Source organism: Apium graveolens, chromosome 7 (assembly GCF_009905375.1).
Source record: "Apium graveolens cultivar Ventura chromosome 7, ASM990537v1, whole genome shotgun sequence".
In the NCBI taxonomy this organism is placed as follows: Eukaryota; Viridiplantae; Streptophyta; class Magnoliopsida; order Apiales; family Apiaceae; genus Apium; species Apium graveolens.
The window spans coordinates 32,201,793-32,273,881 of NC_133653.1; positions in this window are offsets into that span (position 1 = coordinate 32,201,793).

Here is a 72,089-nt window from a genome sequence, read left to right on the forward strand (position 1 = left end):
TCTCTCTCATACATCACTCTTCTCTCCACTTCTATCCCTCTTTCTCGGTCGTCACTTCCCCTCCATCGACCTCTGTTGCTTTTCTCGTTGTTGCCGCGACTCTGATTCTGGTAATCGTCAGTGCTTCGCCGTTTGCTTCTCTGAGTGTTATAAATTCTGTATATATATATACACATGCGTATATGCGTGTGTGTGTATACTAGTTTGTTTGTGTGTGCTGCGATGGTATTGTGCCGCCTGTTTTTTTTCTTTTCGGCTGTCCACTCTTTCCGGTTACCGCCGGCGATTGCGTTGGTTCCGTTATGTTCCTGGTTATTGCAAAGGTTATTCAGGCAGTGGCTTGGTGCAGGAAAATTGATTTGATTTTTAATCAATGAAATTATCTGATTATTGTGTACTGATTATTTTAATCGGTGAAATCTGTGACTGGAAACCCAATTCGGGTACCTCCGGGTTTTACCGCCGTCAACTATGAATTCCGATGAGTTGACCGTGGACTGTGATGACATGATTCTGAGTGCTAATATTTTTTTTAAAATAAATAAAATTTGTGTTGTGTTTTATTCTAGACCGACTTAGTTAATTAGTAAATACTGTATCAGGATGGTTGAGTTGGATATGATTATTGAATTGTATTGGTGATTGGGAATTTTAGAATGGATTGGTGAATTATTGTAGTTTTTATTGTTGTGAACTTTGTGGTTTGACGTCGATTGATGTTTCGGCGGGTAGTCCGATAAACAAAGGAGACGCTGCCCAATTTTCGGAAACTGAATTACGTAAATACGCAAGCGTATCCGAGGATTATCAGAACGTCGAGCGAGTCTAAGTAAATACATATATGTTTATTTTATATAGAACCTGATTATATGTTGTGTTGTATGTTTTGTCCAACACGCAGTAACCCTAATTTTGTAAAATGACAAATATACGTATTTTGTAAAAACGAACACTGGATCGATTTCGAGAATATGAACCCTAATTGTTGTCCGTGTTATTCTAATATGAATAATTACGAGTCGGGTTTGAATATCGTTGGGTAAAAATTAGTATCGAGGATATGTCAAGCATACCTAGACGTCTAACGTAGGGTATTTCGACCCTGTAGTTATAATCAGGAACCTGAAAGTGGGCGATGGACTAGAGATGACCTAGTAGTCAGTCGACGAGCTCAGTAGAGTTTCAACAGAAAGACCTGAGTGTCGAAGTCGAATCCAATGTGATCTAGTGGTTGGACGTTAGAACCTGAGCAGCAGAGTCGGCTCAGAGTTGATCAGTAATAGTTGTAAAGCCTTGTAAGGCAAGTATTTCTGAACTTTTCTTCAAGATATATTACCAATATTTTCGAACTGTTTCATAACATGTTACTATTATTAAACATAACTCCTGTTTTATAATACATATGCTTCAAACTATTCACCCTTAAACCCTGATTCTTTCTTGATCTTGAACCGTAAGCCTTATTCTTTGCAAACCGTCCTTTGTTGATCCTCATACACCAAACCATACAAATATAATACTACTCTTCAAAGATATAATTACCAAACACCAAACACTGAAAGAGAATGATTTGAAAACACAGAAACTTTTATACTCCAATCATTTTTAATAACATCAAAGAACCATATCCTGAAAAATCATTACTGGTCTGATACCTGACCCTTGTACAAACTGAAAACTGTTTCTTATACATACCCGGATATACCCTTGAGATATCCTTGAGTTTCCTTACATTTTTATGCAAATGTTTAACCATCATTGATTATGATCTTGTTTTATTGAATCATATTGTTATCATATTAAACCACTTTAGGATTGGATAGTTTTTATATATGTGGACCAGATTTGTGGTCAGACCATACCAATGGTCAAGTTAGGCCAATGTGTGCCTTGGATCCAGTAATTAGAGCAGTGCTATGTGCTTGCTCGGGGTTAGTGCGTGACTGATCAGCAGCCTAACCTTGGTTTTTAAAACTTGAAATGAATATCCAATTCTAATGATTAGTTAAAGAGAAACTTGATTCCTTTGAATCATCTCATTTGATCATTGTTTAACCTCAGTTATCACTATTATGACTTGCTGAGCTAGTTAGCTCACCCTTGCGATTCTTTTACATATTTTACAGTTGAAAAGAATATGGATGATAGTGAAGTTCCTCAGTCCGAAGTGCGGGCTAAGGTTCCAGTCGAGTTGAATCGAGCTAGCAGAAGCTTCATGCGGTATAAAGATAGTCAGATTGTAAGAATGGTTTTATTATCAATTATAAGTTAAATTAGTTGGGATTTGGTACGTTGTAATAAAGGTTAAGATTATGGCTTGTTTTCATACTTTAACGTGTTGCGATCCGTGGTTATGTGAAACAGGGTCATTGCAAATAATATTTCTTATTCAGGTTTATATATTGTATATGTGTTGTGGACCCCAAACTTCTGACCTGGGTTTGGAGGGTGTCACACATACAATACTACAACAGCCCTAACACCTCAAGTTCTCCAATTTATATTATTCTCAAACATGAACTAAAACTATACTTAAGTTCATTAAACAATAATCCAAGATTTACAACTCCAAAAACATTACAAAACTAACCAATCTCTAAACATTCAATGATCATGCCTCTCATGAACTATACTACTCATAATAAGCTCTTAACATTCAATAATAATGCTAGGTTAAGAGATTATACCTTCCTTGAGAGTAGGAGTAACTAATGAGCTTGAAACAACCTTGGAAAATCCTTACTAAAGCGATCAAAATTTCAAGTTCTTGAAAAACACCATTCACTCTCTTCTTCCATGAATTTTGGGAAGAGATTGTGAAGGAATTTGAAGCTTAAACTTATAGGATATCTATATCTATGTGCAAGGATCCTTAGATAATTACCTCACTAATTAACAAAGCTTGGAACTTGGATTTGAGTTTTTTTCTTCCTTTGAAATGAACAAAGCCGAGAACTCTTCTTGAAAATGGAAGTGTTTTATGTTTTTTTGATGTTATGATTTGTTTTTGGCTTGGTTGATCCACTTTGTTTGTTAATTAGATTATTACCATGGTAAATTTTTGTGTGGTTCACAATCAACCAACAACACACTTCTTTTTGTCATGCTTAGGTCATCATTCTTATGTCACCTTCCCATGCTTGTCCTCTTCTTATTGGTTTGATGACATCATCATCACTAACCTCTTTGATTAACTCCTAATTACTTGCCTAATGACCGCTGATCTGTTATACGGTTCGCTTAACCTTCGTTCTCGTTTATCATTTGAGGGATCATACCCGAGATATTATTACTTAGGTTTCCTTAACCCTTCTCAATACATTATATTCCTTTTATGATCTTCTCTTATAATCCTTGAATTAAAATCCTTTTAATCCTGTTACCTTATACTCAATTCTTTCTGTATCTGGTGGATTTTCGGGAAAAATCAAAGTGTTCGAATTTGGATTCTGACGATCTTTACATACACTTATATACCATATAGAGTGCTAATAAGATCTCAGAATATCAATAAAAGAACCCCTACATAGTGTGGCATGAAAAGTTTTCTTATTCAGCATAATCAACAAAAACACTATTCCTAAGGGTTACAAAAGTTAAAAATTTTTAGGGTTATTACAATATATATCGAATTAAGAACTCTGTGAAGAACAAATTGTCTCACAGCTGCTTTACAAGTGAACAAACAAACTACAGAGAAATTCTTAATAGTTACGACTTTTTCCATTTCACTTCTAAAAGTGTTTTCTTAGTTATTTGTTCTACTAGATACACTTGGTTTATATATCACCAAGTTTACACAGCAAAAAGACAACATAATAAAACAAAACTATCAAGTCTAACTCTATGCTGCTTCACTACTCTATTCCAGCATCTTTAAAAACCTTCTTAACTTGCATGGAAATGGTAATGCTTCTTTGTTCTTCATTTCCTGTTAAACAGGCTGCCACATTCCTTTTGCAAGCACCCAACGCATGTGATTGTGTTGTCACTGTCAACAGATGTTTGAATTGATCATCCGTCGGGTACATGCTTGTTATCCGTCGGGTTGCCTTGTTGATCATCCGTCGGGTAGCTTTGTTAATCATCCGTTGGGTAGCCATTTATCACTTGACTCCATTTCATTTGTGCTAAATTACAAGACATCTTATATTTATATTTAATCAACCTATTCTGCACATCTACTAGCAGTCTACATGACTCATAAGCTACTATAAAATCTACACAAAGATGTTTGCAGAAATGTGCTACATGACTTATTGTTACATAAGCTACTCACTCGATGGATATCAATTAGTCATCCGTCGGGACTATATTGAATCATCCGTCGGGACTATAATTGATCATCCATCGGGTGCTTCAGTTTTCACTAAGTTAAATCTACTAAGATGTTTTGTTAATGTTATCATCAAGTTTACAACATATTCCCAACACCGTTTCTAAGTAAGTAAAACTCGATTATAGTATAAATTTTAATAATTTGTGTGATGTATTATTTTTAAAATTGAAAATGGATAGGAGTTTGTATGATCTTAAGTTGTGTTAGCGATGGAAAAAATTTTATGATATAAAAAAATTGATATTATACCGGTTGATGATGATGTTCAGATGATATTTGGAGTTATTGTTACAAGTGGACTTCCTTTCTTTGGTAAAATTTATTTACAAAAAATCAACTTGTCCATTGATTGAAACTCGTTCGAGAGTTGTAAAAACTAGTTCGAGAGTTTCCGAGAGGAGTAGTAGTAGGGGTTTTGATTGGCAAACTACTAGTAGTATGTATATTGGTGGTGATACGGGTAGTAGTAGAGGTTTGGATGCTTATGATGTTGTTGAGTCGGTTTTGATTACACGGAAGGAGACATCGGAGCCGATGGAGTTGAAGGATGGGACGATATTTGATTTAAAAGATGTGTCGATGCATACAGTTAGAGTGTTTCATATCCGGAATCATCAAGAGATTAAGGTAATTAGATCAAGTTCGGTGTGTTGAAATGTGGTTTATAAAAATAAGGATAGTGGTTGCGAATGGAGTTTAAATTCTAGGTTGCGAAAATCACTTGTGAAATTCCAAATTATGGAAACAATCATATGAAGACCTCCCTTTTTTATGGATGTGTTGCAATGTTTTAATATGGGAACCAAGGTTGATTGGCTTTAAGGAGGATGAGATGAAAGATCACGAGAGCTTAGAGGCATTCTTATTTTTGATACTAGTTTCGTATTCATGTTTATATGTTTTTTCATAGTTTTGTAATATTTTGTAGGTAATGAGTGTTTTGTGTCTATAATTGGAACAAGAAATGACATTCAAGAGGCTATTTTAGGCTTTCAAGCCATGCATTGATGGTTTTGAACATTGTATAACTGTCAACATATAGATGGGACTCACCTTTACGGTCCATATCCCAGTGTACTATTGAGTGTTGTGGCAGAAGATGGCTTCAGCCATATTCTTCCATTGGCGTTTGCTATTGTTGAAGTCGAGAATGTGTCTAGTTGAGAGTGGTTTATGCATAGATTGAGGAGGTTCGTGGCAGGTAGGAGACATGGGATTTGTGTCATCTCTGATAGACATGCACGGATTTTGGCAGCTATGTAACAGACAAGATGTGTAAGCCTCTTGACCACCATAAATCCTGCATTAGACACTTTGCTGAAAATTTTTCCAATGCACATAGGAGAAAGGGATTGAAAAATAGGGCAGTTGAGTTGGCTTCTCAGGTGCAAGAGAAGAAATTTGATTTCATATATGAGCAACTGTTGATTGAGGATCCCAGGCGTAGGAATGATTTGAGGATAAACCATTGAGTAAATGGTATTTAGCACATGATGAGGGAAACGTTTTGGCATGATGACCACCAATTATGTGGAAAATTGGAACAACGCGTTTTTTGAAGCTAGAAAGCTCCAGATCAGTTCCTTGGTTAGAGCACTATTTTTGAAGACGGTTTAGTATTTTGATGAAAGGCGGTTGAAATTGTAACCGAGTTATTTAAAGGTCGAGTGTTTACTAATCATGTAAGCAAGATGTTGAGTCGGTCGATTGTTCGTGCTAGGGGTCATAGTGTCAAGCAGCTGTCACCGTCTAGAAGATAAACTAAACTCTTAAATTTGTAATAAATCTTAAAATGTGTCAAACTCTACTAATGTGAGTGAAGACACTGAAGCTGGATGATGATCACAAAATTCATGAACAAAAAGTCAATATGCTGACTTTAGCTTGAAGTTGGAATGAATTCAAACTACTGACATCACCAGAAGCTTATGCATTTACTGAAGGTTCAATCTATAATCAAGAGTCAACCACATCATCAACAAGCAAATATCTCTACCAAGCAGAATTCACTTCCATGAGGCTGGTAAAGTGAGCTAGGTATGCCAAAATATTTCTCAATCTGTGTCGGATTATGCTTAAAGTAGCCAGATTGCATGTTATGAACCTTGATGAAAATCTATTCTTCAGACAGTTTGATGCCTGTAGGTTTTCAAAATCAGTTTTAGCTTAAAAATTTTAGAATCATAACACACAATCTGGATATTTATAGTAAAGTCTTTTACATGTGTTGATTTTTGATGATTTAACTGCAAGTAAAAGGATGAAATCACACTACATGTTTTCAAGAAGCCAAATTATATGCTCTGATTTTTGATGAAAATCTATTCTTCAATCATTTTGATTCTTGTGGATTTTCAAAATCAAATTATGTGTAATTGTCCAATAGTCATAGCACATAGTCTGGATGTTTGTTCAAAGTCAGTTACATGTCATAATTTCTGGAAATTGAATATCAAATGGATTAAATTATGCTACATGTAAACACGTAGCCAATTGTCTAATTATGATTCTGGTCTGATTTGTAGTATCAGCTTTAGGATGAAAATGAGTTTGATTTTTTCTGCTCTGACTATCCATGGATAATTCTAGCCATTGACAATCAAAATGAATATTTGGAGTCTACAATATCTAACAATTGATAAACATATTATATCAACTACTAGTTTTTATCCATCGATATACTTGTTCAATAATGGCTATGAGTAGACAACTCAACATAACTTTATAGATGCAAAGTCCTCACCAAACTCTGTTTTTTGAAGTAAGTTGTAATATTATCATTTGTAGCATTAATCATGTATCAAAACTTATTAGTTATAAAAACTGATAAGTGCTAATAAAAATGATTATTGATATATTAGTATTTATTCAGGAACCAATAAATACTAATATCGAGCCTTTAAATATGTTCCATGGTGTCATAGACTTTCTAATTAGTTGAGTTACAAATGAAGATTAATTTCATCAATATATGCTTATGAGTTGTTACTCAAAATTTTCACGCATAACTTAACCTCATTTATCAGAAAAGTTTGTCTATAGCTACAAAGATTTCACTCATGAATTTGCTCATATTCTAGAAGTGAAAACCTTACTGAACTTGTATATGACTGTGTCTTATTTAAGATTCAATGTCATAAATTTGAAACAAGTTTAAGAATTTCTTTGTTGATTTTTCTTACTACCTTGTCAATGGTAGAATGAGATTATAAACTAGAATCAATGCATCAAGACACACGAATCATCTGTTAATCACTGGGAAATCATATATATATTTTTTTATATTATGAGATTAACAATGAACTATGTTTGAAAATAACTAGTGTGAATTAGTTATCATATTACAATGTGTCTTGATATTCCTGATTACTCTCTAATTATATAGTTGCATGATGGAATTTCTCGAGGTTTATCTTCTTGAGAAAATAACATGAATTATTCAGATTCTACAATATAATGAATTTTGAATCTCCAAAATACATTATAATCAATAAATCGGCTATGAATCATGTTATTGGATAAGAGTGTTTGAAATCTTTGCTGCTTTAGTAAAGCAATTTTCAGTACAAATTGGAAATTATCTTGATAAATCTCATAAATTTGTACAAAATATTCACTATCCTATGGATTGGAAAAAGTATTAAGAAGATGATGCATGAACTGACAACTGATCATTGAGAGAGAAGAAAAGTGGAAATAACTTGATGGAAAAGATATTTCTGAGATTGGTGAATCAAGATTTTAATGTCTCACACTTAGGTAAGTCTTTCTCTTTAACAACATATTTTACCACTGGGTTATGATGAGGTTAGGAGAGAGAGAGTCTAGATAAATGTGTCTGCATGCTTTGGTAAAACTTGTTTTATGTGCTAGCATAGCCGCTACTTATCAATGTCTCCGTATTATGGACAAAAATAATCATTTTAATTCATCTTAAAAAGGTTAAACTTTTCCTATATATTCAAGCAACCCTTCACTTTCCCTTCATATCTCTCTTCAAAGACCAGTCATCCTTCAAGTTCTCATACTACTCAAGCATTCACTTTCTCTTTCCATCACCAAGGCTAGTCTCTACCTTAAACTAAATGGCTATTTAAATCAACTATTCTAAACATCTTGTTAAGGTCAATGATATCATCAATCATGTGACCAACATTCCAGAACCCATTAGAAAAACTTTCAGTAGAGAACTAAAAAGAGAACTTCTCTTTCTGGTACTCAACTTTGAAATTCTTCGGGCAATGGAAAGAGAGAAGTTGCTTGAGCAAGAGCGCATCATCTATTTAGCCATTTTATTTGTGGACATCAGGAATAAGAGGGAAATAAATAAGAACAACTCTTAGTCTAGGATACTGTTTACAATCTCTTCAAAATCTTTTGTAATGGAGTAGTTATGCTATAAATATGAATCGTTCTCTTTTGTATGTATGTCTATAGTTCTTAGTACTGATTTTGTTCTTTCATAACTTATACTTTAAATTGAATCAACTATAGTTAATCTCTCTATTTTTGATGCATGTATCTAATAACATGTAATCTTGGTTGTCTTTAATTAATGATTATCATTACCGTAATTCAGTGACATTTATCATTTGAACCAAGAAAAGTCGTTCACTGCTTGATCAATTTTCTCTAATACATGACCATGTTGTGGAAATGAAGTAAATGCACAAATTTTATCCTACATGGTACTTTGTATGTTTAAAGTTGTAACATATTAAGAGCAATCACATCTAGTGGTAATCAACTCCAGTTTGTCAGTCTCATTCTAAAAGAATGCAGAATTTAATAAATAACTATCATTTATGTTTCCCAGAAGTAAATAACTTGACCTTAAATGAGTAACTTTAAGGGATCCCACAAGTTATTAACCATCTTCTGATTTTAATTCTCAAAATATAAGTGATCAAATTAGAAAGAAAATAGTCAGAAAAACATATCATGTGAGTTAAGTGATACGTAAGCCTCTCTGAGATAAAACAACTACCCTGTAATTCTTAAGTGCACTGTCTAGTTATCTTCCTCTGTTAGTCACACAACATTATAGAAGGGGGTTGAATATAGTGTTTATACAATCAAATCGATTTCAAACACAAGTATGTAACAGTAATCAAGTATATTCAAAATAATATACTCTGTTACACAATTGTTTTCTCTCAGTGATGAACAATATCACTAGGAGCTGCTAGGTTACAATATATAATGTTCTCGATAATGATAACACATATGGTGTAAACCCTAAGCTGTGTTTATATAATACACAGTTACAAGATATCTTCTAATTGATATGGAATATATTTCTGTCTCCTAAAATATATCAATCAGATATTATCTTCTACAAGTCTTCTAGTCTTCTAACTCTTCGTGAATATATTCTATTATTTTAGTCACGCTCATTTCCTGTTAATTAGCTATTTTCCTTGTCTGAAGTATCCGCACTTAGGTTCTGATATAAATCCTGACGGCCTTAAGTTCTGATATAAGTTCTGACTTCAGTAAGTTCTGATTTCTAGTAAGTCCTGATATTAAGTTCTGAAACTAAACACAACAGATTAGACATGACATCTCAAATATATCTAACAATCTCCCCCAACTTGTAAATTATGCAAAATATACAAGTTAATAGATTTGATGATGTCAAAAACATTTAAGTACAAATGCAATAAGAGTTTATTTAGACAACTAACTACAACTTATAGTCCTTGTAGCTTTTACCAAATTTACCGAATCAATCTGAATCCAAAGTGATTCTTGACAAAGTTTGATATCAGCTTTTCTTCTGCATTTCTCAGGACTTGAGCTAGTGTAACTTTGACTTGCTTCAATTCTTCATCTTGACTTCCAATCTGGTAGATTGCAGTCCTAAGTGCTGAGATACGATTTCTTTCTAAACCATCACCAAGTATGATCACCCTGGGATGAGAAGAGTCTTCATTATAACACAGACATTTCTCTTTCATAATAACTTCAAGTTTAGCAGAATTTTTTGTCATTGGAATTTCACTTCCATCATCTTCAACTATGTTTGGAACAAATTATGTAACCCTTGATCCAGAAATTCTTGCTTTATCTCTTATGGTCTTTATGATGAAATTTGACCATCTCCTGGTAATCTCAGACTTTATCTCCAAAAGATAATGAAAGAATTGAGGTTCTTTCAGAGATTTGTTGAGCACATCTGATTCTAACATTTGATATGTTCTTCCATCTTCAAGAAATACAATCAGATTTTCTTTGACATTATGCTTATCATGAGCATCCAGTACCACTTGAATAGATATAACCTTATCAAGGTGTTTCTGTGTAACTTCTTCAAGAGGTTTGTCAGTCAATAAAAATGGATCTCTTGTAAGTACCTCAACTCTTGTCTTGATCTTGGCTTCTTCAGAACCTAATCCAGCTCTGTCTCTTGCTTCTCTGGCTTTCAATCCAACAGTCATGAAATCAGTTAGCAGCTAGCTTTTCTTAGGATCTGATGGATTAACATTCTCCCATAGGAGTTTTCTCTTATCAGTAACTGTCAATTGGCTCAAATCAACTTGAGCACTGTCAGAGGTTGATGTTTTGATGACTTGATCAGAATTTGTTGTTTCTTCTGTAACTTGCTGTTCTTCATTCTGAACAACTTGAGCTGTGTCAAAGGTAGTCTTAGATTCTTCAGTTATCGTCCTTCTTTTCAGAGTTTGAACAGTTTCATCTACTGCAGCAACATCATCAAATACTTGAACCATTTTGCATACAGGTTTTATCAGGATTTGAGGAATCTTCATCTCCTGTGGCTTTGTTGGTTCCTCAATCTTTCCTTTCCCTTTATCCTTGGGATCAACTTGTGATCTTGTCTTGGGCTTTGAAGCCTCAGAATTTGACCTTTCCTTGATCACAATGCCTTTTACCTTAGGCCTTGGAGGTTTCTTTGCATCATAAGCTTTAGACTTTAGATTTGTCTTCTCAGCTACAAATCTAGCTTCTTCCTCCTTTAAAGTCTCTAAATCCATTCCAGGATTATGCTTGAGAAATAGTCTTCTAGAAATTTCTTGATCAAGTGTCTGAATTTTAGGATCTTTGTAGTAGATAATAGTCTGCTTTCCCTTTAGCTTCAGAGTTTGTAAAAATTTCTGAGAGTCTTTAGATCCTGATTGAATCAGGATATCAGAACTTGACATCAGACTTTTAGCATGCACAACATCAGAACTTGACCTCTTCTGCGTAGAAGATTTGCTAACATCAGAAATTAATTTCTGTGAAGATTTTCCTTGACCTTGAATCTGAACTCTACTCTTATCAGAGTTTCCCTGGTCATGACCTTTATCATCCTTCTTCTTCAGTATTTGACTAGTTGAGAATTTGGACTTAACTACCTTCTCCCCCTTTTTGGCATCATCTGGTAGTAGGAGAGAGAGAAGAAGTTCTACTGAAGATTGAATTTCATTCAATTGAGCTTGTTGAGAGGTTTGATTCTCCAGGACCTCAGTAAGTTGGGCCTGTTGCTTTTCTTGAACCTTCTCAATAGCTTCAACTTTCTCATGAATAGGTCTGATAAACCTCTTTTTGTCTAGCTTGATCTCCATATCCAGCTTATCAGCTCTTTCCAGAAGTTTGTCAACTTTTTCATGAGTAATGGAGTGTTGACCTTGAAGGTTTTTAGTACTTAGAGCTGTGACTTTGAGTTGGGCTTGAAATCAGAGTTTGTCAATAACTCATCAGCTTTTGCAATATGCTCTGTCAGAACTTTAGAGCTTGGAATGAAATCAGATTCATTCCACTTCTTGGTCCACTCAACTCCTCTGTGAGTTTCTTCCCAAGGAACAGGAGCATCTTGTTCAACAAACTTTGTAAGTAGTTCCTCCTTTCCAAGAATGGGAGCATTAACTGGAGCACTGTCTCCAGAACTTGCTAGAATCTCCTCATCTTCTGATAATACTAGAGTTTGTATAACTAAAGGAGATTCTATAGCAGCTTCATCTAAATTCTGATCTTCTGGTTCCAGATCCAGAATTGGTGTATATGGTAACTCAGCCTGTTAGATTGGAGAAGTAACAGTAGATGGCTGAGCTGCAGTTGAAGCTTCCCGATAGAGAACAGTTGGAATGTTCAGCCCGTGGATATCAATTTCAGGACTTAATCCTAAATCTTCAACTGTTGTTTCTTTAATAGGAGAGACATGAGGTGTGATCACTGTGTCTGGAACAGTGTCTTTAGCTTGAGGAAGGGCTTCAATGACAATTGGTTCAGATGAGATCTCCTGATCCCCTTCCTCAACTTCTTGAGTATTCTCAGAGTGAGTTTGTTCCAAATGCCTTCCTTCTCTCATTTTCTTTGATCTCCTAGATGATGGAGAAACATGATCTGCATCAGAGTTTGTAGATCTTTTCCTTTTCTGAATTTCAGACCCTTCAGCTTCTATTTCCTTCTGAAAAATCACATTTTCAGCTTCAACTGTCACAGGTTTTGATGCATGAACCTGGACTTGCTCCTCTTCTTCATCAGACTCATCCCTTAGTATCATGCTTCTTCTCCTTAGTGGAGATTTAGGAACTGATTTTGCTTTTGAAGGTTTGGTTCTTAGTGTTATAGCAGATGGTTGTTGGTGAGAGGATTGTGCTGGTTTGAAATATGTTCTGATGGTAGGTTGTGGTTGTGAAGTGGTAGGTTGTGTAGGTGCTGATGGAGGTTGAACTGGTGCTATATCAGGATATATTGCAGTATAGGTGTTTGGGTCAGAGTTTACTAAGACTTGTTTGACTGATTGAGGAATTTGGAGGGGTCTTAGTACAGTCTTCTTATTATCAGTAGATAATAAGTCAGTGAAAGCACTTTTGGCAAATTTAAATGGTGGAATTAACTCACTAAAATTCTGAGGTGCATCATAAGAACAGAAACTGTATATAAGCTGACATAATCTAGCAAAATAAACTGTGTTTCTATCTTCAGTCATCCTATCACCTATGAAACCTATCACAGCACTGGCATAATCAAAATGAGTTTGATGAATTAGAGCATATCCAATTTGTTAACTAAGGATTGGAATTGCATCAAAATTGGAGCATTTATTGGCAAACAGTCAAAGAAGAAACTCCACTCCCTCCTGATGTGGGGTCTCTTCAATTGTCCCAGCTTTGCCAAAGGCTTTTCATAGCCTAGATTTGCCATCATTTATTGAAGAGCTGGCTCCTCAACTGTTGAATTGAAAATACAATCTTCTGGCAGATGTAGATCTTGGCGAATAGTAGACACAGTCACCACATGTTCATCCTCCCCTATTGTAAAGATAATACTTGGGGACCCAGCTTGTCCACCATCATCATAAACACCTGACCTCCAAAATTCCAGTCTCTGTGTTCCTGAAAGAGCTTGAGGTTGGGTCAGTGCATAGCCTATTTTATTTCGAGCAAGAAAGTCTTGGACGAAATGAAGTTCTGAAGGAGCCTCATCCTTAGAAAGAATAGCCATGTAGTTATTAGGAACAAACTTGGCTCCATTAAAAATGATGTCCTTTGGTGCCATTATTGTAAAGAAATAAGTGAGAAAATGGTGTGTATACAAGGTGTTTGATAAAATGCCTGTAAGAAAATAGCTTCAGAGAATGTTAGAGAGTGAGAGAGAATAAGAGAGATTAGAGAATAAGAAAAGTAGGTAAAAGATTGTAAAATCTTACAACTCTCTTATTTATACACCCACTAATTACAACGGTTATATTCTGAAGCAGAACCGACATTAGACACCTGTCACGCAGTAAATAGTCAAAACAGTGGTTAGTGGGCACGAGAATTGTGCAGTAATTATTTCTCACATACTGTTTTTTAAAACAAACACGCAACCCATATACCAAATGATTATCACTGTTTTTCTCTCACTTAATTATTTTCTGATAAATATGACCGTTACAGTAAAAACCACAAATAAGTCAAGTAATTAAATAATGCCACGTAAGCATCAGAGTTTCCATCAGAATTTGCATCAAAACTTGAGTATTATCATAATTTAATGGTCATCAGAAAATGGCTTCTGTACTCAAAAAGTGAATGTCTGTTTATGTGATTCTTCACACAAATACTGACTGGTTTCTTCAGAGTTTAATCATCAGAACTTTCATCAGAACTTGTCCTCAGAATTTATGCAAATAATACTTAACTGTTTGTCAAAAACAACTTAATCACCACAGTAATTTTCATCATTCATATGGAGTGAGAGTGTGTGCATTTGCAAATGATCAGATAATAATTAAAGTCTGATAAACTTCAGTATATCTTAGAAATAAGGCATAACTAAGAAAAGTGCTAAAAATATGTCTTTAATTTTGAAGTCTACAATAGAATAAATTTATGCTAGAGTCCACCTCAACTTTTTGTGCTCATTTTATGCATCTTTTGACATTCTCAAAATCAGAATTTGCTTTTGTTAATGAATTTCCACATAAACAACTAATTCAAACAAGGGATAACAGTTTGTTAAAGACTACTAAGTCAGCATCTAACAATTAATCCTCATTGGAGTGAATAGTCACATAACATTCAAAATACTATCAGAGTATATAGAATCACATCAGATAATAATCAATATTTAATATATTACAGTTTAAGCACATATTACATGAAGATAAGACAATCTGTAAACACTGATCATAAAGTCTGATGCATGAGAACAAAAACTAAATAGATTTTGAGAAAGAACCTGAAACCATTCCAAGTTCATTTACCAGTCTTGTAAAAGTAGCTTCACATAGTGGTTTTGTGAAGATATCTGCTAGTTGTTGATCTGTTGAAACAAAATGCAATTCCACTGTATCTTCCATAACATGTTCCCTTATGAAATGGTACCTAATGTTGATGTGCTTTGTCATTGAGTGTTGAACTGGATTACCTGTCATAGCAATAGCACTTTGATTATCACAGTAAATGGGTATTTTGGAAAATTCTAACCCATAGTCTAGTAGCTGATTCTTCATCCAAAGAATCTGTGCACAACAACTTCCTACAACAATATATTCTGCTTCTGCAGTTGATGTGGAAATTGATTTTTGTTTCTTGCTAAACCAAGAAACCAATCTGCCTCCAAGAAATTGGCAGCTTCCACTAGTGCTTTTCCTGTCTATTTTGCATCCTGCAAAATCTGCATCTGAGTAACCTATTAGCTTAAAATCTGATTCTCTAGGATACCAAAATCCTAGATCAGCTGTACCCTTGAGGTACTTGAAAATTCTTTTCACAACTATTAGATGAGGTTCTCTTGGATCAGCTTGAAATCTTGCACAAAGACAGGTAGCATACATGATATTAGGTCTACTTGCAGTTAAATAGAGTAAAGAGCCAATCATACCTCTATAGTTAGTAATATCTACTGTTGCTCTAGTATTTTTATCTAACTTGGTTGCAGTGGCCATGGGAGTGGATGCAGTTGAACAGCCTTGCATTCCAAATTTCTTGAGTAAATTTCTGGTGTACTTGGATTGTTTATGAAAGTACCTTCTTCATTTTGCTTGACTTGAAGTCCCATAAAATAGCTAAGTTCTCCCATCATACTCATTTGATATCTTGACTGCATTAGCTTTGCAAACCTTTCACAGGGTTTGACATTTGTAGAACCAAAGATGATATCATCAACATATATCTGTACCAAAAGTAAGTCCTTTCCATGGTTGAGGTAGAACAGTGTTTTATTAATTGTGCCTCTGTTAAATCCACTTTCCAGAAGAAATTGAGCTAAAGTCCCATACCATGTTTTTGGAGCTTGCTTAAGGCAATAAAGTGCTTTATCCAGTCTGTAGACATGCTTTATCCTGGAGGTTGTTCAACATATACCTCTTCTTCCAATTCTCCATTGAGAACCTTTCACATCCATTTGAAAGACTTTAAACTTTTTATGAGCAACATAAGCCAAAAAGATTCTTATGGCTTCCAATCTGGCAACTGGAGCAAATGTTTCATCATAGTCAATACCCTCCTGTTGAGGGTAACCTTTAGCAACCAGCCTTGCTTTGTTCCTTATAATTATGCCATCACTGTCAGTTTTATTTCTGAACACCCATTTTGTGCCAACAATTGATCTGTTCTTTGGTATTGGCACTAGGGTCCAGACTTTATTTCTTTCAAATTAATTTAACTCTTCCTGCATTGCTTGCACCCAACCAGCATCTTGAAGAGCTTCTTCCACTTTCTTTGGTTCAGTCTGAGATAGAAAGGAATGATAGAGACATTCATTTGGTGTTGCTGTTCTAGTTCTGACATCTGCTTCAGGATCTCCAATTATTAAGTCAGGTGTATGTGCTTTAGTCCACTTCCTTGCAGATGGAAGTTGATCTCTAGAACCGGATCCTCCCACATGATCCATGCTGTCTCCATCAGTATTTTCTGATGCTCCCCCTGGAGTTATGCTCTCTGAAATTTCAGAATTTGAGTTGGATCCTTCAGGAATTGAAGAATCGGAATTTCCAGAATTATCAGAATTTGGCTCATTAGAACTTGATGAATCAGAACTTGAAGAGCCAGTGACAGGTTCTGATGCTTCTTGAGAGTCTTGAGATGTGGTAGGATCATTAGCTTGCTCCCCATTAACAGGTGCATGTTCCCTTGGAGTAGTTACCACAGTTTCAAAGACATCAGAATTTAACCCGTCAGAACTTATAGGATCAGGATTTAGGTCATCAAAATTTACAGAATCAGAATTTAAATCTTCATTTTTAAATCTCAGCTGATCATGATCATTGAAATCTTCAAGTCCAGTAATCTTTTTATCATCAAAAGATACATTGATAGATTCCATGACAACCCTTGTTCTTAAATTGTAGACTCTGAAGGCTTTTATGGAAAGTGGATATCCAACAAAAATTTCTTCATCAGCTTTTAGATCAAATTTTGACAGCTGTTCAGGATGAGTCTTAAGAACAAAACACATACATCCAAATATATGAAAATATTTCAGATTTGGCTTCTTTTTCTTCACCATCTCATATGGTGTTTTTCCATGCTTGTTTATGAGTGTAGCATTCTGTGTAAAATAACCAGTCTGCAGAGCTTCAGCCCAAAAGTAGGTTGGTAGCTTTGCTTCATCAAGCATAGTTTGTGCAGCTTTAATGAAAGTCATGTTCTTTCTTTCTACAACTCCATTTTGTTGTGGAGTTCCAGGTGCAGAAAATTCCTGCTTTATTCCATGCTCTTTGCAGAACTCTTCCATAATTGAATTTTTGAACTCTGTGCCATTATCACTTCTTATTATTTTAACAGAATCTTTGACCAACTTATCCATCTGTCTAACAAGATCAGTTAAAGTAGATGCAGTATCATTCTTCTTGTGCAAGAAATACACCCAAGTGTATCTTGTGAACTCATCCACTATAACCATAACATATTTCTTCTTTGCAATGGTCATGACATCGACTGGACCAAATAGATCAACATGCAGTAAGTGATAAGGCTCAAGAATTGAGGATTCAGTTTTGCTCTTGAATGAATATTTTCTTTGTTTTGCCTTTTGACATGAATCGCAAAGGCCATCAGGAGCAAATACTGATTTTGGCAGTCCTCTCACAATATCTTTCTTTACTAGCTCATTTATGTTGTTGAAACTTAAATGAGAGGGTCTCTTGTGCCAATTCCAGCTTTCTTCAATTGATGCTCTACCCAACAGACAGATTGCAGAACCATCAGAGTTTGTTGAAAGTCTAGCTTCATATATGTTACCATGTCTGTAACCTTTCAGAACCAATTTTCCTATAAAATTACTTACAACTTCACAGTGTTCTTCAAAGAAATCCACATGATAACCTCTGTCACAGATTTGACTCACACTTAGCATATTGTGTTTAAGTCCTGAGACAAGAGCTACTATTTCAATGATGACATTCCCAAGATTGATATTGCCATATCCCAGAGTTTTTTCCCATGTTGCCATCTCCATAAGAAACTCCTGGGCCAGCTTTCTCCACAAAGTCTAATAACAGGGCTTTATTTTTAGTCATATGTCCTGAACATCCACTGTCCAGAACTAGGATGTTTTTCCTGTTGCCCTGCAATCACAAAGACCACTATTGGTTAGTTTTAAGGACCCAGACTTGCTTGGATCCTTTGGCCTTTTTAAGTTTGTTAGCATTTGCAGCATATTTAGTTTCAGAGTTTATGCTAACATGCTATTTATCATATTTTATATCAGACTTTGCATCAGACTTTACACTAGAAGGAATTACACTAACTTTCTTTAAATAAGGTTTTATTTGATAAAAATCATAGTACAAACTATGATATTTCTTACAAGTATAAATGGAATGCCATAAACTACCACAATGAAAATAAGGATTTTGTGGTTTAAACCTAACAGACTGACTTTTAACTCTTGATCTAGGAGGTAAAGAGTTTATATCTTTATTTTTCCTGCAAAAAGAAGCAAGATGGTTAGAGTTTCCACAGTTATAACATTTCTTTCTAGGAGCACTAGGAACAGGCATATAATTATTGCTTTTATTCACACCTTCCTTTCCATTCCTATTTTTCCTAGCTTCCTTTACCTTGTTAACATTTCTAATCTCTTTCAGCTTATGCTTAAGCTGCTTCTTTGTCATTAAACCTATATTTACTGAAGCTGGTTTGTCCTGTTTTAATTTGTCAAAAGTTGACTTTTCTTTGACTTCTATTCTAGAATCTTTCATCTTTTCAGAATCAGACATTATAGTTTTTGCTACAAACTTAACAGGATTAACTTTAGGCTTCTCAACTTTCTTGGTAAAATTTGATTTAGATGACATATTTTCCTTTTCTACTTTATCATCTTCATAACCTAAGCCCTCTTTCCAGTTTCCACTACTTAGTATATTCTGAGTTGTTCTGCCAGCGTTAGTCCAAGTTTTGATGATTTCTCTTTCCTTTTCTAATTCATATTTAAGAGATTTATTCAATTTTATCACTTCATCTTCAACATACAAAGCATCATCTCTTTCTTTCTGAGTTTGATGGAACATAACTAACTCTTTTTCTAAGTAGTCATTTCGGTTTCTAAGAGCAAGATTTTCAGATGTTAGTCTTTCATTTGTTAAAGTCTGATCTCTAAAAATAATGAACATGGTTTTAAGATATAATCTCAACTCAGTAATATCATCAGTATAAAAAGCAAAAGTTATTTGAGGTACCTTCAATTCAGCAGTGTCAGTACTGCTATCAGCTTTTGCCATCAAGGCATACCTCATTTTCAGAATCTGAAGTGTCTGTCCAGCTTTTCTTCTCTATGACAAGTGCCTTGCCTTTATCACTTTTTCCTTTCTTGTAGTCAGGAGATATGTGGCCTCTTTCACCATAATTGTAGCATTTGACATTTGAGTTGTCTCCTCTGTCAGACTTTCCTCCTTTGCCTTCAGGCTTTCTGAACCCTTTCTTATCAGAACTTCCACCTTTCCTAGAAAACTCCTTGCCCTTTCTGAATTTCTTGTAGGCTATCTTTGTGATATCCTTCACTATAAGAGCACACAGTTGCATCATCTCTGCATCAACATCCACTTCAGGTGAACTTTCAGTTTATGAATCATCATCATCATCAGAATCTGATGATTCTGAATCAGACTCTATGATGAGAGCCTTTCCTTTGCCTCTCTTTGAGACAACAACTTTAGGAGATTCCTCCTCAGCTTTAAGAGCAATTGTCCTTGACTTTCTTCCATGTCTCTTTCTTCTTTGATCCATCTCAAGTTCATGAGTCTTCAGCATACCATAAATTTCATCAAGAGTAGTTTCAGTAAGGTCATAGTTGTCTATTATGGTAGTAGACTTCAAATCCCAATTTTCAGGAAGAGCTAAAAGGAATTTTAAATTTGAATCTTCAAGATCATATTCCTTGTCCACCAGTGACAGATCATTCAAGAGTTTAGAAAACCTGTCATATAAATCAGTTAATGACTCATCAGCTTTTGAGTCAAAGTGCTCATACTCTTGAGTGAGTATAGTCTTCCTGTTCTTTTTGATTGCATTAGTTCCCTGGCATCTTGTCTCCAAAGCATCCCATATTTCCTTTGCAGTCTTGCATCCAATTACCTTGTTTGACATGATATTATCAATTGCACTATGCAGCAAATGCCTTACCCTTGCATCTTTGGCAATAGATGAGATATCTTCAGGTGTGTATTCACCTTTCTCCTTTGGTATGGTCTTTGCTGGTTGATCAACAACTACAACAGAATTCTTGGTAGGGTTATATGGTCCTTCATTAATTCGATCAAGGTATTCTGGATCTGTAGCTTCCAGAAACATAGCCATCTTCACTTTTCATATAGGATACTCAGATGGTCTCAGTATGGGAACCCTAATAGTCTCATATCGACTGTGGGTTTGAGTGTTTTGAGTATCTTGAGTTTTGGTGGGCTTAGTTGGAGTTTGTGTTTCTTCAGACATGATTGATTGTTTGGATCTTATTGTATGTGTGTTAACAGAAAGGCTCTGATACCACTTGTTAGGTCACACAACACTATAGAAGGGGGTTGAATATAGTGTTTATATAATCAAATTGATTTCAAATACAAGTATGTAATAGTAATCAAGTATATTCAATATAATAAACTTTGTTACAATAGAACAGTTGTTCTATCTCAGTGATGAACAATATCACTAAGAGCTGCTAGGTTACAATGTATAATGTTCTCGATAATGATAACACATATAGTGTAAACCCTAAGCTGTGTTTATATAGTACACATTTACAAGATATCTTCTAATTGATATGGAAAATAACTCTGTCTCCTAAAATATATCAATCAGATATTATCTTCTACAATCTTTTAGTCTTCTAACTATTCATGCATATCTTCTATTGTTTTAGTCACGATCCTTTCCTGTTAATCAGTTGCTTTCCTTATCTGAAGTATCCGTACTTAAGTCCTGATATAAATCCTGACGGCCTTAAGTTCTGATATAAGTTCTGACTTCAGTAAGTTCTGATTTCTAGTACGTCCTGATATTAAGTTCTGAAACTAAACACAACAGATTAGACATGACATCTCAAATATATCTAACATCCTCAAAGATACTAGAGTCTTGAATGAATATGTTAACTTGTCTCAAAGAATCACCTCACAAACCAGTGGAGTTCAATGAGAAGTAGTTATTTGCAATTGAGAAACTCATCACTTGAAACATTTTCTTTCTTTCAGAAAATGTTGCCAAAACACTATTCTAAGTAAAATCTTCTTTAAAGATCAATAATTTCTTTTTAATCAAGTAGCTTAACTTGTTTGAGATGTCTTGCATTAAAATTAGCAATAAATCAGGTTCATTGCTAAACCAAGCATTCATGAAACACAATGTCTACATTGTGCTTTCTAACTCAGAACCCCCATCTGGATTTGGCTAGAGGCTACATTTTGAGGTAGACCTTTATGATGCCACATCAAAACCAAGGGTTTCATCACTCTTTATTGAAGACCTTTGATATCTAGAACATTTTAGGTGCAAGTAGATCTGCAATGGCTACATGATTTGAGAATGATATTTCTGAGGGGAAATCATTCAGATTCCCTCATATTCAAATGGAGGTTCAGTTTAACTGAACAACAACCCTCATAACTATTGTCTATGATATACTTCACTGAAGTATTGAGACAATAAGTTCAATTAACTTGATTTATCAAGTTGGAAAATCCACATTTGTGGTGGTCCCTCCCAAAGGGAACCGGGGTTTGAGAATGTTATCTAAGTGGAAGATACATTCAAATCCCCTCTAGTGTACTAGAGCTTCATAAAAATGAAGAACACATCCACACAACCACATGAATGCCTTGATTCTGAATCATTCTTCCTGTGAGTACAACTGTTCATTTTAGAACATGAGGCATCTCATTTCTTGAGACAATGCCTTTCATAAATTAAGATTGATGTGATGCTTGTTAATGAAGAATCACATCCCAAACTCATCAAATCTGAAAACATCTCCTCAAATACACCAAAAACAACTTATCCAGTCTTCTCCTGAATGTTGGTTTTCTACTAAGACCTCAAAATTACTAATACAAATCTTATATTTTAAAACTGGTGTTAATTATCCTTTGGATGACATATTGGAACATCAGTCTTTAATTTCACTATGTTTTTCAAATGCTAATCAGTTCTCACAATTTTCAACTACTATGACACTCGCAACTGCTATTCTCTTCTCTTCATGAACGACTATCGTTTAGTTATTGGAAAAGTATCAGTTCATAAATGGCTAGTCTTCTGGAATAGCCATTTACATGTCAAATTGTGTGTCAACAACTATCTTATAGCAGTTGATAATAGTATAGTCTGCAAATATTGTATAGTTTGCTAAACATAATCAATTTAAATAATCCTAGGTATGAGGGAAGGGAGTGAAAATACTGAGAATGAGAGAATAATTTTTAAAGTAGGCAAAGAAGAGAAGTAAATGAGAGGCAGGGCAGTAACTTCAGCTCTGTAAGTAAGATATGAATGTTCCACCTAAGGAGGTGATTGTGAGGGTGTGAGATGTGTGATCCAGGGGGAGCCCCTGATGCAAGAAAATAGAGAACATGAGTAAATTAAAAGTATAGTTGGATACTACTTGAAGATCTTTGGTGATGACATTAGAATGTTGATACAAAGTACAAGCCAGGATGTTACACTCTAGTTGCACAAGCTCATTCTCTACTTGAGATAGTCACTCTTCTCAAATCCTCAAAGTGAATCAAAGACTCTTAAAACTACTATTATTTTAAACCCTTGATGCTAAAAAAGGGGAGAAGTAAAGTTGAGTAGTTTAAGTTTACAGAAGAAATAAGTCATACCTCAAGCTAAGGGGGCACAACTCTAAGGGAATAATCTACAAAAGTTACAGATCTAGCTGAGGGGGAGTAACTCTAGCTGAAAAAGAATCAATACAAAGAATAAAATTTTGTAGACATGTGCAACTAAGGGGGAGCAAGAAGTCTCTGGATGAGGGGGAGCTGAAGACAACTCTATAAGTCTTGTCTGAGAGTATTTTCGAACAAGAAGAAGCAAGGGACATCAAGAATTCACTAGAAGGATAATAGTGCATCAACAAAGGGGGAGTAATCACTCAAGAGAAGATCTTTCGATCACTTGTAAGCTAAGAATTGGCTTAGGCTGAAGAAATGTAGAGATATTGAATTATCAACAATTCAGTATCTAGTTGAAACTGGCCACAAAGTCAGCATAGCAACTATAATCCAATAAGCAGTCACAAAATCCAAGGGAAAGAACTAGCACATCTGCAAGGAAGAAAGAAAGTTCATTTGCTAGGTTTCATTAACCACTGAACTCAATGAGGATCCAACTATGTCCAATCTATGACCTATCAATCCCAAGAAAAAAAGTACTTCAAGCTCATCTTCAAAAAAAAGGGACATGGAGGTCATCAGAAACAAGAAAGTTCTAGACAAATTAGTCTTTAAAGTTACAAATATTCTATTTCAGATAATGAGGAAAGTAACTCAATCATGTATTTTGTCAATATAGATGAGTGCTCTTCCAAGACAAACTTCATCCAAACAAAATCCAAGAAGTTGAAAAGTTACATTTCACCTTAAAACCGATTCTATAGCAGTGTCTGAATACAAGAAAAGAAGTAGTAGCTCACAACATCTATTTCAGTTCACCAATAAAGGATATGCAATCTTTGACATGAAGCTATGTCTAGACTTAGTAGAAACCGGATATTGTACTTCCACTTCCAGAAGTCTAAATCTTCATAGCTTTACTGAAAAGCTATCTTGTCAAAGTAAAGGATGAAGGGATCTTTCTTAAAAGGACATATTAGAAATTCAAACTACAAAGTAAAAGATCAAAGATAACTTGTTCACACTTTCTCGGACAAAAGGAGCAACTTTCGGAGTAACATCATTCCTCAAAAGTATTTCCTTGTACATTCCATTTTTGAGCAGCTTAACATAGCAAATTTATGCATGCCTGATGCTTAAATTATCAGGATGTGTTTTGTTATCATCAAGGGTGTAATTTATGGTTTTTATTCTTTAAGTAATAAGTTGGGGGAGATTGTTAGGAATCAAGCCTAAATTCTGATGATAAACAAAACTACATTTCCATAACAAAATGATGAGTAACCCATCAAATGATGAGGTCATTGTAACATCTTGTCTAAGATCTCAATAAACAGATAGCAATGCATTTATTCATTCAGAAGTCTTGTTGATTCAATGGATAATCTATAATAAGATGGCTAAGTGTAAATATTCGATGCCATGTAATTCAGATTAAGTGAAGTGAATCTTCGACTGCTAAATAAAGAAAAGCATCAACTGATATATACGTCAGCCTATCAACTGCTAATCAAGTGACTATTAATGGCTAAAGGGAAGTGTTGTATAAAATACTAATGTGCAAGTGTACACAATCGCAAACAAGTAATATAGTATAGTAAATACCAGATTTCGTTCCTCAAGGACTGTCTATGCGTGTAAATCATAATTAATATCAAATAATTCAGTTATAGAACACAATAGAGTTTTGATTTATTTAATTAAACTAATTAATAACTAGATTAACTAACCAATAATATGCTAGCAAAAAGAGTTGGATGTTCAAATACGAGAAGCCGAGTCAAGATAATTACTTCCCCCTAATATGTTCATGTTGGTAATAAAGCAGTGTAATACTACAGCAATATCATAATTTACTAACCCGAAATTCAATGATCATAGGTTTCTCTCGAAATCACTATGGTATAGATTCTGTAATTAAACTAACATATATCTATGCCCAATTTAACTTCCAGAATACAATTAAGCACACATTTCACACGGTTATGCAAGGTAACAATATATGTCTATACCGTCACAAAATTTATATCAACAAATATAATCATGCACCATTCAAGTATTATGTCAATTAACTATAACCCTTTCAGTATCATATTTAAGTCGTTAACAGACTAAAGTTGATCAAACAATAGCAAGCACTAGCATGAAAAGCACTTGAATGAATAAATTGCAAACTACATATAATACTTCTTATCAACACACCAACAATCCCATACTAGGGTTCCATAAAAATACTAACTCATATAAATTTAGTTCATAATAAAAGTATCAAAACAATCCCATGATAACAAACACATATTCATAAGAAGAGATATAAAAAGGTAAGAGAAAACAAAGCCAATTGAATGTCTTCAGTGGCTGAATTCTTCTCTGTTGATGGCTTCTTCTCCTCCTCCCTTGTGCGGCTACTTATCTCTTACCTCCCTCTATATTAGGTCTGGTCTAATCTAATAATATATAATAAAAGTCTTTTTAATGAATTAAAGCAAATATAAGGAGATTTCCCAATTAAAATTGAATTCCGAGAAAGTGAAAATTCGTAGTTGACTTTAGGCTCTAATTCTGGGCTGATTCGGCTGGATTATAAATTCAAGACCACTTCTGAAATAAATCTCTTCTCATAATCTTTTCGTGGGCTGTTGAATCGTCAGAATCGGACTCGTGGAACTCCAGATTTGGCCCAAACAGTGTAGACTGCGCAGCTGGCCCATAAAATCCGATTTTTAATCAAATTAAAGTCCAAATCTGATTTTGTAAACTCCAAACCTTCCTTTATTATATATCCTTGATACCTACAATAAAATATTAATATGTATTAAATAAAAATCCAAATCAATACAAAATAACTAAAATATAGGGATAATATTAAGATAAAGTGCACGCTCATCACATCCCCACACTTAGCATCTTGCACGTCCTCGGGTAAAGAATAGAAGAAAAATACTAAATCCTAAACTACTAGTACCACTTCTGTAGGTGTTCACGGTTGCATTTGGCATATGCAACAAGCCCTTTAAACCTCAAGGTAGCCCTAGTGGAAGAGTAAGGTCTCGTGAGGGCCTATAGCGAATGTACCCACAAAATTCCCAATTTATTTTCTATACTGCCAAGTCTCAAATATGAAATATATCATAACACTTCACACATACAAACATAGAGATATAATATCTCATAGGTGTTATACAATGCAATTTCTCAACTTTACACACCAACACAACTATTCAAGCACGCACACACAGTCTCACAAGACTAAAATAATCATGAATAAAATCAAAGTCTCAATCAACAAGAAAATAACATGTTTTGTATAGAAAAATAACCTCACAAACACTCAAATTACACAAGTGTTTAGGTGTAATTGTATCACTCCATTTCAATCAAATGAACATGTGCTACCATAAGCTTGCATGTCAACCAAAATTTCTAGACTTTGTGCATGTATAAATCAAAAGGTCTTTGTTAAGGGTTATACTGAGGCTTAGGAAATGGGTAGGATATAAAAAAATAGGTTAACAAGTGGCTAAACTTGATAACTATAACACCCTCCAAATCCGGGGTATAGATTTGGGGCATTATTAACACCAATTACCGACTAAACCTGCACAAGCGGAATATAAATATAATAATTACCCCGAACTATCACTACTCAGGATCTTTTAAGGTCTGAGTTTGAAAACAAGAATCACGCACTACACTTTATTACAAACCCAACTAAATAAAACCTGTCTCAAGAATTATCTTTGATACAAAACTTTATTCTATCTACAGTTTCACTACACAACTTTTATTCAAACTACACAAGACTTTTATTCAACCCAACATTACTACTTATCCTGCTACACCCGATCTGGCAATTCAAAGCTCTCTTCGGGAATAGGAAGGAACACTCTTGGTATAAGAGGGTCCCGCTGCTTGACTCGCTTCTTGACTATGCGGGTCCTGATGGGTTTCATTCTTTATCTTAACTGTAAAACAATAGGAGTAACAATAAAAAGGGATGAGCCAAAATTGCTCAACAAGCCTGCAAAAATATATATATGGTATAGAAAAAGAGAAATGAGAGAAACAATAAGCTGCTGGTTGTAACAACCATCTGTATCTGTATCGAATAGTAATTTGCCAATGATGGCGAGTGCCAAATGAACAAGACTGGAAACAAGAACCAACATATGCACTATAACCTGCTGATCAGTCAGAATATAGTGTGGATCTATACCCAACTGCATAGACCCAACCAACATAAGGAGTACTCAGGCAACTATGGCCTATTAATTAATGGTCTAGGTAAAACCCAGCCTTTATAGTAACCATCTAGTCCAAGGCTGAGCATCCGGAATAATCGGTATGCTAGTGATATATCCCAACACCAGGATATACCAGAGTATATGTAGGGTAAAGGAATTGAAATATGAACAAGGAATTCAATAAATTGGGTAAATCAAGAATTGAAATGAAACTGGAACAAGCAATAATAAATGGGTAACAGTGTATATGAACAATGATTATCAAAGAGAATTGATATAATAGAAAAGAAATATAAATCACTATTCTGAATTTAGAATAGGGGAAAAACTTGCCTTGCGCGTACTTAACCTGGTTTAACTCACTGCCTTCTGACCCTAGCTTGCTCTGCCTTGCTAACACTGAACAAATCATGGAAAGATAGGTGTTTAGATAATTTACTATATAAGTGTATCTTGAATTGATATCACGTAACCTTATCAGTCTACCCATGCGTTTCTATCTGACTCGTATATATACATATACATTTATACAGCACGTCTATTCACGGAATCACATAAAGCACGTAGCACATAAAGCACATAATTAATTTTTAGATTTATAATTATTTTTAGAATCAATTCTAGGCTTATACCCGCGTTAACTAGTCCTATCTGATTTTATTATAATTTTTCGGGATTTATTCAGCATAATTATACCCCTATTAGGACTTACGAACTATCAATTATCACCAAACCACTCTTTTTCGGAAGATATTATAACTTACAACTATTTTTATTGGATTCGTCTCATTTTTCTAAGTCTAGGGGTCTTCGTTTCGCTCAAATCGGATTAATGGTTGAGTTATTATGAATTAAACAAGATTTAATTAATTAATAATTAATTATAAATAATTAATTATAATTAAACAATCCTTAATTATATTTTTAAATAATTAATTAATAATTATTATATTTTAAAATAATTAATCCCTAATTATTAGGAATTATTATTATTTATTACAAATTATTATTATTTATTCGATCAGATCGATTATTTACAATTAATCAATCAATTTAATTAACTGATACGCTACTTATCGAATAACTACGAATTATTCGAATTATAAATCACTTAACGATTAATCACTCGTATAACTACAAGCTACTCGCGATTCTCGCCTAATTATCGAATTATTCTATTATTATTGAAACTCCTACGATTCGCTAAACAGATAATTATCGATAACTATTTATACGATACAAATAATTATTACAATATTATTCAAATAACTAACGCTCGAATAATAATTCAATTATCGAATCATTACTCGCATTATTAACTAATTATTAGATTATTAATCACATTACTTAATTATTTCTAATCTTTATTTACTAATTAATTATCTAATTATTAATTAATTACCCAATTATTAATTAATTAGATAATTAATAAATAATTAGATAAATAATTAAATATTTAATTAAATAAATAAATTCGAATTTATAATTTAATAAAATAATTCAGAAATTATAAATACTATTTTTCAGAATTTAAAACTAATTTTTAATTAATTTTTAGAATTATTAAAACTGATTTTGAATTACTAAAATATAAATAAATAAATAATTTAATCAGAAACACAAAAACAGGAACAGGGGTTGGATTTTTAGGATCAAACCCGGGTCGTTTCCTGGTTGCCAACCGGGTCGAACCCGGGTCGCGAAGAACGCCGCCCCGACTGCCCAGAAACCGGCGTCGGCGGTACTTCCCGGTGAACCACAGCGAACCAAAACACTCGATTCTAGTTGATTCTCCTGCGTTTTCAAAGCATAACAACACAACGACGTCTCCCCCAACCTTTCTCCCTCATCTTCGTTGAACACGACGCCGGAACCGCGAAGAACAGCGGCGGCGTCGTCGTTTTCCGGCGATGCTAAAACGGACACCAAATCGAGTGAAACCGGTGCCAAACGACTCCCTATTCGACGATCTACATCCTCATGGCAACGAAATCATCAAACAATCAACCAGAAACGAAACCCGAATTCAAGATTAAAACCCGAAAACACGAAATTAAAATCACTTAATCAAACAATAAAAATAGTTGCATAATCAGAAACTACGATTCACCAGCTTCAATTTGACTACTTACATGCTCGATTTGGACTCCGGAATCACCTTCAAAATCGCGATTGATTATGCTGCCCTGTTCTTCACAGAAACCCTAACCCTAATTCCCTTTCTTTTTCTTTTTATTTTTTTTCTGATTTTTAATTGTAATTAACTGATTTAATTAATAATAATTCAGGTACTTATATTTAAGAAAATAATACCCCTAAGTAAAATTAAGGGTCTAATTACACAACTAATAAAAATATTTGGCCCCAATTTTTATAATTTTTGGGTATTAATATTGAATTTTTAAATATCCAATAAATACAAAATAAATACTAAAAATTCCCAAAATTTTTGAAAAATACAAAAATACAAAGAAAAATGATATATAATAATTTCATGATTATATAAAAATAAAAATGTAATTTTTGTGGGGTTTTTGGTACCCGAAGGGGTCCGGAAAAGTCGTTTTTCGCGAAAAAGGTCAATTTGTAAAACGTCTAGGAGTTCAGAATAGCGATATGGGATAGGGCATTTTTGGCAAAATAGGGCCAATGATTTTGTTTGAAATACGGGCTTTTAAAACATAGTTTTGAGCTGTACAGGTTTTGATATAATATATATATATGACTGATGATAAAACGCTCAATAAATATCCAAAACACGTTTGGATCAAAACAACCAACACATAACACATAGCAGTTAGGGTTCAACGACTTAACACATTTAATCACATAATAATACACATAATTTATCATTATTATAATATAATACAAGCGTAATTTCTCGGTCGTTACAATAACTAGCAGAGCAAAGTGTTCGTTTTTAATTATAGCACCCAACATGAAAAGTAGATCACGTACCTTCCCACTTTCACATTATACAAACCATTGAATACCAACTTTACTTGATCTTCTTCTTGTTCAATTTTTTTTCTTCTTTTTTCTTTTTTTTAAGTCAAGTCATTCTCTAGTAACCAAGGGCAGTGAAAAGTCACCAAGACATTGTACTTAATATCAGCATGTAAATCGATCGTTCCTTTCATATGACATTGCACTTGTCACCCATTGATTTCAAAGGAGTATTTGATAATTTATTGCAATGCACAATTTTTTCTTTTTTTTTCCAAAGATCAAGTAATTGATTCCCACCAAAATATCCCACTTGAACAAAGAAATCCCCACACTTAAAATTTTACCAATCCCAAACATAAATCACCATTCTCTACTAGTCAATCAAGACAAGAATAAACAATTAAGCCCAAGATTTATTTGGTGATATAAAAAAAGGCTATAGGCTCAAGGGGGCTCACTAAAGATTATTTTTAGGGTACTGTTTGGGATAATACTGTTAATCCTCGTGCCTTTATCATTTTTACACATACAAAATATTAATATACGCACGACCTAGTTTAAAGCAAGTTTTAGAGCAACATGCACAATGACGAATAGCTCACAAAAAAATAGATTGATAAAATGATGCATCAATCATAAATTAAGCCCAAGATCTCACAGGGTAATAGCATGCTATACTCGTCAAAATTAACAATAACGTACATTCTAGTTTTGGAATTTTTAAAAGCACGTACAAGACATCATCATGCATACGGTATTTTACGCTAATAAAACATACACATGACACACAAAAAGTAAGTCTACGTGGTGTGTACTTATCCTTATAAACACGTTATATTGACAAGGCAATTATTTTTTTTAATTTTAATTTTTTTTTAAGTTTTCTATTTTTTTGTTTTCCTAAATTTATTATTATATAACACACAATTATGACTACATCATAAAACTACACTAAGAGAAAAGAAAGAAAACTCCCCAAGATTAAAGATGGATGTTGCTGTGAGTAGCCAAATGCATACAAAAACAGCTATTTTGTGCACCATGGGTAGCCATGCTCTCCCCATGGGTAGTCCGTCCAATCCAAGTTGCCTCACCATGGGGAGTCCAACCCTCACCGTGGTGTGCATGTCTTCTATTTTGGACCTAATAAACTGATCTTCTGGATGTCTAAATACGATCTCCCCTGTTCAAAAGTTAGATATCAGAGTATGGAATATTCTGTCCAAAATTGTGGATGATCCGACCGTTGAAACTCTGGGAAACACAAAAATAAGGAAGCTGACTCGACCAAAACATTTTCTGTGAATTTTTCATCTTCAGCGCCTGTAACTACCACTTCAAAAAAAACACATCAAGGTAACTTATGGGTGTAAAAAAAATCTAACTAATAATATATTCTTGAGTTGCCTCCCAAGAATCACTTTTCTTTAATGTCTTTGGCTAGACATATAACCAATCTTTTACTTGATAATTTCACACCGTGGTGTAAAATTCTGCACCGCATCTCCTAATGGCCACTTAATTATCTTGTTCGGAACTACATTCTTGATGACAATTTTCAACCTCCTCCGCTCCTCAAAAGAATCTATTATAGTGATTTGTAGCAAGATTTGCGTAGAAAAAGATGAGATTATATCACCAAAATTTGACATAGGCCATCCAACACCTTTCTTATTCCTTAGTTGCATTCCGAACAAATTTTCTTTCTTATCTGGAGGTAATTCTGCTGAGATGATGATAGAAAAATTCAAAGATAAGCTCGAATCAACCTACTTAGAATGAGAAATCATCTTGAATTTCAAATCAGGTGGCTCTTTAATAGACGCTTTCGGAGGTTTGACTTCTGAAGATAGCACTTTCACAGACTCAAAATAATGCACTGTCTCCGCTTCTTGTGAATTAACCTCCATCGAGATTAAATTCTCCTCTTCACTATGCTCATGTTCAAAATTGAGAATATTCATGTGTTACTCCAACAGATCTTCGTCTGGATTATACTTTAATTTATCAGAAACTAGAACATCAACAATAGAGTTTGCCGAAGATTCATGTATATATCCTTCAAAATTAGATGTCATCAGATAGACCTCCACCTCTTCTTCGCTTTCAACTGACATGGGTTCCAAATTCTCCTTCCCATCGTCGAGCTCTTGCTGTTGAGATTGTTGAAAACATGAATTTTGAGAGTCCATTGGTGAAGTTCCAAGATATACTCCTTGATTTATCCTCAAATAATTGGGAGGTTGCACCATAGGCTGATTGACATCAAAGCAAATTGAATTTAAATTAGAAGGATGGTAATCATAGGTATGAGCACCGTAACAATAAACACATGAAACGTTGTCAGCTTGGCCCCGTGGTGGAATTACTGATTGCCATATAGGTTGATTTGTTCCCGTGCATAAATCCTTAACCATCTCGTACATAGAAGTTATTCTTTCCTTGAAGGAAAGAATTTCACGGTCTCGAGCAACACACTCTTCATCATACAACATATCCATCTCGTATGGAGAATACATAACTCTATGTTGTTGAACCTGATAAACAACAAGGGTTAGTCAATTGAGCACAAAATCAAACCAAACAGCAAGATGATTAATTTTTCAATAAACACTATAACAGTCCCCGGCAGCGGCGCCAAAAACTTGTTGCGTAAAATACTAATGTGCAAGTGTACACAATCACAAAAAAGTAATATACTAATAAATACCAGATTTCATTTCTCAAGGACTGTCTATGCATGTAAATCATAATGAATATCAAATAATTCAGTTACATAACACAAGAGAGTTTTTATTTATTTAATTAAACTAATTAATAACTAGATTAGTTAACTAATAATATGCTAGCAAAGAGAGTTGGATGTTCAAATACGAGAAGCTGAGTCAAGATAATTACTTCCCCATAATATGTTCATGTTGGTAATAAAGCAGTGTAATACTATAGCAAGATCACAATTTACTAACCCGAAATTCAACAATCATTGGTTTCTCTCAAAATCACTATGGTATATATTCTGTAATTAAACTAACATATATCTATGCCCAATTTAACTTCCTGAATACAATTAAGCATAAATTTCACACGGTTATGCAAGGTAACAATATATGTCTATACCGTCACAAAATTGATATCAACAAATATAATCATGCAGCATTTAAGTATTATGTCAATTAACTATAACCCTTTCAGTATCATAATTAACTCGTTAACCTACTAAATTTGATCAGACAATAGCAAGTATTAGCATGAAAATCACTTGAATGAATAAACTGCAAACTACGTATAATACTTCTTATCAACACACCAACAATCCCATACTAGGGTTCCATAAAAATACTAACTCACATAAATTTAGTTCATAATAAAAGTATCAAAATAATCCCAAGATAACCAACACATATTCATAAGAAGAGATATAAAAAGATAAGAGAATACAAAGCCAATTGAATGCCTTCAGTGGCTGAATTCTTCTCCGTTGATGGCTTCTTCTCCTCCTCCCTTGTGCGGCTACTTGTCTCTTGACTCCCTCTATATTAGGTCTGGTCTAATCTAATAATATATAATAAAAGTCTTTTTAATGAATTAAAGCAAATATAAGGAGATTTCCCAATTAGAATTGAATTCCGAGAAAGTGAAAAATTGGTAGTTAACTTTTAGGCTCTGATTCTGGGCTTACTCGACTGGATTATAAATTCAAGACCACTTCTGAAATAAATCTCTTCTCATAATATTTTCGTGGGCTATTGAATCGTCGAAAACGGACTCCTAGAACTCTAGATATGGCCCAATTAGTGTAGACTGCGCAGCTGGCCCATAAATTCCGATTTTTAATCAAATTAAAGTCCAAGTCTGATTTTGTAAACTCCAAACTTTCCTTTATATCTCCTTGATACCTACAATAAAATATTAATATGTATTAAATAAAAATACAAATCAATACAAAATAAATGAAATATAGGAACAATATTAAGATAAAGTGCACGCTCATCAGGAAGCTGTAGCATAATGACCTCCAATGGCTAAGGAGTTATACAACTAACATCTATCAATGGATAATGCAGGTAATAGTTACTGATAGTGATGTGATAGTGGTCAAAACCTAGGACTGTCACAACACATGGGCTGATAGGTATCTCAGAAAAGAAGATGAGTATCCAAGATAAACTTTGCATGTGATCTTGGATTCAAAAAAGAAGAAACATTCCATATTCGTGCATGTCAATTTGGAAAGATATTCAAGGCTGTATATCAAGATAATATCTATCCTCATCTGTCAATCGTCACGGGAAATAAAATAAAGAAGCAACCTGTTGGACCCCGAAGACTGTAATATATTTAGTCTAGCAAGCTTTGTAACTTGGTGATATATAAACCAAGTAGTAGCAGTGTTTCACTTAAGAAATAGGTTCTTCAGTTTCATAGAGCTTTAGAGAGTTTTTCTCTGAGTGAAACCCTAAAAACCTACAATTGTGAGATTACATTTATAATTGTAACATATTATTTCTTCAAAATAAAATCTGAGATGGCAAGTTAAATAATAACTCACTTGAAACTATTAATATTTGTGTTCATCTTTCCTTTCCCATGCACAACTTAACTTGAAAATTTTAGTTTGTATTCAACCCCACCCCCTTCTACAAATTAACATAGTTAATTTTCAATGAATAACATCTATATTTCCACTTTGATGTGCACCATGATTATTTTCCGATGCTCCCCCTCAATCAGTGCTTCCAGAATTTTCAGTATTTACGTTATCAGTATTTGAAGAATCAGAGTCTAATAAAGTATTTATTGATGTGTCTTGACTTGAATCACTTAAACTTGACTCTTGATAAGAATCATGTTGCTCCCACTCAACATGTGCTTCAATATTTATGTTACTTCCACTGACCAGTGCTTCATCAGAGTTTAAACCGATATCAGGATTTGCAGTATCATAGTTTGTCAGTTCATTGGGATTTATTTGTTCAACATAGGTACTTAATTTTCAAATATCAGCATTTTATGATCATCCACGTCTTCTAGACATGTTATCTTCTTTTCATCAAAAGATACATGAATAGATTCCATGATCATTTACGTTCTCATATTATACTCTAAAGACCTTTGTTGGCAGTGAATATCCAACAAAAAGTCCTTCATCAGCTTTTAGATCAAATTTTGCAAGTTGTTCAAAGTAAGCTTTGAGAACAAGACATTTACAACCAAATATATGAGAGTACTTAAGTTTGGCTTCTTTCCTTTTACCATCTTGAATGGTGTTTTGCCATGCTTGTTTATCAGAGTTGCATTTTATGTGAAGCATGCAGTTTGCACAGCCTCAGCCTAGAAATAGGTTGGCAATTTTGCTTCCTCAAGTATGGTCCTTGCAGCTTCTATAAGAGTTATGTTCTTTCTTTCAAAAACTCCATTTTGTTGTGGAGTTCTAGGAGCAAAAAACTCATGTTTGATCTCTTACTATATACAGAATCCTTACATAGTGCTATTCTTGAATTTAGTTCCATTATCACTTTTGATAATCTTCACATTGTGTTTTGATCCTTTTTCCAGTTTTCTCACATGATTAAGAAGAAAGGATGGTGTTTCATCCTTAGTATGTAAAAAGTTTACCCATGTATATATGTTGTACTCATCCACAATGACAAGGGGCAAACCTTTTCTTGGCTATTAACATTACATTTACTGGACCAAAAAGATCAATATGTAATAAGTGAAATGGTTCAATAATTGAGGATTCGGTCTTACTCTTGAATAATGATTTTCTTAGCTTGGCCTTCTGGCATGAATCACATATGCCATCAGGAGTAAAAACTGCATTGGCAAATCCTCTCACAAGATCTTTCTTCACAAGTTCATTGATGTTGTTGAAGTTTAAGGGAGAAAGTATTTTATGCCAGTTTTAGCTATCTTCCACAGTTTCTCTACTTAGCAGACAAATTACAAAGCCATCAGTATTTGTGAAAACCCCGGCTTCATATAAGTTCCCATGTTTGTAGCCAATCATTGCAACCTTGCCATCTGAATTGTTGACAATTTCATAATGTTTTTATTAAAATCCACATGGTAACCTCTGTCACATATTTGACTCACACTCATCAGATTATGCTTGAGTCCTGCAACAAGAGCTACATTTTCAATGATGACATTCCCAAGTTTAATGTTGCCATATCCCAAAGTCTTTCCTAAGTTTCCATCTCCATAAGAAATACTTGGGTCAGCCTTCTCATTAAACTGTAATAGCAAGGCTTTATTTCCGGTCATGTGTCCTGAGCATCCACTGTTCAAGACTAGAGTATTTTTCCCATTGCCCTACAATCAGATAAGCCATTAATTAGAATTTTGAAGGACCTAGTGTAACGCCCTCAAATCCGGGGTCTAGATTTGGGAGTTACTAACCAATAAACAATAATATAATATACATAGTGGGAATAAAGTAAACAATATGACCCCTTGCATGCAACTGAATTGATCACATGTTATAGTATAGAACATGCACTACTTCAAAATAAATGTTATTACAACCCATAAGTCTATTCAATTTTACAAACTATTAAAATTTTATTACAAACCACTAGACTAACCATTCGTCTCAAGACAATCTACTTGGAAAGCACACCAAACTATTTACAAGCACACGACTCCTGATCAAACCTGGAACTCAGGCCTGCTCTGGTCTAGCTGAAAGATCAGAATAATAAACTAGTATGAGCGAAAGAAATGCTCAGCAAGCAGTATATAGCTTATGATTAAAACAACAACAATAATATATCCGAAGAATAAAACCAAACAACAATACCTGAACAATATCAATAGTGTTGTGCAAGACATGCCTATACAATAACAAGACTAAGTCAAATTGACAATTCTAAGTAAGATGTATTGTTATCTTAGTTTGCATTTTGTATTGTAACATTTAAAGTCTGTAAAAATGTCAAAGAGCATAATGGAGTCTTTTTCTGTAAACAGTATCAAGCCTAAGAATTCTATCTGGAATAATATCAAGAAGATCATGCCTCAGAAGAATTATGAAGAAGCTTGGAGTTGAATAAATTTTTTTTTAAGAAAAATGTTCTAAGTCAAGATCTGTACAAGTCATAGATTTAGTGTTATAGAGAAGTCATTCGAGAACTCCAGAATGACTTATAGAGAACTCGGGAAAGCTACTAGAGAACTCAGAGATATCAAAAAGCCAAATTGAAGACATGAAGATTGGAGATATCGACAAGTCATTTCTTCACTAGATAACTCAGAGTTATCGACACGTCAAAATTCACTAGAGAACTCTAAGTTATCGACAAGTCAAATTTCACTAGAGAACTCAGAGATATCGACAAGTCAAAATTCACTAGAGAACTCTAAGTTATCGATAAGTCAAATTTTACTAGAGAACTCTGAGTTATCGACAAGTCAACAAGTCACTAGAGAACTCAGAGATATCGATAAGCCAAAGTGAAGATATGAAGATAAAAGATCTCGACAAGCTAAATTCTCTTATAGAGAACTCAGAGACCTCAATAAGTCAAATCATCAATGGAGTATTAGAGATCTCGATAAGTCAATATACTTATCGAGATGTCAAGATCTCTATATGCCTAACTGGAGATCTCGAGGTAAAATCTCAAAGTATAAATTGCAGACCAGTTCAATATCCAAGATTAACAATCAACAAATAATCTAACCAGTTGGATTCACAAGTCTACAAAAAGCGGCTTGAAGAGTGTGCAAGATCAAAGGTGAAGATTAACTGACAAAGGATGATCAAAGTTAACACAGTAGGCAAAGATATGCTAAGTCAGAAATGGAAGATATACTTTTCCTAATATGGAATGATAAGTGACAATTTACAAAAGTGAATAGCATCTCTTATTATACACTGCGTAAACCAGTAGTTAACTATCATATAAAGTTAACACTGGACTTTTGTTAGTTGTAACAGTTTAGATCAATAAAATCTTGTATTCTCTCAAGGAAGAAGCTAAGCTCTTTATCAACAAACAGTCTAGAAATTTTGTAGCAAAATATTCTTAATTTTAATATAAAATTAATGGAGTTTTGAAAGATCTGTGAAGAACTGTTGCATGTTTAAATTTCAGCATTAACACATTTCTCTACAAGATTTGATTTACTTTGTTCACAACCATAAACACTTCAAGAAAAGCAGAAAAACATAAAAACACATTCACCCCCTGTGTCTAATTCATTACCTAACAAAGAGCTAATATGAGCTTTGATGATAAACAACACTTTTTATATATATTTATGGATTGGAATCCTCGAAGATGGTGTGTTGCCGCCGGTGATCAGCCGCGGAGCAACACCGTATGCCGAAACATATCCAACTAAACAAAGGGGTACCCAAGGCACACATTATCCTAGCAAGTTATTATATCCAAGTACAATACATAGCTCACACTGGACTGCCGCCACGACTTCTTACGCAACCATCCAATCCATAAAAACACTTTTAATCAAAGGAGTCGAATCAAACGACATCCTTAACAATATAAACCCCCATTTCACATGGTCTGGAGTAATCTCAACAACTGATGGTGAAATAACTAGAACAATTAGTTATTCGCTAATCTCATATCAAAGTTCCACTGTATAGAGTATATCTAGATAGTATAGTTATTCACTATCTATCAATTTAAAGATTATTTCAGCGATATATAAAATGTTTAACTATTCTGAACTTAGAATATGGAAGAAATACTTGCAATATATCACAAGGAGGTTCGAGAATGCTTGCATGATTATAATTAAACAAGCTGATATGTAAAACGATAAACTATTCTGAAATTAGAATAGTATAAAAAACTTGCCTAATATGCTCAATATTATTCACTATAACCTTAGCTTATAACTGCTGGCTACCAACTCAGTTTAACTTCTGACTGCGCTCCTTGCTACTCGATTCTATAAATAAAAGGACTATTTTAATTAACAAAACGAAACTCAATCGACGTAACTATACGTCTCAACGTCTACCTGGTCATTTATAACTAATCATTGTATTGAAAATGGTAAACATATAACATGCATATCACATAGCATGTAATCATGTTATTCATATAACACGTAAACACATAATTCATGTAACACATAAGTCAGATCGTCAAAATATAGGTCTTGGTACTTTTAGAATTGAAATCAGGTCAAAAATAGTATTTAACGATCAAATACCGACTCGGAACGACTCGTAAAACAAATGACCTTTTAATAAAAAAATAATTTAGGTCTCAAAAGTATTTTTATTGGAAGCATAATATTTTTCTTAGTCTAGACGCGTTCGTTTCGTATCAAACGGACAAATGGTTTATTTATTATGAATAAAATAAGAATAAATCAATTAATAATAATATTAATTAAGTTTTTTAAATACTTAGATATAAATAATAATGTCTTTTGGATAAAGTCATTATGAAATTCTAGTAATGTCTTTTGGATTAACTAGTGCCCCAACAACGTTTATGGATTTGATGAATAAAACTTTTAAGGAATATTTGGACAAGTTCGTCATTTTATTTATAGATGATATTTTGATTTACTAGAAGTCAACGGAGGGACCATGCAGAGCATTTAAGAATAGTTTGGTAATTTTGAGAAGGGAGAAATCGTATGCTAAGTTTTCAAGGTATGAGTTTTGGTTGCAGGGAGTTTAATTCTTAGGACATATATTCAGTGATTAAGGAATCAAAGTGGATCCAGCGAAGATTAAAGCTATTACGAATTAGGAGAGACCAAAAACACCAACAAAAGTGAGAAGTTTTTTAGGTTTGGCAACTATATTAAAAACACCAACTATATTAATATTAATAATAATATTAATTAAGTTTTTTAAATACTTAGATATAAATAAATCAATTAATAATAATATTAATTAAGTTTTATTCAGTTATTTATATTATCTGAAAAATAAATACCCCAAAATCAATTAAGGGTGTTTTTATCCCTTAATTAAAATAATTAGGCTAAAAAATAATAATTATGGGGAATAATTTTAAAATCAAATAAATATAAAATTTATGCCGAAATTTCCCAAAAATTATGAATAATCCAAAAATGCAAAAATAATGGGTATTTGAAATATGCATGATTTTATAAAAATAAAATATGAATTTTGTGGGCTTTGACGTCCCGGTGGGGTCCTGGTCTGTTGATTTTTAAGAAACCGAAATATTTCCTAAATTATCAGAAAACCCAAAAAATACATATAATGCATGCAAATGCATATAAAATGAGATAAAACAAGTACCTCGATAAAGACGTCAATAAACACGCGTCCAAATCGCGGATTCTTTCATATAATTGCATTTTAAACATGTAACAAATAAGCGAAAAAATTTTGGTCCTTATGAAACCACATAAAACAACTACTGCATGTCCTATCATGGCAAATGAACGTTTTAAATTATATAAACACATAATATTTATTTATTTATCACATAATATTCACATAATTTTACCCGGACATTACATCCTCCCCCCCTTAGCAGGATTCTGCCCTCAGAACCAGCTTAGGAAAACAAGTGAGGATAGTTGGTTCGCATTTGGCTTTCCAACTCCCAAGTCGACTCTTCAACCTTGGGATTCCTCCACAAGACTCGCATTAAGGACACAGACTTATTCCTAAGCACTCTTTATTGCCGGTCTAAAATCTGCACCGGTCGCTCTACAAAAGAAAAATCTGGCTGAATCTGATTGGCTCATATTCTATCACATGATTCGAATCAGGCAAATAATGCTTCAACATTGACACATGGAACACATTGTGGATATGTTGCATGTGTGGTGGTAAGGCTAGCTCGTAAGCGACCTTTCTCACATGCAAAATCTCAAAAGGGCCAACATAATGCGAACTCAACTTTCCTTTCTTTCCAAATCTAGATAAACCTTTCAAAGGTGAAATCTTTAGTAGCACTGTTTCTCCAACTTCAAATTCCATATTTTTCTGACAGGATCGACATATTTGCGTTGATGATCTTGAGCTGCCACTAATCTTTTTCGAATGAGTTCTACTTTTTCTTTTGTCTGCTGGATTAATTCTGGACCCAAAATATTTCTTTCACCAACTTCATCCCAACAAATTGGGGATCTGCATATTCTGCCATACAAGGCTTCATATGGTGGCATTCCAATACATGCATGATAGCTATTATTGTAGGAGAATTCAACCAAAGGTAAATGTTCATCCCAACTTCGTTCAAAATCCAAAGCGCATACCCTTAGCATGTCTTCAATAGTCTGAATTATTCTTTCACTTTGACCGTCTGTCTGCGGATGATACGCGGTACTCATCAACTTCGTTCCGAGATAATCTTGAAAACTTCTACAAAATCTTGAATTAAATTGAGGATCTCTATCTGAAACTATGGATACTGGAACTCCATGTCGAACCACAATTTCCATTGGATACAGCTAAACCAATTTATCCAATAAAAATCTCTCAATGATACGAAGAAAATGTGCCGACTTTGTCAATCTGTCAATAATAACCCAAATAGCATCATGATTTGCCTTGGTCCTCGGTAATCCAACTACAAAATCCATCGCAAGATGTTCCCACTTCCATTCTGAAATGTGCAATGGCTGTAACAGTCCACTGGGCCTTTCATGTTCTGCTTTGACTCGCTGGCAAGTGTAACACTTACTCACTCATTCAGCAATTTCTTTCTTCATACTTGGCCACCAAAAGTTTTCTCTTAAGTTTCTGTACATCTTCGTACTTCCGGGATGAATTGAATATTTAAAGTTGTGAGCGTATCGAAGAATTTCATCTTTTAGCTCGGCCGCGTTGGGTATCCATATTTTGGAAGAAAATCTCAGTATCCCTTTATCATCCTTTTGATTCCTTTTCTCTACTCCTATTATCTGGTCTTTTTCATATCTCATTACTTCTTCCTAACATCTTCTTATTTTCTCCAACAATTCTGGTTAAAAAGATATAGCACACAACATATCTAGACATACTTGAAATAATGACCTCTATTTCAAGCTTCTCAAATTCCTTGATCAATTCCTAAGATGAAGTGATCATGTTTAACCTTTCTTTTATGGACGATAGTTAATTGTACAGTCACAATCTTTGATCAACTCTAACCATCTTTTCTGCCTCATGTTCAGCTCTTTCTGGGTGAAGATATACTTCAGACCTTTGTGGTCCCTGCAGATTTCACACTTCTCTCCATACAGGTAATGCCTCAATATCTTCAATGCAACCACTATGGCTGCCAATTCAAGATCATGGGTTTGATACTTCTCTTCATGTGGTTTCAGTTATCTTCAAGTGTAGGCTATAACCTTGTCATGCTGCATCAATACGCATCCCAATCCTTTATACGACGCGTCACTATAGATCACAAAGTTTCCTTGATCATTTGGTAAGACTAGCACCGAAGAAGATACTAATATGTTCTTTAATTCCAGGAAACTCTCCTCGCACTTCTCGTTCCATTCAAATTTTTGGTTCTTTCTAGTGAGCTCTGTCAATGGCGTAGCTATCTTTGCAAAATCTTGCACAAATCTTCTGTAGTAACCTACAACTACCATGAAACTTCATACTTCTGTTGGTGTTTTAGGTCTCTCCCAGTTGATTATAGCTTCAATCAATGATGGATCCACTTCTACTCCTTTATTAATAATCACGTGCCTAAGAAATTGTACATCTTTTAACCAAAATTCACACTTTAAAAACTTTGTGTACAATTTCTCCTGTCGCAGCGTCCCCAGGACTATCCTTAAATGCTCCGTATGCTCTTCTTCCGTATTATAATATATTAGAATATCATCTATGAACACAATCATAAATTTATCCAAACACTTCTTGAACACTCGATTAATTAGATCCATAAAAGCTGCTGGTACGTTTGTTAATCCAAATGCCATCACCAAAAACTCATAGTGTCCATATCTGGTCCTGAATACTGTCTTCGGAATGTCTTCTGGCTTAATCTTCAGTTGATGATATCCAGTTCTTTAATCAATCTTAGAAAACCATACAACTCCTTTCATTTGGTCAAACAAATCATCAATCCTTGGCAAACATAGTCGCATACTTCCATATTCTTTCTTAACAAACAAAACAGGTGCGTCCCATAGGGATACACTTGGTCTTATAACTCCTTTCTCTAAAAGATCTTGTAACTGAGTTGCCAACTCTTTCATCTCCACTGGTGCCATTCGATACGGAGCTTTAGAAACTAGTTCTGTTCCAGGTGCTAAATCAATTACAAACTCAATCTCTCTGTCGGGAGGTAACCCTGGAAGTTCATCAGGAAAGACATCTGGAAACTCATTGACAACTGGAATTACTTCGAGCACGGAAACTTCTTTGTTGTTGTCTATCACATGGGCTAAATACGCCTCATAATTCTGATGCAATAACTTTTTCGCTTGAGCTATCATTAAAAAATTCTTTTCATGCTTATTCCCTCAAAATATCACCTTCTTCTTATTATCCAACATCTGAAGTCTCACTTTTCTGCTCTTACAATCAATCTGAGCGTTATTTTCTGACAACCAATCCATTCCTAAGATAACATCAAATTCTCCCAACTTAAAAGGTATCAAGTTGGCATAAAAATGATGTCCCGCTATCTCAATGTCATACCTCGGGCACACTCGGTCAACCGCTTATTTTAACAATTCAACTTCATAATGCAGTTTATCGACAAAATCTTTAGAAATAAATGATCTTGTAGCTCCAGAATCAATTAAAACTTTATCATCTACGGAGTTGACTGGAAGCGTACATGCAACCACGTCGGAACTCTGAACAACATCCTTCATAGTCATATTAAATGTCCTAGCCTTTGGCTGGTTCTTTGCTGGCGGTCCTTCAATCCTTCCCACATTAGCTACCGGAGCTATTTCTTGGAAGTCCCTGGAAATATGCCCCATCTTTCCACATTTAAAACACACAGTCCCCGACTTCTGAGCTGAAGTCTGATTCTGACACTCATTAGCATAGTTGTTAGGAATATATTGTGAACTTGATGACATATTATACAAAACACCTTAGTACATTTAACTTAGTGAATTTGGTAGCACTCGACGGATGATCAAATAGAGTCCCGACGGATGATTCAATATAGTCCCGACGGATGATGATTTGACATTCATCGAGTGAGTAGCTTTTGTAATAATAAGTAGTGTAGCACATTTCTGCAAACAACTTTGTGTAGATTCTGTAGGAGCTTATGAGTCATGTTGACTACTAGTAGATATGTAGAATAGGTTGATTAATTATAAATATGAGATGTCTTGTAATTCTGTATAAGTGAAATGGAGTCAAGTGTCAAATAGCTACCTGACGGATAATCAACAAAGCTACCCGACGGATGATCAACAAAGCTACCCGACGGATAACAAGCATGTACCTGACAGATGATCAATTCAAATATCTGTTGACAGTGACAACACAGTCACATACGTTGGGTGTTTGCAAAAGGAATGTGGCAGCCTGTTTAGCAGGAAATTGAGAACAAAGAAGCATTACCATTTCCATGCAAGGTATAAAGATTTTCAAAGATACTGGAATAGAGTAATGAAGCAGCATGGAGTTAGACTTGATGGGTTTTGTTTTATTATCCTGTCTTATTACCATGTAAACTTGGTGATATATAAACCAAGTGTAGCTAGTAGAACAAATAACTAAGCAAACACATTTTAGGAGAGAAATAGAAAAAGCTGTACTTGTCAAGAATTTCTCAGTAGTTTGTTTGTTCAACTTGTAAAGCAGTTGTGAGCCAATTTGAGCATCACAGAGTTCTCAAATCGATATATATATATATATATATATATATATATATATATATATATCTGGTGGATATATTCAAATCCTGTTAGGTCACACAACACTGTAGAAGGGGGTTGAATACAACAATCAAATCGATTTGAACACAAGTATGTAACAAAGATCAAGTATATTCAATAAACTCTGTTACAATATGAACTGTTGTTCTCTCTCAGTTATGAACAAATATCACTAAGAGCTGCTAGGTTACAAATAATGTTCTCGATAACGATAACACTTATAGTGTAAACCCTAGGCTGTGTTTATATAGTTCACAGTTATAAGATATCTTCTAATTGATATGGAATATAATTCTGTCTCCTAAAATATATCAATCAAATATCTTCTACAAGTCTTCTAGTCCTCTAACTCTTCATACATATCTTCTTTTAATTTAGTCCAGATCTTCTCCTGTAAATCAGCCGCATTCCTTATCTGAAGTCTTCCCGCACTTAAGTTCTGATATACATCTTTTGACGACTTAAGTTCTGATATTAAGTTCTGACTTCAGTAAGTTCTGATTTCTAGTAAGTCCTGATATGTCCTGTTGTTAAGTTCTAAAAACTAAACACAAATCCGATTAGACATGACATCTCAAATATATCTAACAATCTCCCCCAACTTGTAAATTAAGAAAAATATACAAGTTAATAGATTTGATGATGTCAAAAACATTTTAAGTATAAATGCAATGAGAGTTTAAATAGACAATTAACTACAACTTACAGTCCTTGTAGCTTTTACCAATCTCACTGAGTCAATCTGAATCCAAAGTGATTCTTGACAAAGTTAAATATCAGCTTTTCTTTTTTATTCCTCAGGACTTGAGATAGTGTGCTTTGACTTGCTTCAATTCTTCATTCTGACTTCCAATCTGGTAGATTGCAGTCCTTAATGTTGAGATATGGTTTCTTTCCAAACCATCACCAAGTCTGATCACCCTTGGATGAGAAGAATCTTCATTCTAGCACTGCCATTTCTCTTTCAGAATGACTTCAAGTTTAGCAGAATCCTTCTTCATTGGAATTTCACTTCCATCATCTTCAACTATACTTGGAATGAATTCTGTAACTCTTGAGCCAGAAATTCTTGCTTTATCTCTTATAGTCTTCATAATGAAATTTGACCATCTCCTAGTAATCTCTGACTTTATATCTAAAAGATAATGAAAGAATTGAAGTTCTTTCAGAGATTTGTTCAGCACATCTGATTCTGACATTTGATATGTTCTTCCATCTTCAAGAAATACAATCAGATTTTCTTTGACATTATGCTTATCATGAGCATCCAGTACAACTTGCACATATATAACCTTATCTAGGTGTTTCTGTGTAACTTCTTCAAGAGGTTTGTCAGTTAATAAGAATGGATCTCTTGTAAGCACTTCAACTCCTGTCTTGATCTTGGCCTCATCAGAACCTAGTCCAGCTTTGTCTCTTGCTTCTTTGGCTTTCAATCCAACAGTCATGAAATCAGATAACAACTGGATTTTCTTTGGATCCGATGGTTTGACATTCTTCAATAGGAGTTTCTTTTTATCAGCAACTTTCATCTTTTCAAAATCAACTTGAGCACTGTCAGAGGTTGATTTCTTGATGACTTGATCAGAATTTGTTGTTTCTTCTGTTGCTTGTTGTTCTTCATTCTGAACAACTTGAGCTTTGTCAGAGGTTGTTTTGGATTCTTCAGTTATCTTCTTTCTTTTCAGAATTTGAATAGTTTCATCTTCAACAGCAGCATCATCAAATACTTGAACCATTTTGCACACTGGTTTCATCAGAATTTGAGGAATTTTCATCTCCCGTGGCTTTGCTGGTTTATCAACTTTTCCTTTCCCTTTATCTTTGGGATCAATCTGTGATCTTATCATGGGCTTTGAAGCCTCATAATTTGACTTTTCCTTGATCACAATGCCTTTTGCCTTAGGCCTCGGAGGTTTCTTAGCATCAGAAGCTTTAGACTTTAGATTTGTCTTCTCAGCTGCAAACTAGCTTCTTTTTTCTTGAGAGTTTCCAAATCCATTCCAGGACTATGTTTGAGAAATAATTTTCTAGCAATCTCTTCATCAAGTGTCTGGATTTTAGGATCTTTGTAGTAGATAGTAGCCTGCTTTCCCTTGAGCTTCAGAGTTTGCAGAAACTTTTGAGAGTCTTGACTTCCACCTTGAATCAGAAAATCAGGCTTTATCATCAGACTTTGCTTATCAGAACTTGATATCAGACTTTTAGCATTCACAGCATCAGAACTTGACTTGTTCTGTGTAAGAGATTTGCTAACATCAGAAATTACTTTCTGTGAAGATTTTCCTTGAACTTTTCCTTGACCTCTACTCTTATCAGAGTTTCCCTGGTTATCACCTTTGTCATCCTTCTTCTTCAGTATTTGAGTAGGTGAGCATTTGGACTTAACTACCTTCTCCCCCTTTTTGGCATCATCTGGTAGTAGGAGAGAGAGAAGAAGTTCTACTGAATATTGAATCTCATCCAATTGAGCTTTTTGAGAAGCTTGATTCTGCAGGACCTCAGTAATTTGGGCCTGTTGTTGTTCTTGAACCTTCTCAATGGCTTCAACTTTCTTAGAAATAGGTCTGATAAACCTCTTTTTATCTAGCTTAATCTCCATATCTAGCTTTTCAGCTTTTTCAAGAAGTTTGTCAACCTCTTCATGAGTTGTAGAGTGTTGACCTTGAAGAGACTTGATACTTAGAGCAGTGACCTTGAGTTGGTGCTTGAAATCAGAATTTATCATCAGCTCTTCAACTTTGGTAATATGTTCTGATAGAACTTTAGAGCTTGGAATGAAATCAGATTTATTCCATTTCTTGGTCCACTCAACACCTCTGTGAGTTTCTTCCCAAGGAACAGGAGCAGCTTGTTCAACAAACTTTTCAATAAGTGCCTCCTTTCCAAGAATGGGAGCTGGAGTATCTACTAAAACACTATCTCCTGAACTTGAAGAAGACTCGTTATCCTCTGATAACACAAGTATGTGTGAGGCTATAGGAGATTCTGGAACATCTTCATCTAAATTCTGATCTCCAGGTTCCTGATCCAGAATTGGTGTAAATGGTATCTCATCCAGTAAGATTGGAGATGAACTGTAGATGGCTGAGTTGCTGATTGAGCTGCCAGATAAAGAACAGTTGGAATGTGCAGCCTATGGATGTCAATTTCTGGACTCAGTCTTGAATCTTCAATTGTAACATTGTCATGAAGAGGAGAGACAGGAGGTGTGATCACTGTATCCTGAACAGTGTCTTCAGCCTGAGTTAAGGGTGGCAAAGATTCAATTACTATTGGCTTTGAGATCAGAGATTCATGATCCCCTTCCTCAGCTTCTTCAGTATCCTCAGATGGAGGCTTAGCCATATGCCTTCCTGCCCTCATTCTCCTTAATCTCCTTAACAGAGAAGGAGTTGTTTGAGCAGCATCAGAACTTACAGTTCTTTTCCTCTTCAAATTATCAGAACCCTCAGCTTCAGTGTTTTTCTGATGGGTTGACCCTGCAGCTTCTACTGTCTTCTAAAAAATCACATATTCAGCTTCAACTGTCACAGGTTCTGATGCATGAACCTGGACTTGCTCCTCTTCTTCATCAGATTCATCCCTAAGAATCATCCTTCTTCTCCTTGGCGGAGACTTAGGAACAGACTTTGCTCTTTTAGGCCTAGAGGATGAAGTTCTGATGGTAGGTACTGATGGTTGTTGTGAGGATTGAGCTGGTTGGAAGTATGTTCTGATGGTTGGTTGTGGTTGAGGTTGAGAAGTTTGAGCTGTTTGTGTAATAGTGGTAGGTGCTGATGGAGGTTGAGTTGGTTGTACATTAGGATATATAGCACTGTATTTGTGAGGATCAGAGTTTACTAAGACTTGTTTGACATATATGGGAATTTGGACGGGTCTTAGTATAGTCTTTTTATTATCAGTAGATAATAAGTTAGTGAAGGCCCTTTTAGCAAGTTTAAAGGGTTCAATCAACTCACTATCTAGTTGGGGTGCATCAGAGCAACAAAAAATATATATAAGCTGACAGAATCAAGCAAAATAAATTGTGTTTCTGTCTTCTGTCATCCTATCACCTATGAATTCTAAAATAGCACTTGCATAATCAAAATGTGTTTGATTTAAGAGAGACCCGATTTGCTGACTCAGTATGGGTATAACATCAAAATTGGAGCACTTGTTGGCAAAAGCCTTGGTGATGTAGTCGAAGAAAAACCTCCACTCCCTCCTGATGTGGGGTCTCTTCAATTGCCCCAGCTTTGCCAAAGACCTTTCATAGCCCAGATTTTCCATCATTTGCTGAAGGGCCGGCTCCTCAACTGTTAAACTATAGACACAGTTTTCTGGCAGATGTAGTGCTTGTCGAACAGTTGATAAAGTCACCACATGCTCATCCTCCCCTGTTGTAAAGATAATACTTGGGGACCCATGTGCACCATCATCATCATACACACCAGTCCTCCATAACTCCAGCACTTGAGTTACTGAGATTGTTTCTGGTTTGGTCAAAGCATACCCAATCTCACTTTGAGATAGAAAATCTTGGATGAAGTTAAGTTCTGATGGAGCTTCATCCTTAGAGAGAATAGCCATGTAGTTGTTGGGGAAAAAACTTGGCTCCATTGAAAATAATGTCCTTTAATGCCATTTCTGTGAGAAATAAGTGAGAAAGTTTGTTTTTACAAAGTGTTTGATAAAATGCCTGTGAAAGATAGAGCTTCAGAGAATATTAGAAAGAGAGAGAATAATAGAGATAAGAAAAGAATTAGAAAGTAGGTAAAAGATTATAAAATCTTTTAACTCCCATATATATACTCTCTCCACTCAACAGTTCTTTTTGGAAGTAAAACAAACACTTTACACCTGTGAGCCAGTAAATAGTTAAAGCAGGAGTTAGTGGGCACGAGAAATAAGCAGTAATTATTATGCACATGCAGTTTTTCAAGGCAAACACGTTTCCCACTAACCAAATATTATGACTGTTTTTATCTCACTTAAATATATTCTAATAAAATATGACTGTTATAGTATTTACCACAAATAAGTCAAGTAAATAAATAATGCCACGTAAGCATCAGAGTTTCCATCAGGATTTGCATCAGAACTTGACTATTATCAGAATTTAATGGTCATCGGAACATGGCTTCTGTACTCAAAAAGTGAATGTCTGTTTCTGTGATTCTTCATACAAATACTGACTGGTTTCTTCAGAGTTTAATCATCAGAACTTCCATCAGAACTTGTCCTCAGAATTTATGCAAATAATATTTAACTGTTTGTCAAAAACAACTTAATCTCCACAGTAATTTTCATCATTCATATAGAGTGAGAGTGTGTGCATTTGCAAATGATCTGATAATGATAAAAGTCTGATAAAATTCAGTATATCTTAGAAATAAGGTATAACTAAGAAAGGTGCTTAAAATCTGTCTTTAATTATGAAGTCTACTATAGAACAAATTTATGCAAGAGTCCACCTCAACTGTTTGTGCTAATTTTATGCATCTTTTGACATTCTTTTTATAGTGGCTTCTCAGTGTAAGTGAGTCACAACTGCTATTAGAATTTATGCTATTATCCGAGTATTTCTCCAGTAATCAGAGAATGTGAAAAGTCCCCAAGAAAAATTTATTTGCTTTTCTAATGCATATAACTTAATAACAGCAATACACTTGGGTCTTCCCTTTCACATATATTACTCTAGATCTCAAAGGAGTACCTGACTTCAATTTTTTTTCTTTTCTTTTCTTCAGATAAGTGAGGCTTATCAAGCATGTAGTTCATCCTTAAGATTTACTGACATCAGAATTTGACAGATAAGAAACAAGAATCTAGTTTGTGACTTAGTAATTAGATACACAAAGTAAATTTGACTAAGCTCAAAATCAGAATTTGCTTATGTTAATGAATTTCCACATAAACAACTAATTCAAACATGGGATTTCTAGTATGTTAAAGACTACTAGGTCAGCATCTAGCACAGTAATCCTCATTAGATTGAATAGTCACAGAACATTCAAAACACTATTAGAGTATATAGAATCACATCAGATAACAATCAACATTTAATGTATTACAGTTTAAGCACATATTACATAGAGATAAAACAATCTGTAAACACTGATCATAAAGTCTGATGCATGAGAACAAAAACTAAGCAGATTTTGAGAAAGAACCTGAAACCATTCCAAGTTCATTTACCAGTCTTATAAAAGTAGCTTCACATAGTGGTTTTGTGAAGATATCTGCTAGTTGTTGATATGTTGGAACAAAATACAATTCCACTGTATCTTCCATAACATGTTCCCTTATGAAATGGTACCTAATGCTGATGTGCTTTGTCATTGAGTGTTGAACTGGATTACCTGTCATAGCAATAGCACTTTGATTATCACGGTAAATGGGTATTTTACAAAATTCTACCCCATAGTCCAGTAACTGATTCTTCATCTAAAGAATCTGTGCACAACAGCTTCCTGCAGCAATATATTCTGCTTCTACAGTTGATGTGGAAATTGATTTATGTTTCTTGTTAAACCAAGAAACCAATCCGCCTCCACGAAATTGGCAGCTTCCACTAGTGCTTTTCTTGTCTATTTTGCATCCTGCAAAATCTGCATCTGAGTAACCTATTAGCTTAAAATCTAATTCTCTAGGATACCACAATCCTAGATCAGCTGTACCCTTGAGGTACTTGAAAATTCTTTTCACAGCTATTAGATGAGGTTCTCTTGGATCAGCCTGAAATCTTGCACAAAGACAGGTAGCATACATGATATCAGGTCTACTAGCAGTTAAATAGAGTAAGGAGCCAATCATACCTCTGTAGTTAGTAATATCTACTGGTGCTCCAGTATCTTTATCTAACTTGGTTGTAGTGGCCATGGGAGTGGATGTAGTTGAACAGTCTTGCATTCCAAATTTCTTCAGTAAATTTCTGGTGTACTTGGATTGATTTATGAAAGTACCTTCTTCATTTTGCTTGACTTGAAGTCCCAGAAAATAAATAAGTTCTCCCATTATACTCATTTGATATCTTGACTGCATTAGCTTTGCAAACCTTTCATAGAGTTTGGCATTTGTGGAACCAAAGATGATATCATCAACATATATCTGTACCAAAAGTAATCTTTTCTATGGTTGAGGTAGAACAGTGTTTTATCAATTGTACCTCTGTTAAATCCACTTTCCAGAAGAAATTGAGTTAAAGTCTCATACCATGCTCTTGGAGCTTGCTTAAGGCCATAAAGTGCCTTATCAAGTCTGTAGACATGATTAGGAAATTTTGAATCTATAAATCCTGGAGGTTGTTCAACATATACCTCTTTTTCCAATTCTTCATTAAGAAAAGCACTTTTCACATCCATTTGAAAAACTTTAAACTTCTTGTGAGCAGCATAAGCCAAAAAGATTCTTATGGCTTCCAATCTAGCAACTGGTGCAATACTCTCCTGTTGAGAGTAGCCTTTAGCAACCAGCCTTGCTTTGTTTCTTGTAATTATGCCATCACTGTCAGTTTTATTTCTGAACACCCATTTTGTGCCAACAATTGATCTTTTATTTGGTCTTGGCACTAGAGTCTAGACTTTATTTCTTTCAAATTCATTTAACTCTTCCTGCATTGCTTGCACCCAATCAGCATCTTGAAGAGCTTCTTCCACTTTCTTTGGTTTAGTCTGAGATAGAAAGGAATGATAGAGACATTCATTTGATGTTGCAGTTCTAGTTTTGACACCTACTTCAGGATCTCCAATTATTAAGTCAGGTGTATGTGCTTTAGTCCACTTCCTTGCAGATGGAAGTTGTTCTCTAGAGCTGGATCCTCCCCCATGATCCATGCTGTCTCCATCACTATTTTCTGATGCTCCCCTGTAGTTATGCTCTCTGAGACTTCAGAATTTGAGTTGGATCTTTCAGGATTTGAAGAGTCAGAGTTTCCAGAATTATCATAATTTGGCTCATCAAAACTTGATAAATCAGAACTTGAAGAGCCAGTGACAGGTTCTGATGCTTCTTGAGAGTCTTGAGTTGTGGTAGGATCTTTAGCTTGCTCCCCCTGAACAGGTGCATTTTCCCTTGGAGTAGTTACCACAGTTTCAATGACATCAGAATTTAACTCGTCAAAACTTACAAGATCAGGATTTAAGCCATCAGAATTTACAGAATCAGAATTTAAATCTTCATTTTCAAATCTCAGCTGATCATAATCATTGAAATCTTCAAGTCCAGTAATCTTCTTATCATCAAAAGATATGTTGATAGATTCCATGATAACCCTTGTTCTTAAATTGTAGACTCTGAAGGCTTTTGTGGAAATTGGATATCCAACAAAAATTCCTTAGGCTTTTGTGGAAAGTGGATATCCAAAAAAAATTCCTTCATCAGCTTTTAGATTAAATTTTGACAGCTGTTCAGGATGAGTCTTAAGAACAAAACACTTACATCCAAATACATGAAAGTATTTCAGATTTGGATTCTTTTTCTTCACCATCTCATATGGTGTTTTTCCATACTTGTTTATGAGTGTAGCATTCTGTGTAAAACAAGCAGTCTACACAGCTTCAGCCCAAAAGTAGGTTGACAGCTTTGCTTCATCAAGCATAGTTCGTGCAGCTTCAATGAGAGTCATGTTCTTTCTTTCTACAACTCCATTTTGGTATGGAGTTCCAGATGTAGAAAATTCCTGCTTAATTCCATGCTCTTTGCAGAACTCTTCCATGATTGAATTCTTGAACTCAGTGCCATTATCACTTCTTATTATTTTAACAGAATCTTTGACCAATTTATCCAACTGTCTGACATGATCAGTTAGAGTAGATGCAGTTTCATTCTTCTTGTGTAAGAAATACACCCAAGTGTATCTTGTGATCTCATCCACTATAACCATAGCATATTTCTTCTTTGCAATAGACATGACATTGATTGGACCAAATATATCAACATGTAGTGGGTGATAAGGCTCAAGAATTGAGGATTCAGTTTTTCTCTTGAATGAAGATTTTCTTCATCAGGAGCAAATACTGATTTTGGCAGTCCTTTCACAAGATCTTTCATTACTAGCTCATTTATATTGTTGAAATTTAAATGAGAGAGTCTCTTGTGCCAATTTCAGCTTTCTTCAATTGATGCTCTACTCAACAGACAAATTGCAGAACCATCAGATTTTATTGAAAGTTTGGCTTCATATATGTTACCATGCTGTAACATTTCAAAACTACTTTGCCTGTAGAATTACTTACAACTTCACAATATTCTTCAAAGAAATCCACATGATAACCTATGTCACAGATTTGACTCACACTTAGCAGATTGTGTTTAAGTCTTGAGACAAGAGCTACTGTTTCAATGATGACATTCCCAAGATTGATATTGCCATATCCCAGAGTTTTTCCCATATTGTTATCTCCATAAGAAACACCTGGGCCAGTTTTCTCCATAAATTCTGATAGCAGGGCTTTATTACCAGTCATATGTCCAGAACATCCACTGTCCAATACTAGGATGTTTTTCCCGTTGCCCTGCAATCACAAAGATCACTATTGGTTAGTTTTAAGGACCCAGACTTGTTTGGATCCTTTGGCCTTTTTAAGTTTGTTAGCATTTGTAGCGGATTTAATTTCAGAGTTTATGCTAACATGCTGTTTATCAGAATTTATATCAGACTTTGCATCAGACTTTACACTAGAAGGAATAATACTAACTTTCTTCAAAGAAGGTTTTATTTGATAATAATCATAGTACAAACTATGATATTCCTTACAAGTATAAATGGAATGTCATAAACTACAACAATAAAAACAAGGATTTTATGGTTTAAACCTAATAGACTGACTTTTAACTCCTGAATTAGGAGGTAAAGAGTTTATATCTTTATTTTTCCTGCAAAAAGAAGCAAGATGGTTAGAATTTCCACAGTTATAACATTTCTTTACATTCCTATTTTCCCTAGCTTCCTTTACCCTGTTCACATTTCTAATTTTTTCAGCTTATGCTTAAGCTGCTTCTTTGTCATTAAGCCTATGTTAACTTCAGCTGGTTTATCCTGTTTTAATTTATCAGAAGTTGAATTTTCTTTGACTTCTGTCCTAGACACTTTCATCTTTTCAGAATCAGACTTTACAGTTTTTGCTATAAACTTAACAGGATTTACCTTTGGCTTAGCAATCTGTTTAGCAATAGTTGGCTCAATTTTCACAGTTCCTTTCTCACTTTTATCATCTCCATACCCTAAGCCCTCTTTCCAGTTTCCACTACTTAGTATATCCTGAGTTGTTCTGCCAGAGTTAGTTCAAGTTTTGATAATCTTTCTTTCCTTTTCTAAATCAGTTTTTATAGATTCATTCAATTTTAGTACTTCATCTCTAATATACAAAGCCTCATCTCTTTCTTTCTTAGTTTGATGAAGAAAAACTAACTCCTTTTTTAAATAATCATTTCTGTTTTTAAAAGCAAGATTTTCAGATGTTAATCTTTCACATGTTAAAGTCTGATCTCTATAACTAATGAACATGGTTTTAAGATATAATCTCAACTCAGTAATATCATCAGTATGAAAAGCATAAGTTGTTTGAGGTACCTTCAATTCAGCTGTTTCAGTACTGCTTTCAGCATTTGCCATTAAGGTATAGTTCACCTCATCTTCAGAAATCTGAAGTGTCTGTCCAGCTTTTCTTCTTTGTGACAAGTGCCTTGCCTTTGTCACTTTTTCCTTTCTTGCAGTCAGGAGATATGTGGCCTCTTTCACCACAATTGTAACATTTGACATTTGAGTTGTCTCCTCTGTCAGACTTTCCTCCTTTGCCTTCAGACTTTCTGAACCCTTTCTTATCAGAACTTCCACCTTTCCTGGAAAACTTCTTGCCCTTTCTGAATTTCCTGTAGGATATCTTTGTGATACCCTTCACCATAAGAGCACACAGTTGCATCATCTCTGCATCAACATCCATTTCAGGTAAACTTTCAGTTTCTGAATCATCATCATCAGAATATGATGACTCTGAATCATAATTTATGATGAGAGCCTTTCCTTTGTCTCTCTTTGAGGAAACCACTTTAGGAGATTCCTCCTCAGCTTTAAGAGCAACTGTCCTTGACTTTCTTCCATGCCTCTTGCTCCTTTGATCCATCTCAAGTTCATAAGTCTTGAGCATACCATAAATTTCATCAAGAGTAGTTTCAGTAAGGTCATAGTTGTCTCTTATGGTAGTAGACTTCAAGATCATATTCCTTATCCACCAGTGACAGATCATTCAAGAGTTTGACAAACCTGTCATATAAGTCAGTTAATGACTCATCAGCTTTTGAGTCAAAGTGCTCATACTCTTGAGTGAGTATAGTCCTCCTGTTCTTTTTGATTGTATCAGTTCCCTGGCATTTTGTCTCCAAAGTATCCCATATCTCCTTTACAGTCTTGCATCCAATTACCCTGTTTGACATGACATTATCAATGGCACTATGCAGCAAATGCCTAACCCTTGCATCCTTGGTAATAGATGAGATGTCTTCAGCTGTGTAATCACCTTTCTCCTTTGGTATGGACTTTGCTGGTTGATCAGCAACTGCAACAGAGAGCTTGGTAGGCTTATATGGTCCTTCATTAATCCTATCAAGGTATTCTGGATCTGTAGCTTCCAAAAACATAGCCATCTTCACTTTCCATATGGGATAGTCAAAAGGTCTCAGTATGGGAAATCTAATAGTCTCATATCGACTGTGGGTTTGAGTGTTTTGAGTATCTTGAGTTTTGGTGGGCTTGGTTGGGGTTTGTGTTTCTTCAGACATGATTGTTTGGATTTTTACTGTATGTGTGTTAACAGAAAAGCTCTGATACCACTTGTTAGGTCACACAACACTGTAGAAGGGGGTTGAATACAATGTTTATACAATCAAATTGATTTGAACACAAGTATGTAACAAAGATCAAGTATATTCAATAAACTCTGTTACAATATGAACTGTTGTTCTCTCTCAGTGATGAATGATAAGTGGCATTTTATACCACTTAGAACGTCTTATAATGGCTTGAATTGATGTCTTGAAATAAAGTATTTTGTGTATTTGATTCGTTTTTCTAGTGTTTTGCATTTCAGGGTATAACTTGTGTAATTAGGAAGATTTCATCGTAATAAGCCTAGGGAAGTACTTAGAACCAGTTGCGGGGATTTGTGCGAAGAATTCAGCAAAATCAGGAGCAAAAAGTTAATTTTTCTAGAAGTAGTGCATGCGCTCGCCTGGGATGTGGGGCGACCGCCTGGAGATGCAGGCGCCCGCCTGGGAGCTGAGGCGGCCGCCGGGGGTCGTAATTTTAGAATCTGGATTTTTATAATTAGACTTCTATTAGACTTTTGACGGTGCTATTTCTTTTAGACTCTTATATAAACCTACTTGAAAGATGTTTCACAATATCAAGAAGAACAAGTATCAATCAAGCAAGGAGCAAGGAGAGAAGATTAAGAAGACCGTTTTAGCACACCACAACGAAGAAGAGGAAGCATACGTTATCTTGTGATTCTTTTATTCCTTGTAACAGTGGATGTTAGTTTTCTTTACTTTGAACCTTAATACTCTTGTGACGTACTCTGGTTTTAATAAGTATTTTTATTAGTTTATATCGTTGTGTTATTATCATGTTTTCATATGAACCCATGGTGACGATGAGTTCTATCATGGGTTAATCGTGATCATGGGATCGTAGCGGATTTATTATGGATTTCTTTAGTTAATTTTTTAATACCTTGGTATGTGATGATTGTATGATATCTAGCATAGGTTGTGCTTATTTATCTTATGTGCGTCGCGAACATATAAGATAGCCTGTTAATCTCTTGTGAAGCGACAGTGAATCTTGATATTTAGAACTTGCCACGCTAGTATAGGTTCATGTATTGTATGCATGATTAGTGGGTAACTCTAACCGTTTTACTTGCCATGTGTAATCATAATGAATAACTTGTGCTTAAATCATTATGTTGTCAAATTCTGTAGATATATAGGGTCTCAACATAATTGATGCCTATTCAACTTCTATCTTAATTGTGGATGCTTGGTAGAATGGTACTTGTGCAATGAAAGTTGGCTTTCATCAGTTTCGTGTTATTCGATTAATGTCATCACCGTTGCATGCTAAGGGTAACAATAATAACTATTGAATGAAGTAGTAATGAAGTTATGATCTCATGTGTGTTTAATATTGTTAATTCAAGTGTTAATTTAAGTGTTTTATTCTCGTAGTTAATAATTAGTTAATCAACCTTAAGTGTTATTATCTTGACATTGAGAAGTAATCATACATTGGTGAGTAAGTGTTAATTGAACATAATTAGTCCGAGTCTCTGTGGGAACAAACTAGAAATCATTCTATATTCCTTGCGAACGCGTATACTTGTGTCAGTTATTAGCGCATGCTTTGTGCCTAACAAATTTTTGGCGCCGCTGCCGGGGACTCGGTGTTTATTTGTTTAGTTTATGTACCTTCCATCAGTGGTCATTAGGACTCATTGATTAAGACTTGTTACTTATTGTTTCCGGTTGTGTTTCAGGTACTCTAACGAGCGTTTATGCAAACATGTTCTCGCACTCGCAAGAGGACTCTAGATACGGCTAAGGAGACAAATTCAGTTTTTGATATTCCAGAGAAGATTGATTTTGAAGATTCTGATAAAGAGAGTGAAAAGAAAGAACCGGTAATCATGGGTGATCGTATAGTTCCAGCAGATCCAGCTCTTATGGACTTATCTCTGTGACGCCCTCAATCTCGGGGTTAGGAAATGAGGACCCACACACCTTTAATATAATAATTAAATAAGCATAAACCTCGATTAACTACTAACAGGATCAAACATGATAAAGTATGAGACAAGATTACAACTACCAATCATAAAGTATAACTTACAACCCTAAAATACTATTAAATAAACATAATCGATTCCGACTGGGAACCGACAGATAACCCATTGTATCTTTACAGATTTCCGTCTAAGCGCTTGCTCACTCAGAAATACCACTACCTGCTCTGGCAACCGGAAGCCCTCAACACGATAGTGTTAAGGATAAAAAACTAAGGTTATTATTTGCTGTATTTATTACTAAAATTCGGGAGCTCAAGGCCTTTAATGGCTGCTCTCGTGTTTCATAGCTTAATTCTGCCTTTACGAGATGCCTACCTATCTCTGTGAATTAGAGAATCAAGCCAAAAAACGTAGTTCTAATCTGTGGGGTGAGGCCCCTTATATAGATGTTGGGAGTCCTAGAGTTGGACTTGGTATAGGAGACTTGGTGGGTAAGTCTCATAATTAGAATGGACTTTGGAGTCCTAGATAGTAGGAAACTGATTCCTTATCCTTTTAGGTCCCCTTGAGGCTAATCTATAAGGATTTATATCCTTATCGGGACTCTTCTCAATAGCTGATTTTTTCCTTATTAATTAATTACGAAATTAATTAATAATCAGGGCTTTTGGGCCTTTTTTATTCCATCAGGCCTGATCTGGTCCATCAGGCTTAACCTTTCCGGTCTGAGTATCATATATCTTTTTATTGGGCCTAGCAGCCCACACCTTGCAATATTTATCTGTACAATCAGGATTTATTTATCCCTATCATTTGCCCCCCAACTTTTGGGAAACATTGATTAGGTTTCGCAAAAGTTAAGTCTATTCATTCTCTTACAGAGTTTCGTTTTTGTGTAAAGTAAGGAGCGACCTACATATTTACAACGATTTTTCCTTTATTTCTGGATTTTTCCCTAATTTTCTGGGATTTGTCCCTAATTTCTGGGATTTATCCTCAATTTCTGGATTTTCCCTTATTTTCTGCCTTAAAATCGATCAGGATGTATACAAAATCGACCAGGATTCCTGACCGATTTCGATCAGGATCCTGATCGAATTAGCTCAGGAACTTACATTCTGGTCGACAGGATTCCTGATCGATTTCGATCAGGACTCTGATCGAATTGGCCTTCAAAGTGACACCCTAGTCGACTGATACATGGGCTTATTCGACCAGGATTCCTGATCGATTTCGATCAGGATTCTGATCGAATTAAGTGGCTTTCTACCATTCTGATCGAATATAATATCGATCAGGACTCTCTTCTGTGTCGATCAGGACTCTGATCGATCTTAGGGGATTTCTTCCCTCCTGTTCGAATGAGATATCGATCAGGATCCTTTTTTGCGTCGATCAGGACTCTGATCGAACTTAGGGGATTTCTTCTTTTTGTTCGAATGAGATATCGATCAGGACTCTCTTCTGTATCGATCAGGACTCTGATCAAACTTAGGGGATTTCTTCCCTCCTGTTCGAATGAGATATCGATCATGACTCTTTTTTGCGTCGATCAGGACTCTGATCGAACCAATTTAAAATTCTGGTCGATTTTTGACCTTTCAAATTCCACAGGAGTTTCTAGATTATTCCTGATATTTCTGGTTGATGGGCTTTTAGGTTGGGCCTGGCTAAATGGGCCTAGAAATGCCTCGTATCCCGAGCTTTTCGCCTATATAAGTGTAGTGTGAAGTGAGAATCCTCATTTCACCTCACATCTCTCATTTTCTCTCATAAACCTCTCTAGAGTTCTCTCCCTTTAAGAAGGCGATTTCCGGTGACCTCAGCCACCGCAGCTCCCCCTTTCTCAGGTTTTTCTGGGTTTCAAGCCTTCAACCGAAGCATATCAATGGCGGATCGTGACTTGGCTCGTTTGCAGAAGATGAATGTCTCTAAGAGAGGTACAAACATTCAAATTCAATCTCCATATACTTCCCTACTTGATATGATTAACTCGAGGGGTGATGAATATCCATCTCTATCTGAGTTAGATTCGTATAATCATGGTAACACCTTTCATGAGTTAGATGGTAGGATAGAGTCTATGAACACCCTGTACAGATTTCCACCCCACCTTAGGATTACTCCAGCCGCCCCTGGGGATAGGACTTGTAATTGGGAGGGGGATACTTTGTTTATCTATCGAGGAGCCCTGACCGCGGGTCTCAGGTTCCCATTCCATGAATTTATTCCTCGCTTACTTGCAGATGTACAAATTAACCCTTGTCAACTCCCTTCTAACGCTTGGAGGAACATTATTTGTTTTATGGTCCTTTATCTTAGAAACAATTTTCCTCTTTCCGTAGCTGTCTTTAGGAAAGTTTTCCAATTCTATAATAGCGCCATGAGTCAACCAGGTTGGGTTTTAATTCGTCAATGGCCCAAAATCCCTCATATCTTCGATAGTAATTCCATAGTTGAGAATAACCCTAAATGGAGGGACGAGTTTGTGAGGCTGACCTGGGCTGGGGGTGATTGGGCCACACTCTTCCGTAGGCCCTTTTGCAAAGTGTCAGATGGGAGTCCAGGTAGCATCAGATTATCTGATGAGGAGGAGGTGGCCTACCAAGCCTTAATTTCGGATGATGGGAAAACAGACACCTGGACCCTTTTAGAGGAGTTTTCCTTGAAGAAAGTTGGTCTCTCTCAGGCCAGTGATAAGGGTAAATTTATAACTGGATAACCATTTTTCCTTCCCTTTAATTGTAACATTTTATATCTCCTGCAATTTAATATTCTTTCTATCTTTTTTTTTTCAGCTTGCGAGGCCATCAATAATGTCAACAGGCCCAAGGAAGGGGAGTCAGGCCGCCAGAAGAGGGCCAAGCTAAACAAGGACCCCAGGAGCAAACCTGACGGTCCTTCTTTTCTTAAGCCCCATGTCCCGGTGGTCGAGTTGGGGGACGATGTGGATCCTCCACTTAAGGCACATTCCTTCAGGCCTAACTGGGGCTTCAGGAGGAGCGATACGGTGGTTGGATCCACCAAACATGCTAAGGATTGGTCGTACCATTCCATCACTCCCCATGACTTTACTGACATTGTTACGGGGAGTGGTATCAAGACTATTGAGCTTCTGGGTTCTCAAGCCCAAGCTGCGGTAACTTTCTTTTTTCTTTTTTTTTGAATCCCAACTTTCTCGTATTTCAACGAATTTGTGCTAACTCATACATATTTCTTTGCAGAGTAATACCTACTTCCAGGTGGCCCTCCACCAGGCTAGGTCCTGGAAGGGTAACTCAGATGGGTTTGAAAAAGAGATGAAGAAATGGGAAGAGAGAGCCAAGGTCCTGGAAAAGAAGCTGGACACGAAGAAAGAGGAGCTGGCTAAGGCTCATTCCGAGCTGGTGAAACTTAGGAGCGATAAGGATAAGCTCATTAATGACTACATGGATTCTGACAAGTTTAAGAATCTCATGGAGATTCATGATGAGGGTATTTATTCCCTACAGTTTACTCAGGGATGGGATGCGGCCGTAAAGGCGGTTTCTGAGAAACACCCGGGCTTAGTCGACCCTAAGGACTTTATAAGTCCCGAGCAGGCTGAGTCGGAGGACAGCATAGACGCCCTCTTCAACTCCCCTCAGCCAGATGACCGCATCTTGGATCCTAACACTGCTTCTCCTCTCGCTTCTCCTGCGAAGGATGCTGAAGGCGCTGATAAGGAGCAAGAGAATGAAGGCTCCCGCATGGAGGAGTAGTTTTTCTGTTCTGTAATTTTATTCTTAACTTATGTCTGAACTTTTGTTTATATTAAAACTTATTATCCTCCGGGGCTATTTTATATGCTACTTTCCTTATTCGCATTCTCTCCTTTATTTTTCCGATACTTTAATATTCAAACTTGGCTTAATGGCCACACAAGTATTATCACAACTCAAACATCCATAGGTTGAAATAATTTCGAACTCTTCAATTTCAAGTCTGGTTTTCCAAAACCTTACATAATATGGGTTCGACCCTGATCAATAATAGCTAAAAAATAAAAATCCTATACAAACAAAGCTTCAAGGTACTTTTAAACCTACTTGTCAAAATGACAAGTGAGAATCGTACTTCGACTATCTTACACGTAGTAAACCTTCAGGTTTTGTGCGTGCCAGGTTCTCGGGACTTCAAAACCATCCATAGTCTCTAGCTTGTAGGTTCCTCTACCCTGAACGCTCTTGACTTTGTACGGCCCTTCCCAATTTAGGGCAAGTTTCCCTTTCTGTCCTACCCCAGAAGCTTCTATCTTCCTCAAGACTAGGTCACCTTGTTTAAAGAACCTTTCTTTAACCCTTAAGTTATAGTAGAATGAAGCTTTCTTCTGATACTCTACTATCTTTGCATGTGCTTCATCTCGCATTTCATCGATTAAGTCTAGAGCCAACCTTTGTCCTTCCTCATTTTCCTCGGCATTGAAAGCCTGAATCCTTGGAGAGGAATGTGATATCTCCACTGGAACTACTGCTTCTGCCCCATACGCCAACATGAAGGGAGTTGCTCCTGTCGTGACTCTACAAGTAGTCCTATAGGCCCACAATATGGGAAGTATCTCATCCACCCAATTATTTCTTGACTTCTCGATCCTCTTCTTTAGTCCATCCAGGATTATCCGATTTGCTACCTCTGCTTGCCCATTGGCTTGCGGGTGAGCCACAGAGGTGAATCGTAACTCAATTTCATTTTCTTCACAATACTTCTTAAATTCCTCATTGTTGAATTGTGTTCCATTGTCAGTGACGAGGATACGGGGAATTCCATATCGGCACATAATGTTTTCCCACAGGAATTGTGCAACCTGCTTAGTTGTGATTTTGGCCAAGGGTTTGGCTTCGATCCACTTGGTGAAATAATCAATGGCTACAATCAGAAACTTCCTTTGTGCCGTGGCCATAGGAAAAGGCCCTAGAATATCCATCCCCCACATAGCAAAGGGAATAGGTGAGTTGATAGAGGTCAACATCTCGGGGGGTTGTCTAACAACTGGCACATGCTTCTGACAGCGATCACACTTCTTCACATATTCTTTGGCATCAGCCATCATTTCTGGCCAATAGAAGCCTAAACGGGTTACCTTATGAGCCAAGGCCCTGCCCCCCAAGTGTTGCCCACAAATACCTTCATGCACTTCCTCAAGAGCCAAGCGTGCCTCGTCGGGCCTGAGACACCTCAAGTAAGGAACCACGAAAGATCTCTTATACAGAATTCCATCTATCAAGGAGTACCTTAGTGCTCGAATAGTTAGCTTCCGTGCCTCAGTTGCATCGCTTGGCAACCAACCGGTCTGAATGTGAGCCTTGATGGGATCAATCCATGATGTCCCCAAGCCTATGGGAGCCACAAGCTTAACATCTATGCTTCGTGTCTTCAAAACACGGAAGTACACACTTCATGAACTTTCTTCAATCTCAGATGAAGCAAACTTTGATAGCGCATCTGCTTTAGCATTTTCTTCCCTTGGAATATGTTCAACATGGCATTCATTAAATTGGGTCATCACAGCCCTTACTAGGCGAACATATTTAGCCATCGTATCATATCTTGCCTCAAATTCTCCCTTTACCTGGGATATGATCAGCTTTGAGTCTCCACGGATCTTTAAGTTTTTGACTCTAAGTGTCCCAGCTAGACCAAGGCCAGCAATCAGGGCTTCATACTCTGCCTCATTGTTTGTGGTTGGGAAGTCTAGCTTAATAACATACTCAATTAAGAATCCATCAGGGCTTTGCAAAACCAACCCTGCTCCACTGGAATTTGTTTTTGATGCTCCATCAAAATAGAGAACCCAATATTCTTTCTCCGTATCATCCTTCTCCCTATCCCCATTGTCGACTCCCTTGTCTTGAGGTATGGTATCTTCCTGCTCCCCGACTTCTTGGTTGGGTATGGTACATTCCACCACGAAGTCAGCTAGTGCCTAGGCTTTTATAGCCGTACGTGGCTTATACTTGAGATCGAACTCTCCCAACTCTATTGCCCACTTAATCAGTCTCCCACTTGCCTTGGGACTGTGAATGATATTTCTCAGTGGCTGATTTGTTAGCACTTCAATCTGGTGAGCTTGAAAATAAGGACGCAGCTTTCTTGAAGCCATTACCAAGGCTAAAGCAAATTTCTCAATAGTTGAATAATTCAACTCAGCACCATGCAAAATTTTGCTGACATAGTATACGGGTTTCTGGACTTTCAGTTCCTCCTTAACCAACACCGCGCTCAAGGCGCTCTCTGAAACAGCCAAGTACAAAAATAAAACTTCACTCAGAACTGGCTTAGCCAACAACGAGGCCTGGGCCATATACTTCTTTAATTCTTCAAATGCCTTCTGGTTTTCCTCACTCCATACAAAGTCTTTGATGTTCTTTAGTGATTTGAAGAATTTCAGGCACTTGTCTCCTGACTTGGAGATGAATCGTCCTAGCGCCGTAACCCTTCCTGTGAGCTTCTGAACATCCTTGACAGTTTTCGGTGGTTCCATATCCAGGATTGCCTTTATTTTATCGGGGTTAGCCTCAATTCCCCTCTTTGAGACCATCAATCCCAAGAATTTTCCAGATCCTACTCCGAAAGCATACTTCGTAGGATTCAACATCATCTTGTGGTACCTTAGGACCTCAAAAGCTTCCCTCAAATGGGTTATATGATCAGTCTTTACTAGACTCTTGACTAGCATGTCATCAACATAGACTTCCATAGTCTTTCCAATAAGATCCTTAAAAATTTTATTCACCAACCTTTGATAGGTAGCTCCTGTATTCTTGAGACCAAACGCCATAACAAGATAACAATAAACACCAAAGTCAGTGATAAATGATACCTTTAGAATGTCATCCTTATGTATTTTGATCTGGTTGTATCCGCTAAATCCATCCATGAAACTCAGCATCTCATGTCCAGCAGTGGCATCAATCAAAGTATCAATTCTAGGCAGCGGAAAATAGTCTTTGGGGCATGCATCATTCAGATCAGTGAAGTCTATACACATCCTCCGCTTTCCATTAGCCTTCTTCACCATTACAGGGTTTGCTAACCACTCCGGAAATTGAATCTCCTCAATGAAACCAGCCTCTAAGAGCTTTTCTACTTCCTGTTTTATAGCCTCTTGTCTTTCCGGGGCAAAATTTCTTTTCTTTTGTTTCACTGTCTTCCGGCTTGGATCCATGTTTAGCTTGTGAGTAATTAACTCTGGGTCTATGCCTGGCATATCAGCTGCTGACCATGCAAACACATCACTATTTTCTTGTAAAAATTTCACTAACTTCCCTCTAAGGGGCTCCTCTAATGTGGCTCCAATGAAAGTCATCCTCTCAGGATTCTCGGGGTCTAAAGGAACCGAAACCAATTCTTCTGCTGGCCTTCCTCTATTCTCATCATTTTCTCGAACATCCATATCTTCAATAGGAAGAACCTGCCCCCCGACTCCATCTGCCCTCAAAGAGGCCACATAACAGCTTCTAGCCATTTTTTGATCTCCTCTCTCTTCTCCAATCCCGTTTCGGGTGGGAAACTTCATGACTGAATGGTAGGAAGAGGGGACTGCCTTGAAGGCATGTATACCTGTTCTTCCCATGATAACATTATAAGTTGAACTAGCCTTTACCACCACGAAATCCAGTATCTGCGTTGCTTGCCTTGGCTCCGTACCTATGGTGGTCGGCAATTTGATTATCCCTTCCACAGGACATTCTACTCCAGCAAATCCATATATCGGCATGTCGGTTGGTGTCAACTGGGAGTCGTTATACCCCATCCTTAGAAAGGTGTCATGGAGCAAGATATCCACAGAAGCACCATTATCCACAAGGACCCTCTTAACCGGGCTATTTCCTATTATTGGTGTTATGACGAGCGGGTCGTCATGGGGAAACTTCATACCCTCTAGGTCGGAACCATCAAAAGCCAATGTTACTTCTGTCCTGGCCCTCTTCGGGGCTTCGCCAACAATATGCATAACCTCCCTGGTGTATGCCTTTCTGGAATTTTTGGACAATCCAGCAATAGTTGGACCTCCAAAGATCGTGTTTATCACAGGTCCTCGAGAGCGTCGTGGTCCTCCAAAAATTGCATTTATAACCGGCCCTCTAGGTTGGGGATTCCGCCCCTGATCGTCTTGGTCCCTCCTACGATCTTCAAAGTTCTTCCTTCCATTATTGTTTGTGTCCCCTCCATCTCCAGTATACTTGTTCAACCTTCCTTTTCGAATCAAAAACTCAATTTCATCCTTCAATTGCCTACACTCATCGGTGTCATGGCCAACATCCTTGTGAAACCTGCAATACTTGCTCTTATCTAGCTTGGCGGGATCAGCCTTCCAGGGCTTAGGCCAGCGAATATCTCTATCTTTCTCAATCTCCATCAAAATCTGACTTCTAGGAGCACTCAGCTTAGCGTATTCAGTGAACTTTTGCCCAGGTCCTCCCTTCTTGGGGGTTGAATCAGGGTTTTGTTCGGTTCTAGGATATTTGTCCTTAGCAATATACTCCAGATCAGTTTTTCGCTTCTTGCCTTCAGTGGGCTCATTACTTACCACGGTCTTCCTCATGCTTTCTTCAACCTTGATATACTTCCCTGCCCTCTCTTGGAGTTGCAACATGTTTTCAGGGGGATGTTTGGCCAAGGACATCTTGAAAAACTCATCCCTAGTTCCTTGTTGCAGTGCTATCATGGCTACCTTATCATCAAGGTCTGGGACTTTTAAAGCCTCCTTTGTAAAACGATTCAGGTAATCTCTCAAGGATTCCTTAACTCCCTGCACAAGACTCATAAGAGATGATGAACTTTTCTCATGGACTCTTCCACTGATGAATTGCTTAATAAAAGCCTGACTTAATTCTCTGAATGATCCAATAGAATTTGGGGGCAGGCGATTGTACCATCTTTGAGCCATACCCGACAGGGTTTGAGGGAAGGCCCGACACTTTATAGCATCATTCACGGGTTGTAGCAGCAGTGCATTAGAGAATGTCCTAACATGATTAGCGGGGTCTCCCATGCCATTATAGGCTTTGATAGTGGGCATCTTGAATTTCCTTGAGATATGGGCATTCATTATCTCTTCTGTGAAGGGTGGAGTTGGATCATCAGGATCTCCAAGGGGAAGGAGATTGCTTGGATCAGTTCTTGGGACAGCAGCCCTTCTTCTTACCGGACCATCCAGGTCTATGACAGGAGGAGGATTTCTCCCCCTAGGAGGTATCTGGGGTCTGGTGGCCTGGTGAGCCTCCAAATCACGCCTCAGCCTTTGGATTTCAGCCTCATGAGCCCTAATCCTTTCCTGCACTTCTTGGGGATTCGCCCCTGGGGTGCTTTGGGGGCGTTGCCTTCCATCGGCCATTGGCTCTTTTCCAGGACGCCTCCTTCTCGGGGCCACTTCATCATCCGAAGATTTGGAGTCTCTCTCAGTGTAAGGACCAGAAAATTCCCGATCCTCAGGGATAGGACCCAAACCTCGTATATAGGGGGGCGACTGCCCTCGTGCTTCGCTTCACCCAGCATATCCGCTTCCTCCAACCTCAGGGTGAAGGGGCATCCCATAAGGGGGGTTAATAGTAACAATAGTTGAATATTCATACCCGACGGGTCGAGAATTCACAGGTATATGTACTTGTTGAACTTGAGGATTCGTACCTTGAATAGTCGGGGGAGTTGTCCCTTGTAGCTGAGGTTGAGTTGCCCCTTTCTAGGCTTCCCCCTGGGTAGATGCATAAGTTGAATGGGGAGGAACCTCCACGGTTGATGAAATCACCTGGGTTGTCTCTGATGGTGTTCCTTCCTCTAGAGCTCCAATTGTTCTCCGTGTTCTCGCCATGGTTGTTGTTGTTTTCCCACAGACGGCGCCAAATGTTAAGGATAAAAAACTAAGGTTATTATTTGTTGTATTTATTACTAAGATTCGGGAGCTCAAGGCCTTTAATGGCTGCTCTCGTGTTTCGTAGCTTAATTCTGCCTTTACGAGATGCCTACGTATCTCTGTGAATTAGAGAATCAAGCCAAAAAACGTAGTTCTGATCTGTGGGGTGAGGCCCCTTATATAGATGTTGGGAGTCCTTGAGTTGGACTTGGTGTAGGAGACTTGGTGGGCAAGTCTCATAATTAGAATGGACTTTGGAGTCCTAGATAGTAGGAAACTGATTCCTTATCCTTTTAGGTCCCCTTGAGGCTAATCTATAAGGATTTATATCCTTATCGGGACTCTTCTCAATAGCTGATTTTTCCCTTATTAATTAATTACGAAATTAATTAATAATCAGGGCTTTTGGGCCTTTTTTATTCCATCAGGCCTGATCTGGTCCATCAGGCTTAACCTTTACGGTCTGAGTATCATATATCTTTTTATTGGGCCTAGCAGCCCACACCTTGCAATATTTATCTATACAATCAGGATTTATTTATCCCTATCAGATAGGGACCACCAGGTATGCTCTTACGAGCAGTGCGTTTAAGCCTGGCCATCTTCTTGCTTAACTGCCATGGTTAGATTAAAACAAAACATATTAGTATAAAACTCAGCAAGTAACTATAAAGCAGTTCTACGATATCAAATCCACAATATACTTTTACCACTCTCAGGGCATTCTACTCTATTTGCTCTAGGTGGCAGATTTCCATTTTTTTCTTTGTGTTAAGGAAGGGTTATGAAGGAAAAATTTGGGGCTTTCAAGGAACAAGGCTCAAGCAGGGTGAAAGCTGACATTCATCACAAATCATTAAAGGATCAGAACAGATCTTTCAGAAAAAGGAAAGCAACAAAATCTCACTATATGGAATCAATCATATGTTCAACAGATTAAAAAAATCAGGGTTCTCGAGCTTTAAGCTTTACATTATCACAATCAATTCTTTTCAAAGAAATATAAATCATTTTCATTTTCAAGAATTAAATACTGAACAGGATGTTTCAGTTCCTTTTTAAATAATCAATATAGAACCCTTGATTGGATCACTTTATCTATCCATTTCATTATAATACCGGTGATCAGCCCGTACCGACCTCCATCCGGTCTTTAAGGTACCAATCAGCATAATTTCAGCCTTAAGTTGGACTAGCCCCGCTAGCCTCTTACCATGACTGGACTAGTCCCACTAGCCTCTTACATCCCAATCCAATCCATCAGGAAGTCGTTTGGAAAACCTTGAGTTGGAAAAAGATAGGTTTTCTAAAATTCGTTTTATCATTACCAAGAATATGAAATCATTCAGACTCTTTCGAGTCGAAACTCATTCTTAAGTAAAATTTCAAGAAATCAAAGTTAAGGGAGTGATTCAAGACAAGAAAGGAACAACTCTAAGGATTCCGTATCAAGGATAACAAGGTACTTAAATTAGAAGGATCAACATTTGTTTCAGGGATCAATAGGATTATCAAGAAATAAGGTATCATTAAAAAGGGTTTTCAAAGGTAATTATAGGGTTCAATACAATTCATGGTTTAACAAATGACTCGAATAGAAAGGACAGGTTACCAAAGGGTTGAATCAGTAAGATTATCAATAACAGTTTATCAAGATCAAAAATAGGGTATCACAAGTCATTAACAGGGGTTCATTAATTAAACAGTTCAATACTCTACATGGTATGAACATTAACCTCTCTATAACTATTTCACAAGTAATGAGAGTTACTTGCCTGAATTTGCTTTCCTGAAGGTTGAACTACTGCCACCTAGTATACTTCCTTTCCTAGCCTAAACGCCCTCACGCTCCGAATCTACAATAAAACCAAAATCTTAATCAGTTCTCGACTCTCGTTCCCGGAACGATCACTTAATACAATAGCTCGATTATACCCTTGACTCAAAGATACGAGTATAGCTTATACACATAATCATATAGCACATCACACGTCATATACTTTACTCTTAACCTTTACACCTTTATATACTCGACCAACGACTTATAAACATCCTTATCTCAACTCGAAGTCAAATCATACTTTATATTAGTACACATAGCTCTTTATACTTGAAATTCTTATACGAATTAAATAAACGACAAAACTTACAATAATGACCCTAAAGTCATCTTTAAGCCAACATGACAACCATAGTTAGCACAAATCAATCATCCCCTTTCTTTTATACCTTAATTCGAACCAAACATAGCAAATCAAGCAAAATTTTACATACAATCATAACTAATCTTCATGATCAATTCCAACACTTAAATTAGAATTTGATCTTTTTAAGTATTATAAACCATTCGGCCTTAACCACAATCACAATCAAACCAGAACATGCATCATCAATTTCTCTTTTAAATCAACATTCAATCCAATTTCTTCCTAGTTAAACTTAGATTATACCAAGATCAAGTCACAAAAATCAATTTTCCTTTTTATTAGTACAAGGCCGAACCAAAAATCCTCATCATGCAATCCTAAATTTTTATTTCTCAAGCATCCAATCAAATATACAAGTCCAAATATCATAATAATCATTTCAATCAATCAATATACTTAAATCTCAAAAGAAACACAACCCTCATTGATACATGCATGCAAACATTAAGTAATTCATCTTCCAAACACTCTAATTAACCAATAATTTCCAAAGATAACATCAACAAGTCATTTTCATTACTAAAAATCAATTTTGATCTTCTAAAAATCAAGATTCCTTTCGGGTTTTTCAAGAATAACACATGCAATAATCAAAAGAACAAGTTTTGGTATAGTAGAGTTCAGTGTTTACATCATCACTCACCACCGGTTCACTGGAGTTCATCACCGGTGGAGGTGGCCTCATGGTGGTGCCCTCATTCGAGGGTATCCTACCATAAAACCTCTGATTACTTCTAAAAATCATGACAACAAGCACATATAAGACATGATCACCACAAATTTACATCATCTTGCTTTTACAAAACAACAACTCGGCATAGCCGAACCTACACACACGCACACAACCGCATGCAAGTATTAAACTATACATGCAAGTGGATCAAAGCTCACATATGGAACAAGAATGAAATTTTATGGAAGAATCCCTAAAAATCAAGTGAAGAAGAGAGATATATACCGAGAGGAAAAGAGAGAAGAGAGAGCTTCGAGAGTGAGAGAGAGATGAGAGAACAGAAATGAGAGAATGAGAGTGTGGCCAGGTGGAAAATAAAGGAAGGAGGAGGAAATGAGTGTATATATATGCTTATAGGGCAGGGCCATTTTAGTAATTAACTAATCCCCTCTTA